Raw genomic sequence first — 72089 nt, 5'->3', positions numbered from 1 at the left:
CCATATTGATTACAGAGAGAGAGAGAGAGAGATCTGTGCTTCAGTGAATGTCAATTGAAAAATCAGGTACCTGATTTAAATTTAGCAATCCATTCAGTCATACTGAAGTTTAATAATACTACCTACTGATTATTCAAGACTGTGAGGTAACAAAGTAAATTTACCTACATATTGCTATCAATACAGTGAGTGCTTTGTCTCTATAAGTCTAATTATTGCTATATGTTTTATGTGCGCATTATTTTCTACCAAATCTAAATAAATATATAATAGGTTTTATAAAACTATCAATTTATTTTATAGGAATGTTTTCCAGTGTTCCCTCAGGAGAATGCAAGACAGCACTTTAACATGTTCCTAATTTTATTTCTGTTCCAAACAGCACAGAAGCACTTGTTCATCCTTAAGAATGTATATCAGATCCATTGATTTCATTGCATTATGTAAGTGTCCTAAATAAAAATTATTTTCTCAGGTAAGAGAAAATTATATTTAGCTATTTTTCCACATATTTGCACTGTAAATCAGAATATTTGACTATTTTTAAATCACGTAGAATCCCTTTCACAGGTTACTCAGCTGAGCATAACCATAGCCACCAAGTAATTTAGAAGTTATCATTATCAAAAGTATTTATGAAAGCTATTATTGGAATAATGCAAAAGTCTCTAATTAAACAACCCAATCACATATCCACACCTATATAACCCAAATTACCTGTAAGACCATTTCTGAATGGAAAACCTTTACTTGGATTTCTCCAGCCAAGACCTATTGGAAACCACTAGTGCTATGTAATTCTTGAATGGCTCAAAATCAATAGTCTTTCTTTATCATTTGCTGCAGTGTTTAGTTGATACGATTTGTATTCTCCACTTACAGCAGCATACACCTTAAAGATTTAAATCTTTCCCCTGTACAGCAACGACTTCCTGTGCCTGGATATCTAAAAACTTCACATGGTGCTTGATCCTTTGAAACTGTCTGAAATGAAGGAGAGATTACTATGCCTAGCAGGTAAAAGAAATTCAAACATACTCCTTCTGTTTGACATCTGTTCATTATTTTTCCACATAATCTCTTTGAAATAAGGAGTTTAAAGTTTGCTGTGCCCTGGTATTAGTTCTCTAACTCAGTTATGTATGTGTTCCTTACCGTGGAAAGAAGCACTAACATATTTTGAAATATGTAACCCAGTGCCAAGACACACATTCAGGTGGCTGTTGTTTTCAGAGGCCTGTGGCAATGTAACTTGCCAGTTAGGTAAATGACAAAATGTGACATTGGACTCAATTTATTCCACTTCTATTTGCCTATGATATTTATTCTTGTACACTCAGAAACCTGTTGACTTGTTACTTTCTCTTTAATTTGCTATATATGACTGTGATGTTAGTCCATATTTGTTACTTATTTCACTGGCTGGGGAAACAAACTGGCATAAGAAGCTTCTTTCTCCTTTCAGTCAAGAGATGACTGTTTTTGCCATTTGTGTGTACTCAGTTCTTAGCATTGCCTAACCTTTTCAGGACTTAACATTTACTTGTTGATTTACCAGATTAAGCAGAACCTATACACTATTTTGATCTCTGCATAGAAATGATTATCTAATAGCAATCCTTCCATTGTGGCTGAGAGAACCTGGGTGCTACAGCAGTACTTGCAGTCCTTATCTGTGAGACCATAAAAAAGTCTTATTTAAAGAGCAGATTGGGCATTCACTGAAAGAAACCACATACAAAACTTTTTGGCCAAATAAAAGAAAGGGTAAGAAAGAAATGCCCTTCAGGGGCAGGTCAGTGCTCACCCAGCCCAGTATGCTGCCTCCAGTAACGGAGGCATAAGGAGCGCACATAAGTTTGGCCACTTTCTGCAGTCCATTCCCCTCATACATGTCCTCAGTGTCCAGAATGGCTTTATTAACATTGTCAGTGGGTACTTGCCTGCCCAGTATTAAAAGGACTAAAGGACACCTTTGTGAGAGTGTTATCCATGACTTTGCTTAACCCCTTTCCAAACCTGCCAGTAGTGGCTTCCTGCACCCTCTCCAGTGACCCTCGGTTCCAGAAGTTCACTATGTTAAGAAGTACGTTCACCAGCTTTAAAAAAAACCCTACCAGTTTCAAGTTCCCATAGGTCTAATATTGTGGGGGTTTGTGAGCAACCATTGTGTATTCAGTTTGTCTATTACCTACATGATTTCATAAACCTTAGTCATATCTTCCCTTGGCCTTCTCTTCTCCAAACCAAAGTGTCCCAGCCTTTTAGTGTCTCTGCACAAGGCAGCTGCTCCATCATCTTGAACACTTTACTTGTTTTTCTTCATACTTCTTCCTATTCTGCTACACCCTTCCTGAGATGCAGAGACCAAACTGTACATGCTGCTCAGGATATGGGCACACCAATGTTTGGAGCAATGCCCTGTTGTTCTTTCATCTCAGGTGCTCTCTGTTCCCAAGGATAATGTCACTAACTTTTCTAAACATGCCAAACATTTTGGTGGCTTTTTGTCTGCCACTCAACACTGAGCCATTGACTTCAGAGAAATGTCAGGGGTCCCTTTCTGAGTTTTAAGTGCCAGTTTTGAGTTCAGCATCATGTCAGAATGGTTTGTATTATTTTTTCCTAGATGCATTACTTCATACTGAACTTCACCTTCTCACTTTTGGTCTGCTCAGTTTTATGATGTACTTTTGGAGATCCTTGCCATTGAAGGCATGGGCATTGAAGGCAAATGACATTGATCATGGACAGAGAATTTATTATTAACCACAGACTTGCAGACCACAGATGAAGATGCTGACTAAAACTAGTCCCAGTAACAATCTCTGTCCTGAAAGATTGCCATTACTAAGGCTTGTCCATTGATTCCTCTCCTTTAAAAAGTTTTCCTCCAATCTCATGGCAACATAATTTCTTTAATAAGCCTTTGGTGTGGAACCTGATCAAAGACATTTTAAAAAAAAAAGTGTATTATGTTCATTTGATCCCATTTATCCATATCTTTACTGAAAACATCATTGAACTCCAGAAGCCACATGACTTCTTCCAAACAGGTTGCATCTATTCATATACATATACACCATCTTAACAGAAATGGAAATCAGGCTCATTAGTTTGTCATCCCCAAGATCATCTCTAAAGCTTTTCTGACAGATGGCAGATACAACAGCTGTCTTAGTCCTCTAGCTCAGTGTCCATTTGTAATGACATTTTACATCCCTTAGCCAGAAGTTTGGAAATTCCATATTCAGAACTCTTGGTTTTATGCCATCTGGTCCTGGTGACCTTCCTAACCTTCCTGCCTGGCCTAATACTTCCTGTGTATTTATTTCAAATTGATCTATATTGTCTAGAAAATCTGCTACAGAAATGCATCACTTGTGGGACTCACAGCACTAAATGCCAATGCAAAGTTTTCACTGAGTTTCTCTGCTGTGTCTTCATCAGCGCTGCCTTCTACATGTCCCTTCTACGTCCTTACCATGAAGCAGTAAAGTCATCAACAGTGCTTCCTGCATGAATTATCTTTGTCAAGCCCAGGTATGAAAATTGTTTGTCCCTAATGTCACGTGAATGGATAGATTTTGTGAACATAACCCTAATATATAAGAATGATGTGATCTTACTCCTGAACACACATGTAATGTTCTAGGGTATGTCCATAGCTTGCAAGTATTTAAAGACTTTGACATCCTTCAGAAAAGAATGGGGCATAGGCTGAGATCACACACTGCAAAACATGCTAAGTTCACTTACATAAAAGGTTTGTCCAAGAGAATCAAAGGACAAAGGTGTAATAGAATAATGCCATAGCACTTCAACCAAGACTACAGCAGCTTCATCCCCTTCTTAAGGGATTTGGAAAAATTAAGTAAGTCCTTACTTTTGGAAAATAAAAGATCAACAGTCACACTAACATCAAAGTTTGTGTTCTGCTATGTGTGTGCTATAACAACTCTGAATGATATCTAACCTCTTACAGGGAATAGTATAAGGTTTATATGCCTTTTATTCTCTACTTCAGACTATATTTTGGAGACACAAGGGTGTTTTAGGAGTGAGGACAGAGTCAGAAATTCTTTACCTCAAAGGGTGTTTGAATTAGAATTTGGGAGCCCTAACTCCCACAGCTGCACTCTGATCATAACAACCTTTTATAAGTTTGGCTCAAAAGTCTGCAGGTCTGAGTTATTTTGTTCAGGGAAGAAAAGATTTCTCTCTGAGAATGACCCCTTTTTTATATACCAAAAAGAAGTTATTATTGATTTATTTATTATGAAGGCACATCAGTCCTATTAAACATTAACGCAGTTAATTTTTAAAACAGAATTGCCCGTTAAATATTCGAACTTGGGACATATATCCAGGATGAAACATCCATGGCCTCATGACTCCCAGTGAGAGTGAGATCAACCTTCAGAATTATGGCATAGAAAGAAAACAGATGACTAGTGGCAGTCAGAAATCTTTCCTTCTGCAAAATATTTTTATATAACCCCAAATAGAGCCGTATGCACTAGAAAATGCTTATAAGCAAACAATTAGATTTTTCTGACTTGATGTATGGTATCACTTCTAGTAACCTCAACATTTACATCCATTGGTCTTTCTGATATAAGCAGTTCTAATAGATTCAGATGATGTCTGAGGAAGAGCAAGGGCAGTTCTGCTTCTCAAAGGGCATAAAGTTCCACCTTCATAATATTTCTTAAGAAATTTGCTCTTAAAAGGTATGCAGAAATTTTTTATTAGTACACTGGTATTACTTAATGGTAGCACACTAAAAGAAACTTTGGCCATCAGCACTCCTTAACTGAAAAGACAGAAATCACACTACCTTTACAACAGTCCATTAATTCACATCTGCACAAATAACTGGCTGGGGTGGAATACTGAGGTAATATTTTGTATAGCTCTGTTAAACACCCTTCTCAAAGTTCAGGTTAACTCTTTGCTGGAGCAGAGATCACTCTTGTCTTTGCTGAGACATTAAACAAAATTAAGCTTTGTACAGCAACTTAAACCCTGAAATTAGGTAGTAACTACATTTTACACACCAAAGTGCAATTTCTAGACTAAAAAAAGCCATAAAACATTCTAAATAGTGCCTGGAATACTGGCAGAAAGCTTGAACAAAGATATTAAATATTAAATCTACTGATAATTCCTCCTCAGTTTTCACATTGTTATACATATATTTCCATGTGAGGTTTTTACATAACATCTTCACATTTAGTCTTTAGCAAACATATCAATACATTTGCCTTTGAATTCTATTCAAAGACAATTTCACATTCTTTGCAGTACACCTAGACTCTTTAAAGATTTGAGAAAACTGCAGCGTCAGTTCTTTCTGAAGAGTTAGATATGAACTCTGCAAACAAAATAGACTTGAGATCTTTGCCCCTAACAGTCTTTGAATACACAGGTCCCATCCCAATAGAGCACAGATGGGGATTTTTTAGCCATTGCCTTTACTCAAGGTGCTACAGCCATCGTTTCAGCATATAAAATAATCATCCCTGAAATTCTCTAAGACTATCACTCTACATGGCATTTGTCTCCACTAGCCTATTTAAATTTAAAAAAAAAAAAAAGACTATATAAAAGCTTACCTCAGTGACTTCTCAGTCTTTCTTCTCTCCATATCTGAGACAAAATGACAGCTTGACATTAATTAGTAGGTCTGTTAAACTCCTTAACCTCTGGAAGTAGTGGAAGTTTCCCCCGCCTTGACTTGCCAACTGAGTCCATAAAATGTACTGAGAAAAGTTTCCCTGACAAACAAAGTTGAAATAACATACAAAGCTGAGGAACAAGTGTGGAAGAACTCATTAATAGATGGGACTCATCTCTTGCTCATGTCTTTCAGACATCCTTGACCTCAGCTCCAGCATTCATACTAGTCCCGACTTGAACTCTTACCATTTGATTTCTCAGATTATGAGAACTATAATCTGAGTAACTTGTCAATATACTGCACGTGAATGGCAACAATGAAAAATGTGGTTGTACATGGAGTGAATTATATTATGTATCATGCAAACCACAAATGGTGGAGGTATGTTAAACAAAGATGAATCCCACTTGAATGGGAGGACTCTTGTACAATGTGTTGACACTACCAAGGTGAAATCAGTTTTCTTTAACTTGTCTTTGTGAATGAGAAGGAAAGAAGTCACATTTGGAGAATGGAAAACAGAGAAACAGAGTAAAATAAAATCAGTTAATCTTGGGTTTAGAACAGAGTTATAGTACTTTAAGCAAAAAATCAAAATTTTTCCCATAAAAATAGGAGAACAGAACAGAAAGAAACTGAATTTGTTTTCTGCCCGAGAATAATTAGGAAAAAAGAAACTGCTTTCACATGGTACAAAGAGAGTATCCATGGTTCAGAGGAGAAACTAGAGGGACAGGGAAGATCCTGGAACATACAATGGCCATTTTGGTACAAACAAAGAACCCATCCAACCCAGAACCTTGTCAGCAGCAATGACCATAGACAGATGCAAAGGGATGCACAACATCATTAATTACACTTTCCCAGCTATTTTCAGCTCTAGGGATTTTCTGATGTGATTTGTCTACCTAATGACACTCAATAAATACCTCTTTCTTTCAATTACTTGTCCAGTCTCTCCTGTGACACATGTAAAATTTCTGTATCCCCAGCACCTTTTGGAAAGGAATTCCATAGTGCTGTTTGCTTTCGCTTGTTGTGATCCTGTCCACTACCAGCTTCATTTTGTAGTCCTTTTATCTTAAATTGGAAGAAATGGAGATGCAGAAGGTTAGAGACCTTAAAACTTGTGTTCTACTCTGCTTCTCTCACCAACCTTGAAAAATAGAATAAAAAATAGAATGCTGCCATAGAAATTACACAGGTTAACCACAGAACTGAAAAGTTTGCACAACATTAATATTTCTCTTAGAGATGGGAAAAGCACAATGTCAGATTTGGACCTGAATTTGATATAAGTAGCTTATGCCCTACAAAGTACAACCCTACCAATGTGGCTATAAATCTAAGTCCTAGTACATTTACAGTACCAGCTGACAAAAAGGTAACCTAGAAAGTGGCCAGTACTTTTCACCACCGCAACCACCAATTAGCGGTCAACAAGTAGTAATATGGAAAGGGGTGTCAGATGGCCATCTTTAACATTTTCAGTGACAGTGTGAAATTAATTTATAAATTAGTACCTTTTTAAAGTTAAGAGATAGGAAAAAATTATCTGGCCCTGAAAGATAATGGTATTTGCTCAGAACAAACAGGACAGGCAGAGAACAGAGAGATGATATTCACCATTACCATCATCATTGTTATTATTATTATACCATCCCACCCATAATTCAGTCTGAAAGTGTCCTTGATAAAGCAGCTGTGGCCTGAAGGATAAACAACAGTACAAGTAGTCACCATCAGGGAAAGAAGGAACTCAACAAACAAAGCCCCATGATTTGCTATCAAGGTTGTCTTGTTTTCAGATGACCTCCCTTTTTCTGAATTCCCCTTGGTAAAGGTTATTTGCAAATGCTTAGTAAACGCGGCTTCTTAACATTCTCTCTGTGCCTTGTCATTGTAACATGAAACAAATAAATAAACCTTCGAGCTGATTGTTTTATTTCATCTTTTTCCAGATTTCATTGTGATATCACAAGAACTTGACACTCTTCTTGAACTCTTCACCTCAGAATCTGACATGTGCTGTATTTCATATATCCCCTTGGGATTCATGTCCTCTAGTTAATCTTCAGCACACAAGAAAGCTAAATGGAAGGAGCCTTTTCAGCTAAGAAACCTTTCTGAAGACAAAACTTTATGTTTTCTACCTTTCTTAGTTTATATACATTAATGTTTCTTTTCTGTAGCTCATTCCAGTTATGGTATTCATTACACTGTTGGTCAGATCACTAGTTTATCATGCTTTACACAGTGCTCTGCCTGGTGGTGTTTTACAAAAAAAATCAGTCCAATTACAAATATTTGGTAATAGTTGAAATTCAGCCATAAAAAATATGAGCAACACTGCTGTGAAACATGGTATAAATGGCATACAACAAAAAAAAGTCAACAGGTAAGTAAACCTGAAAGACACTATATGATGAAGTAACAGCCCCTGCTGGATAGAGATGGTCAAGACTGACCCTAACAGAACAGGGGAAAAAGCACGGGATGTTCCTGGATAGGAAACTCCAGGTGGAATCAGCACAAGAATTCAACAAAGAGTATCTCTAAAAATGGAAATTTCAAAAACCTGTTTAACACATCTCAAAAATATTCGCTGGTGTTGTATGACCTGCTTCCTCTATATTCATCCTGCTTTCATATTGCTATTTTTGCCAAAATAAAGGAAACTGGAGAGGAAGAAAGAGTTCTACATCTTAGATGTTCTATATGGACTATGGCATTCACTGGACATTTTTCAAAAAGATTTAAAGTAGGTTCAGTGCTTATAATTACCTACATTTCTATTGTAAGGTAAGATTTCTGCTGTACAAAACTTTCTCCCTGTTATGAACTGAATACTTTGCTTGCACATTTGACTAATGAATGTAAGACTTTATTAAATCTTAAAGAGCTTAAGATAATACAGAAGGAGTTTATTTTTCTAGGCATGGTTTGCATTATAACTACCTGCAGTTCATTTTAAACCTGGAGAGTTTTATTTGCCAGGAAAAGAAAGGAATACACTTATCTTTAATATATGATCATTAAATAAACATCTTTCATGCAAGAGATTTGTTATATTAAAGAGTATTAAAATCATATCAGCCAGCTCCTTTATTTTGAAAGGCTGCATACAAGTGAGGAAATACAGTAATACTGATGTAGAAAAGGTATAAATAATAAGACAAGCTTCTCACTCTCTCCAAAGAAAAAACTCCATTATTCTATTTGCTATCCTGACAGTTATCCCTGGCAGATACAATTATTCCAATTCATAGTTGACTTTGGGTAAAGTTTTGTAAGTTTCCACCATGGGTATGCAACTCCACCTAGTTTTCCATGAGACCTGAGTATCAACCTCTCTTTTCAATCCTAGATCAATTAAGCAACCCCAAATGTCCAATTTTTCCAGTGGTGGTCATATTGTTAATGAAGGGAGGAAATGTAACTGAGCTTCTCTAACTGCTAGCAACAACCAGATGCATGAACCAGATTTGTTAGCCAACAAATCTATCATTCACTAAGGACTGTAAAATTTCACGTTGGGTCCAACAATGCTTAAATTTTGCAAAAAATGTGAAGTATTTCTCTTGGACCTTCAAAAAAAATCTTCCAGAAAAGTGTGTCAAATGGGTGATGGAGGTTTAGGACTATTAATTCAAAGCAAACTGGACACATTAATTAACTGTATTCTCCATTTACCCTACCCCATGCCCTGCCCTGACCATCCTTGACCAGTCTAACTCTTCCTGTTCAGAAATGGGAAAGCAATAAACACCTGGAATGATCTGTTATGTTAGCGAAGACAGGCAGGGAGGGAGTGCTGTATAAAACTTTTCCCTCAAAATAGCAAGAAACTAAGGCAACCACACAAAGAAGCAACCTCAGAAAAGTAAGTAGCATTGTTAATAACCCCAGAGCGAAAGCATGGAAAGCATCAGTCTAAGTCTCCCACACCAGGTTTGGCAACAGACTGGTGTTTACTGGTTTTTTAAACCTTTGTAGGTGTTCCGAAGGCTGTTGATCACTATTAATGGAGAATTTGTCCTACATCAATATTATCAGCAATTATTATTGAAAAAGTATTACCCTAGGTCCAATTCTGGGAAATTTCTAAAGAGCCAGGGTTCATCTGTGTTCAAAAGAATTTGTTAAGGGTCATATGCTTTTCTGAAGGTCAGATAAGGTACTGCTTCTGTTTAGTTTTTTTAAAAATAATTCAGAAAAAGTGAGATCATGTGAGTTGTATGAAATCTGTTGTACATAATTCTCACAGTTTTGTTAAATGAGAACAAGCAAGTTTTAGTTTATATCCTGTTCCTGCATAAAATTCATTTTCATGCACAGTTTCTCCCTTTGCACCGGTTTTGTTCCATGGAAGCCCTGGGCTCTACTGGTTTCAGTCGAGCAACTCTGGATTACCCAGACCGAGAAACAGGTTTTCCAACAGCTCTATAAATCTTGGATGTGCCCTTGAAACTGCTGCCAACAGGTGGTAAACTGCTACCATTCACTGCAAACAATTTTGCAGCATCGGCATCAAGATGCTACAGTAACGGATGGTGCAAAACAAATGGACTTGTGAAGTTCCTGGGACCACACACTAGGTTCATTCAGGCCATGAAGCAGCCATCAGATGGCAACAATTTTGTCACCACTAGTACAGAACATAATGGAATATGTGTCCTGGAGCTGAAAAGCTCCATATCTCATTAACTATCCCCTGAGTCATGCCTGTCACCACTAGCTTTAAGTTTTAATTTCCTTGCTTTCACTGGTTGTCAAGGCTATTTGACTATATCTCTTTTGTGTTTAATCAGCGGTACCAATGCTTTTGATGAGATTATGTTGCTAACCTGGTGCTCCAGGAAGTCACAAACATAGAATTGTTTATACAGGAACAAATTAAGTACAGCTCTTTACTTTGAGATAGAAAAATAACTAGTCCTATGAAACATAACATCTTTAGCAAAAATGCTTTGGAGAGCTAGATTATCAAATGTAACAGTTCAGTGGTTCAATTCATACCTGACAGGCTTCAAAGAATATATATGCAAATTGATCTCCCAGCTGCAAGGGTAATTAACATGGCCTGCTGCAGGGGGCTGTTCTTCCACCCATTCTGTTTCATTATTATTTTAGTGACTTTACATTTTTCTCAACCCACTGTCTTTTGGTATGGAAATAAATTTAACTTCCTGCTTTATGTAAACTTCATTACACTACAATCAGCAGGGAATCTAGCCTGCTGGAAGTGCTAACGTTTGAAAACCAATATAGCCTGATGTAAAGCTTAGCACTGTACAAACACTTTTGTTGTTGATATTATTATGTGTATTTTCCTGGTTTTGCCCAATACACTTCTTTTACTGTTTTAAGGGACTACGGTAAGCCTGATTCTTTCCTCCTACTTAAACCAGTTTAACAACGTTGAGACAGAGCTAGCAAAGGACCAGAGAAGACAAAGAATCTTGGAACATGCTGTTTAACCTGTTTTTCACTAGAGTATTCAAATCATATTTGCACTCAAGCCAATGGACTTTTGTTTTCCAAAGCAGGAATGATACAGCCCAAAGTGTATAGCATTTCATGCAGTATTGGACCCACTGGCCTTATGCTGGGTCATGAACTGAAGTATGTGGTTCTGTTTCCACAGAGAGATGTGCCCTCTGTATTACATATTGCAAAATGTTCCCCATAGGGTTATGAGGAAACACCAAAACTATTTTCCCATTATGTAGTAAGAGTGCAACTTACAGGGAAGCAATCACATTACACTTGCCTGGGAAAACTATAGACATAAAAACATTACTGCATTTGGATACCTTTCATAACCAGAAACTTCCGCATGAAGCTATTTCTACAAAATATAAAGCAAAATCATATGTTAAATCATTTTAAGCAAATGTTTATGAGTAGATATAAAATAACAGGTATATCTATAATTCATAAGTGACTAAACTTTCCTTTACAGATGGTCACTGAAGTCAATTGATTTACTACAGGGATAAATGTAATCCAACCCACTGCGTGTTTCCATGTTATACATTTTTATATCACAGTTTGATATTGTTTTTTTCCACAAAAACCTTTACAAACTTCAAACAACATATAATACAGTGTGTATGTGAATGTGTGCATGTGCATAACTACACATCTGTGTAAAATAATGTTGGGAAAATCCTATCAGTGGTTGTAGTATTTTGTTAAGCATTCAGGCAATTTCCTCATCAAATCAGTGTCAGCTATAAATGCAGAAAAACTCTAGTCTGTATGTTACCAGATTTAGGCCAGTGCCCTGGAGGGTCAGGTCATGCCTTGTATTTATCCTCTTCTGGTGCTAGAGTGCTAAACAACTAGAGGAGCTCTTCTGCTGCCTACACACTTTTGCATACCCAATACTTAACCAAGGTTAATTGAATGTATGCTAAAAGGACTCTGGTGGGAGTAGGAACAGACTCTCTACTGCATGGGTGGATAAGACCAGTCCTGACCCTGGATATCAATCCCATATCTTTCCAGAAAGTAAGTAAGCAGACTATGAGAGGGGAAAAGAAAAATATGACAGAGAGAGAGAGAACTAGCTGTTTGAATCCATTTCACATTTATGAAGATATATTGGTTTAAGCATTAACGGATGTGATTTTTCAGTGGTGCCTTATAGAATTAGGTGCCTATTTCCCTTTGAATTTTAATGCTGTTTGAGAGTTTATCTTTCTTAGCCTCCTTAGAATAAGCCAACCTGCATTTTGGTCTGAAAAGGAGACTTCATAAATTACATGTTGCCAGTATGGCAAACTGCACCATTATGAGGCAATTTCTGGCAGATTAGCTGATGTGCATCACCACAGCTTCACATTCAAGTGATTTGGACGTGGCCCATAATGAATAAGACATTCTCAGCAACAGAACACCGATTTTGCATTATTATAAACCAGGGGTTGACAGCAGAATACCGATTTTGCATTATTATAAACTGGGGACTGAAAGTTACTGCTGTCTGGCAAGTGTTCAGCAATCATTTGTTGGCAGTCTCAGCTGAAAGGCCAAGGACTGGGAGAGCAGGGAGCCTGAACATATCTTTCTGTGATAGTCTCTCAGGTCAGCATTGAGAAATACTTCAGTGCCCAGGGAAGGGGCTGAGTGAAGCTTGCAATTGGCACTCATGCATCATGAAAGAACAAAGTTTGAACTTCCAGAGTGGCCAAACCTGGCTTTAAAATAATTGCAGAGAAAATGGCAGACCTGTAACACAAGCCCAAAATGCTGACAGGATAAGAGAACAGTCACAAGCAGGGACTGATTTTTTCACCTCTTTCCAGTTTTGCTGTAGAGCTGAAAAGGATGAAGTGGCCAACAAAAATTCTGCTTCTGTAATTTTCCACTGCATCTGCAAAATGGCTCCTTAAATGCCACTTGACCTTGAATGCAAAAAGAATCTGTCCTTTATCAGTCATGCCTTTTTATGGCCTGGCTTACAGCATCAAATTTACATCCTGCCTTACTGTGGAGCTTCTTGTGATAATGAATTCAAGCAAGTACCTGTGCTCCAGAAATACATTCCTCTTCACTGTATAAAAAGAGGAGTGCAGATGCCTTTTGTTTGTCACTTGCCATTTGACTCTAACCTATGGGCACCACGAACACGTATTAGCTCTGGCTCAGAAACCTCCCCCTTCCACTCAAGGCCTGCATTTTACAGTAATGCAGTGCTCAAGCTTTTGAAAACTAAAGACCTCAAGTCATTCTTATGCAATGAAACATTTCTCTTTTGTTACCCTGCACATCTTTTTTCTCCAGCCCCTCTTTCTATTATTCTGTCTCACTAAACTTAGTGAGATTGCTCATGTGAACAACAATACCCACCTGAATAAGAGCTGGCAAAGCCAGGCATTTAGATTATACAGCTGTGGATTCAGCTGAGTCCTTCCCTTCACACTGCATAGTGCTCTGTGCTAGTTCAGGTAATGGATGACAGCAAGGCTGGGATATGTGACAGGGGTGGCCTTCTTGCGCAAGACTGGTAATGGAGTGGGATATGGCACATAGGCATAGCCTTGACTCCTGCTTAGCATATAGGAGGAAGAGGCAAATGAGTAGAGGGAAAATTTAACTGGGGGGGAAGGTAAGCTCCGCTAGCCCTTCCCACCTACTCAGAGGCAGTAGCTGTGTGCTTGAGAGTGGCTGGCATCTGCTGGGCCTGTTTCTGAATCTTTTAGAGCATGCCCTGAGACAAACTGCAACAAGAGATAAATCTAAGAAAGAGTAGGATAACATGGATAAAATGGCATCTCTTCACAGGCTAATTAAGGTACAGCTAAATTATGATGCATTCAGTTAAAAGTGCAAGTACAAGAACTTTATTCCCCTGGCTCTTTCCACTGAATTCAACACACCGATTATACAGCCTGGAATAAAGATGTTTGTCTGACAAAAACTAGCTCAAGGATCCACAAGGCTCCTGATAGAACCTTTTAACAAATTGGAGAAATTATGGGGCTGTTGAAAACAATGCTGCCCTTCTACATCCCCACCAGCAGCAGTTGAGATGAAAATGCTCCAGGAAGGTTCAGGGCCTCTGTAATTCTTTTGCCCCTTTTCAAAAGGCCTTCCAAGCACCATGCCAGGTGCACTGCCTCTCCCTATTGAACACTGACTGTGCAAAACTGATGGCAGGCATCCTGTGCCCTCTCTGCAGCACATAAGCTACAAGTAACACTGCTGCATAGCAGAAGATGCTGGGCTTTTCCTATGGAATAATTGCTATTGTGTGATTCTTTTTGTCTAGCCATGAAGGCAGGAGGAACAAATGTCCTTGACATCTACTAGGGGCCACCTAACTGCAGACCTGAAGAAAAAAGCTCTGATTATATGCCCTCCAGCTCATGCTGGATCAGTGTCAGCAGCAAGCTGTGCTGTGCCCAGCATGTGCAGAATAGAGACAAATATATTGGAGAAATTGTAACTTACCAAGGGAGAAAAACTGATGAAAAACTGTTTTGATTCACAGTCTCTGGAGATGGTAAAGATATCAAGACATTAGAGCCACATCTCTATTTTGCCTCTGAACTTACTTCTGGAAGGAATCCTTCTGTAGCAAGGAGGCCACTGCCAGGGTTCTCCCAACTAATATGATCAATAACCATTTCACTGCAGTCCAACCATTAAACCAAACATCCCCTTCAACAGAGGTTTCTGGTAAAGAGAAATGGACCTCCTCAGCCAGATTGAAAGTGTCATTCTGCCTCCTCCCTGTCCTCAGTTTGGCCTCCTCTTCAAGCAGGAATTTTATTTATGCCTTATCAAAGCCATATTTTTTAAGCAGATATTTAGCTTCATCTACTGTGCCACGAAGTATGTCTGGGCATGCCTGAGTGCCCCAATGAACTGGCACCCTTATGGCTAAATAGAGCTCATGGGAATTTCTTGTAATGCCCTCACTGACTTGGAAGGTGTTAGGTGCAGGCCATTGTAGAACAGTATTTCACTGACTCATTTCACATGTTTTGAATTAAAAAGTACTCAGGAACACCCAGCAGCTGGACACTTACATGTTAGTCTGTTTGCCTGCAAAGTAGGAATGTGTCTTAAATAACACTATCAAGTTGTCAAGTGGGGAAAAAAACCCCACAAGCACTTGAACTGCACACATTATCACTGTATTAATTTTTTTGTAAATTAAAAAGGAACATCTGTCTAACTCAGAAATGTGTTGGGCCTTTAATTAGCTTTATCAAATAGATGAATCATCCCCTGGAAAGTGATGCAGGATGATGCTTCTGAATCTGGTTGGTCTAAACACAGAACAAAGTGCCAAGGACACATTATTGCTCTTGTGGCTCAGTATTTCCTCCAGGCATCTCAAAAACTCCTGCAGCACTAGCAAGATGCTGCTGATCTTGCCCACAAGGCCAGTGCTAGCAAAGGAGCCAAGCAGGGATGTCACAGATACAGTGTTCTCCCCGGGGGGGGCTGGTAATCCTACACAGAGCTGTCAAGCTTCAAAAGTCCTGGGGACCCTTCACCTTCTCGTGGTAGGCACAAGAGCTGATGTAACCCCACAGGAGGTGAGGTGGTTCGGCATTTTCTGGGCTCCCTGATGAACTGGTGTGGTCACAGTTCCCAGGGTGACTACTGCAGGCTGTGGCAACTGCCCAGGAACAAAGCCTTGAAGAATCTCCACTTTTCCAAAACCACAAAGTTAGGGTTTCTTTGGACATTAGCCTTCTCCCTTCAACATACAGCTAGGAAAGCTGGGCTGTGAAACTGCAGAAACAACAAGAACAAAGAAAAACAGCCGGGTGATAACAAGAGTATTGGATAGCCTGTAAAAAGAAAGACATTTGCAGGGATGGGTCAAGAGAATAGCTTGGAAAAGCTCTGGGGAGAGGGGAGAGGAGAAAAAGAGAAAGTGAAGGTGAAGGCAAGAGTGTGTTAGTAATCGGAGTAGGACAATAAGTCTATTAAACTATCATTTATTTGCTTTACTTGGTATATCAGTTCCCTGGATAGGAGGTTAGGAACATGAAGGTATAGCAGCTGTGGCATCATTTTCAGGACAATTCCTGGGAAGCTGTCCGAAACACATATGGCCAAGCAGTGTTAGGGGACACAAAAGCATCCTCCAACAGGCAAGGTCCTGATTGCTTGCAATCATTAAACAGACCCTATGTATCTCAGGTAGCTCAGGGCTAATTCCAGACTCCTGGCTGAAACAATAAGAAGTATTGCATTCTGCTTATCAGGTATTCTCTAGCAAGTTCATTTATGCACACTATTTCTTCCTTACTTCCCACTTTTTGTCTAGAGGTGTCTGCAGTCCAGTGATGGGCGTTTGTAAAGCTCAGTGATACCAGGTATAGTTTTTAATCCCCAAGTTTTTGCATGAAGGATTAGATACACCAGGTCCTGTGACATAGAAAAATATCACAAAAAAACCCTCTAAATTATGTGATCATTTAAACTTTATATGGGTGCTTTTACTTTTCATTTTCAGTACTTGAACTCTTCAAAAGAAAGCCAATAGGGATATCTTCTACAGCCTGACTTTCTTTTTTACCCCTATTTCTCTGTCCTCCACCAGGTTTTCTACCTTGACACTGCATTTGTCTGGCTCTGCTCTCTCACTTACAGAAATGTAGAGTCAGTAGTTTAAGCACAGCGCTCACACCAAGACCCAATCCAGGTGACTTACAGCTATAGGGCTAAAGTCAGAAAGGCTGAGTTAAGTTAACAGCACTACTGGTAGCACCCCACTTCCTAAGTTAACTGCCTCTAGTCTGCTGCTGGAGCTCACGCTTTTTTCTGCTTCAGACAAAATGACGTGTTCTTTTAGAGAGCACAAATACTGGTTCTTCAGTAACCTCGCTCCTTTTGACTGAGGCAGGTGAATTCAGCTGGCAGATCAATGGGTAGTCTCTTTTGGGATTGGAAAAGGCTGGAGGTGACAACTTCTTGATCCAACACAACTAGATGAGGACACAGGCCATGAAATGATCACTAATAACTTTGGTGACATATTCCAAAATTCAAATAAGCAAAAATTTTCCCCTTTACTGGAAACATCTACTTTATCTAAGGGCTTAAATAGTAGCTAAGTGCACATAGATCTATGCATATTTGTAGAAATGGATTTTTGAATGACAATATTATGAGAAATTGAAAGAAAAAGCATTATTATATACATCTATGTTTTCTGCATAACTCAATTATTCAGTTCAGTTTCTATTAACATTTTACAGCATCTGGCTTCAGGGATTTTCACATTACATACATGCACACTCACACATTTAAAGATAATTGAATGTTCTGGTAAATACAGAGGTTCTTTTTCTGAAGAGCAAAATTTTTAAACACTTTTATTTCAGGATTTTATTTTTTAAAAATTTTGGAAGGATTAAATTAGAAGACTATTTTTCCCAAAAATTTTCTGCAAGGTGTAACTAGCTTTTTCAAACCAGTTCCCCTGAAGAGGCAGAATAGTAGTCCTACCCTTGTTTTTTTTATTACTTACAAAAAAATTGCAGGTATTTCTAGAAATCACAGGGAAGCATTAGTAGCTTCTGTCATGGTGAAATTTTGTCACCAATCCATGCCATTTTGCAAAGCAGGAAGTAGTGGGCTTAATGTTAAGGATTCTCTGGTTGTCAAGAACAGATATTTCTCCTCAAACCATTTAAGAAAGTGTTATATGAAGTTGTGCCTTCCCATGCAGTGACAGAATATCCTTCCAGAGCCAGAACAGTCTCCAGGAGATTCTTCCCACAATTCATTTACTCCTGTAAATTCTGTGTTGGGAGGATCTTGCACACAGCTCTGAGGTTCCTGTGCTAGCAAATGGTGTCAGCTGCAGAACTAGTAGATGCAGAGAGTGTAGACATGGAGCCTAGGTCCTAAGACCCAAAATCTTGATTTAACTGGGAGATCTACGTTTAGAGATAACACCTATGTACAATGGATGCCTAGCAGCTACATGCATAAAAGGGATCTGACAGCATAACAGACTCATAGGTGAGAGGAGGAGTGCTTTCAGGACCTGCAATTTAGCCAATACCAACTGCTACTACTGTTTCCCAATTAGCCAAAAGAGGGGGCTAGTTCATTCCTTTTTTCATGTTTTTCAAAAACATGTTTCTATTTCCTGACCTTGGGTTATTGAAACATATCTGATGGAAAATGAGGTGGAATCTTCTCCAGCAGCACCTTTATTACTAGCAGATTGACTCACACTGAGGATCTGTGCTTTCCATTTTGTTCGCAACAGTTCCATCTGCATGACTGTACTTGATATTGAAAGGCCCATACTCAGCCGCAGTACCCTGAGACTTTGTTGGACCAATCCATGACGTCAGATTAACTGTAGTGAGCAAAGAAGGCCTGTTGGACGGTGCGTTTTCAGCAATCGGAACGTGCATTAAACTAGTGCTTGCCTATAGCCCAGCAGAGAACCCGGAAAAGAAAAATCATTACACAAGTTTCAGCATTAAGTATCTCTGACTTATTGCTGTGATTATACTAATTGCTCATCTTCCTAGTGGGAGGTTGCAGGAAGCTGTTTTGAAGTAATCAAGCTGAGATGCGGCCTTCTATTTATAAGAGGCCTAGAAATCTTACTCTCCCAAAAAGAGTATCTAATTGTATCTCTAAAAAACACCAGATACGATTTCTCTTTCCTCCCTTGGAATCTCACACAAGAGTTTATGATTCAGTTTTTCCTCACTGTGAATGTCTGTAAACTTTAAACAATGCTGCCCGAGAACACTGCAGACAGCACTTCTTCTCCTGTTTGCCCAGGCTTTGAACGCACAGCAAAACCTCTGCAGCTCTCTATTAATTCCAGGATCATCTCATAGAGCTGTATGGTGCCATATGAACATACTTATTATCTGACTCCTAGATATCTTATATACAAGGATAATAATGTTTCATATTCACATGAAGGATTTTTGGCCCAAAGCAGTTTAATGTTATCATATATGCATACAGCACCAGTTAAGAAGAGTACGTCCTGGTTGCCATATAATCGTAGCCCCAGGGAAACTCCACTTCATCTGATGGGAAGGGGTAACTTGGGTCCAGAACACTTTGATCTATGCTGATCACAATAAGGACCACTGAATATGTTTTCTCCATGTAATACCTTTTAAATGAAAAAAAAAAGGCCAAAAGTCAATGTATTTACCTCAGACAAATGAAGGCACAGCCCAGCACCAGCAGGATTTGAACCAGTATTTCTAACTGATATGAGAGCCTTTGTGTGATAAAGCCAGGGTAGCCTTCCTCAGAGCACCAAGATCATTCTGTTGAGATGAGGTTAAATTTCGTCATAGATCACTGGCAGAATTTTGCTGTTGTAGATGTTGTTGTTCCGGGTTTTTTCCTAGTTTATGACTACAGTTTCTTGGTAAAACTGGGCACGTATTCTTAATAAGTTCTTCCAGGAAAGCCAAAATGACTTGATAGCAAAGGTTATATTTTTCCCAATACTTTCAACCAAAGAAAAAGAAAATGGAAAGTCTAAGTGAACTGCTCTGACATTTCTGAAGCACTTCATTTACAGGCACATGCAATAAACACAAAGAAAATAAAGTGCTAAATCCACACTGGTACTGAAGAAAGCAGCAGAAGTGACTTTTTTTCCACAGTAGACCCGCTACTAGGGATTTTATGGATGCTGAACAAAACTCAGGTTAAAATCCCTCCTCAGCACAAGGGGATTTGAAGGCATGTGTTTCGTCTCCCAAGGAAATGTCTTACCCAGTGACTGTTCTGTAAGGTATTCTGGGGTAGAGGAGACGTAAGAAAGACAAGACGTTCCTTCCGGCTATATTTGCCTTGAATATGAATATGAATATGGATTTATATGAGTGGCTTTAAATACAAATTAAGCTGCCTTAAGTACTTGGTCCTTTAAATTCTAAGAGCTTTCTTACCTAAACACTGGTATTTCTGGATGTAGCCCCAGCTCAACAAATGTCTCCCAAAAATTGTACAACAATGTAAACAGGACTATGGAAAAAAAAACCACCCCAGACTAGCATGCATGTCAAGGCAGTTTCCTGGCAGATGACATATCATTTCAAATCACCTTTGGCAAAAGGATCTAAACTGAGGTTTCCTACACCATGTATGAACATCCTACAGCTGAACTTTTCACGGAGAGGGGTTGATGGCTGTGTAAGGTTTATTTTTTATATAGCTTGTATCCACAGATACCGGATGCTGAGACACAAGAAAAGAGGGGTTTAGAGAGACGAACTTAGCATGGGAAACTGGAATGATTAGGGAGTACCATTTGATTGTTTTATTACACAGACTTGTAGGAGTCAGAGGCCAGGGAGAAAAGATCGCTCTTGAAATGGGATTTGAAGACAGTCAGGAGGTCACCGAAGCAAACAGCAGGGTATCTGTTACAGAAGCTGAGATTCACGGGAGAAAGACTAAGAGAAAAAGGTCCAAAATTAAAAGTCCTCATCTCCCTCTATACATCATCACAAATCAATACAAATCAAGTAATTCACAGAAAGAGGCAATTTCGTGTGTTTGTTTGTAAGCCCTGATGGATCTATTGGCTGGCATGCCTATTGTTCCTATCCTTGACGTGACATACACAGAACAGGTATCATGATGTATATAAGCCATGAAAAACTCCAGCGTGTTTCATTACCATGAGAAATGCAGAAGTTGGCTGCTTTTGACAGCCAGTGATGCTATTAGCTAGCCTTTTGCGTTGGTAGCTGAAGAAAATTCAGTCAACATATTTTAACCTTCTGAGCAATCCCAGCACATTGTGATCTTACCAAAGCAGCTGATAACAACTGAAGTACAAGCTCTGCGTCAGACAAACAGCAGCTGGGGGAAGGGAGCTCTGCTCTCCTTCCTCCCCCCACACCAGCCCAGCTTGTAGATCAAGCTCGTCGTCCCTTTCAAGGCCAAAGGCATTGACAACATCTTTCTTCCTCAAATAACAGAGAAAGAAGGGAGCTTACCACCGCACTGGAGTTTTATAGAGCGGCAAAAATACATGAAAGCACTCGATGGCTCTAGGTAAGCACAGGGAGGACAGCCCAAACCTACCTGATGCTGGGACTCCAGCATAGACCTTGCATTATAAACTGAATTAGGCTCTGGTCCAAGACAAATCGTGAACTCTGCTGACTTAATTTCAGCTCCTCTCTGCAGCCTTTCATTAGGAGTTGTAAAGGTTCCTTCTGAGCTTTTTCAAAGTAAGGAACCCAAGTGGTCTCCAATTTCAGTTGTGCACTGTGATGAAAGTAGGCTGTCTGGGAGGAAAAGGGGGGTAAACTGGCCAGCCCTTTGAGTTCAGTCTGGGTCTCACATATGTAGGAGTGCAGGAATTCCTCAGCTTCACATTTGGAAATGGGCCCGGGTTGGAAAGTAAAAATAGAAAAGTGTGTATGTGATTCTAAGAAGCTCAGCTGCAAGGAAGGGGGGAAAAAGTTTCCTGTAGACCTTGATTCAAGCTTTTTGGAAGCTTCAAGGACAAAGATGAAGGAGCTCCGGGGCTCCATTTTATTTTGGAAGTCATAATTCATTATTCTGCACAGTGGAAAACTATTCCTAACAAAATGAAACTTTTTTTTTTTAATCCTGTTTTATACTTTGCTTAAAAACCACTTAGGCCAAATATCCATATATAGCCTCCATGGTTATTTTATAGCAGGACCACATTTTAACCATTGTTCTTTTAACACTAGAAGAGGAGAAAATATCTGGTAAATGGAGAGAATTAACAGTAGATAACACTGTTCCTTTAAGCTCCAGCCTTAGTAGAGAGCAGCTGTATCATTTCCCTCAGGGGATACAGTTCTGCTTCCTTGCTCAAATATCCCCAGAATGGGTGAAACAGGTTTGCGTGAGTACATGTATCAAAGAGAACTCAGCTTAGAGTGGGATGCCCAAATTATCTGTCACGTAAAGCTCATGCAAATTCCCTGTATAGGCCAGAGCACAAGCTACATTCACCTTGAGAAGGTAAGTACAGAGGAAACCAGGGAGTGACTAACATGGGATTAAAACATCCATCCATTGATCCTGTCTGTTGGATGATGGGTTGCACAGGACTCAGCCAGCAATACCTAGCTATATACATAGCTCTGTGTGTGTGTGCGTATGCAGCTATAGCTGCACACAAAGGAGGCAGCTGCAGTTGGAGACACAAAGGCCAGGGCACCACTGCCTATTTTCTTTCCACAAAAATAATCTGGCTGCTACTGCTGCTGCTAAAGGAAGAAGCAGGGAGCGGGAGGAAGTGGCAGCATGCCCCAGAGGGGGCACTGCTGCTCCTTCCCTTCCCATTTCCACCTGAAGCTTGAATTTCTAAAGCTTTCCCTGCCAGTCATTGCCCCTTGGCTGTGTCCTTACTCCTCCCATGACAGAGGTGGCATAGCCTGGCATGGCCCCTCCACACCACCATGGGTGGCGTAACTGAATTTTCCTACCAAAAGCAGCCTTGAGTTAGCTCTGCAGCGAGGCCCCAGTGGCCTGCCCGTGCCAGTCTCCGCGGGCCAGGCTGCTTTGCCCCTTTGGCTTCTGGGCATCCTCATTACCCCACAGCCCCCAGGCTGGCATTGCAGGTCCCACAGCATGGGACCGGAGTGTGGACAGGGCAGGTGCAAGTGAAATACATGGGGCTGCAGAGCCACAGCAGGTCCCTCTGCCAGGCTCCTTCCATTCAGTGGCCAGACATACAGCATCCCTGGACAGCCAAGGAAAAGTTGGACTTTCCCTAGGACTTACTAGACCCAATATAATGAGGTAATCTTCTCGAGTCTTTTCCTTCTAACTGTTTTTTTACATCAACACACAGAAGAGGAGGAGACATAACTGCTGGCCCTCAGAGGAAGGGTATGTGTGTGGGTAAACACATACGTTTTCAATTTTAAAAAATTAACAGCAATCCAAGATTGCATTTTATTCCTACTTCACCACTATCATTTTATCTTTTGGGGGGGGGGGCATAACAGCAATAAAATAATTTTATGTGAAACAAGAACACTCAAAACTTCAAATAGATCAAACATGAAACAGCAGAAAAGAGCAGCTTTCAGCAGTTCTGCTTGCAGAATCAGAGCAGACTATAGCTTAAATGAATACATAAAATGACTGGTTACTTTATTGAATTATATTGTTCAGTTTCCATTGTGTCTCCTAATATAAACAGCCCAGTGATTGATGTGTTACTGTGAATTTGTGGATTGTGTCTGTAACTAATATGTTCTGGAATGACCCTCTGAGCGTAAATCAATACTGGAAAGAAGAGAGCTCTGCTGATTTGGATTTTTGACTGTTCTACATCAGTTTTCAAATTGTCAGAATTTCTATTAACAACAAAAATCACCCCAAGATATGAAGAATATTGACAGTTTTCACAGTACAGGTTTTCTCAGCATCCTTGAATGTTCTTACAAGGTACTTCATGCCTTTCAGACTCCTGAGAAAGCAGGCAGATAGGGGAAGGAATCAGCTACACATTTTGCAAAACAGTAGTTTCCAACCTGTGATCACCACTAACCCGCAGGCTAAATGGCCTAAAAGGAGAATCTATGAAGAACAAGCTAGTTGTGAATACTCTTGGTTTGGGAAAGGGTCCACAGATCAAAACTGGTGAAATTCTTCTTTACAATAGAGCAAGACAAACTCTGCAAAGTTCATCTTTTAGCATTCAATGAGCAGAAGGCTGAAGCAATGTGGTCCTTTCTCCTCACTTTCAGAATAGTCCATGTAGCCAAGCCCTTTGATTTGAGGGTATGGCTAGATAGTAAATCTCTGTCTGGCATTGTACCCTTGAAAATTTCTCCATTTCAAGTACTGCTGAGGGTTGTGCTGCTAAAGTAATGCAGCTGCTGGAGGCATCCCTGAATGTTCCCATCACCATGTTTGTGTCCAAGGGCAGCAGAATGTCAATAAAGTCATGTCCTTGGCTGTCATATTGCTTATCAAATCCAAATAGAAACCCAAAACTAGATCTCCTCAAATCCAGTGAAGAAATTGCTAGCTATGTAGCCAAACTTTTTTAATCACTCTGTCTTTATTTTATTAACTTAAAAGTCTCAAGCTGATACTAATTCCTTCACTTCATTCATCTGTGCTGCAACCAAAAAGATGAGGTTTAAATCTGCACCAGAATTTAGTGCTGCTGAGTCATAGTTACTGAGCTCCACTTTGGTTTTGCTGCTTTCAAACTTCTTTTCCCATTTGTTACAAAATCAGTATTGTTTTGCTGTGAGTTGAAATGGGGCAGGGCAGCCTAAGTTTTGCTGATGAGTAACTTCCATGTTTTGGGGGTAAAGAACAAATTACTTTGGCTGCAAAAAAACCAAAATACACACTGTAAGGAGAAATTACTCAAATATGGGCAGGTGACAGTCAAAGTCACAAGTATCATTGTGAAAGAGCTCCTAAAGTGGAATAATATTTATGCACTGCAAACAGATTTGTGTTGATGAGCAAATCTGACTCCTCTCTGGAGTAAACCTCAGAAATGTGTTCCTTTGCAGGCAACACAGTGCGCAAACAAACACTTTAGTGTCAAATAAAATGAAATATAAAACAATACAGCAGTGCTCAAATGGGAAAGCAAGAGGTGGATATTCTATATTATCACTTCTCAGGCCTCTTGTTTGAGAAAGGGTGTCCAGGAAGAATATTTACTACTATTTGTTACTATTTGTTATAATGTCAGTGCCCTAGAAGATGGAAAGTGGTGATACCAAACATAAAGAAACTGATAGGAGGAGAACTTACAGTCACACTCATGTCCTCCTCTGACTGCTAGTCATCAGCATCTACTTCCAAAACTGTATCACTTTACTCTTTCCCGTACCAAACCCACATCAACGGCAGTCTAAATGTGACAGAAGGCATCAGCGTTCTGTGTACAATGATGTGACAGCTCTCAATAGCAACACATTCAAGTGTGGATCAAAAACAGGGAACAGTTCAAAAAGTGTTTCAGCCAATCCTGCCTTCCCTTCTAGGGAGAATGTGGTATTTAGTCACAAAGGAAGACATGGACATCAGGTAAAATACACTAAAAACTGCACACATCTGGCTGTTTGTTATTTATTGAGTTCCAATGGTATATTCAGCAACTTGCATGGGACTCTTCCAATGCAATTATTTAGGTCATTCCAAATCTCATTTTTCCACGCAATATTTACAGATTTAGATTCCTTATGCGGGCTCCAGCTCTTACCGACTGTGGGGAAGTTTTACCAGCAGGATGTATGGGATTGTTCATCTTTAGTATCTGTAGCCAAGTGGCCATGTCCTGCCCCATGGATATACAGATTGCCCAATTCTTTCGAGTTTGCAAGGCCAAATTGTTCTCCTTCAGTATAGTTCAGAGACTCCCCTGCCTCCGCTGGTCTCATTCCCAAGATCACTAGGAGGTGAAGGGGAAGAACAAACAGGACAAATGCATTCCTGATGTAAGCAGATGAAACCTTATAACCTCATTTTTTCCTCTGCCCCCATTTTAGGACTTGTCAGTTGAGTTGCAGCTGTTTACACCAATTATGAATTTGGCCTAAGATATAGAAATAAAGCAGTGGATTATATTCCATGGAGAGTACATTAAAAATAAACAATGCATGCGTGTGTGTGGCAGAACTGAGTCTTGAGTCCTTAATTATAGGAAACAGGAAATACTTTGGTTGCCCTCCTTCCCAAGATCAAAATTAGTTAATAATTACACCACTTCTTAAAGGTTCCTTCTCCCTTTGGCTTTACTGCCACTGGGGAGGGGGAGGGAAGGGTGGAGGAGGAGGGAGGAAACCAGGGATCACCATAACAATATGTAGGTGGAAAAAGAGACATTACGTGTCCTAAGATAAGAGCAAGGAAAGCATCGCATGATAGTATCAGCCAGTCCTTCCCTTGTGCAGCACAGTAGGTCTTTCAGAAGCATTCAGGAGTATTCTTTTGCTTCGGTATTTTTTTTCACAGCCATATTTAGGAAGCTGCAGAGCATTGTCAAAAGACATTCAGGACCTGGGGTGGGGGGCAGTCTTAGCAAAGATTTCAACAATCCTTAAACTGTCTGGCAATTTTCTGCACAGAAATCCAGCTGGATGTGGACGTGAGGGGACAGAAGTTTTTCTTAAATAAGAATAACCTGGCATTCTTCTCTACTTTAAGGCATTGTCTCCTCTGTGTTTGCATTTCTTTCTTTTTAAACTAAACAAATTTAAAATTAACAACTCTTTAGGTAATCTGAGCCAGATTCCCAAAAATGTTGCATGAGACAACTCAGTGGCAGCATTTAGTCAGCATTTAGTTGCAAGCAATCTGCACAGGCTCAAACCCCCTTAAAACTCCCTTATTAACATTTTTTTAGACCAGTATAATGACAGACTTTGTACAACAGCATAGGTAAAGAGTGAGAATTCAGGCCTGCATCTTCACTGAAGAAAGAAAATTCACATCTTGTCAATACTGGGCAAAAAAGGCTGCAAATGAAGATGTAAAATCAGGTTCATGTTTAAAACATCTAAACTAATATTGCTTTAGGAAAGAAACAACACATTAAGAACAATGTGTGAATATCCACTGACAGCCCTGAGTGCAGAATATTGTTTCAATGGTGCAGTTTGCTCATATACATAAAATAAGTAGGATTCAGCTGGTTAATAATTTATCTGGTGACTTCTTAATCTTAAACCAAAAATATCCTTGAATGTTTCCAGAGAAGCTGATATCAGGCATCCACAGCAACTGTAAAATCTGCCCTTTTTCTGCTTTATATTGGCTGACAGTTCATCATAGTCTTGGCTCTGCAAAAGACATACATACGTGATTAATTTAATGCGCAGCAAGTAGTGCCATTTACATCATGTGCCTACGCCTTCCCAAACTCAAGGGCTTACATTTGACCAGTGCCCTCTGAACGTAGACAGACCTCTTGGGAGGGGCTTTGAGCAAATCTAATTTCAAAGAATGAAGCAGAGGAAAAAAAGGATTTTTCTCCATAAAGGAAATATCTCTGTCAGCAGTACAAAGCTGGGGCTGTCCGCAGGGGCTTGCAGGATCCCTTCTCTTGTCTGGCAGCAGCAGGGCACTACCCAGCCACAGTGGCCACCACCAGCTCTCCAATTGTTAGACCTGAACACTCAGCAGCATGATCAAGAGTGTTAGAATCACGACCGAATAAAAGTTCCCCAAACAATGTAAATGAATTTATAGGTGTTTTTGCCACGCTGGCAAAAGAAACCTCTGTGTTTGAACCTTTTGGCTTCTCTCAAAGAGTCCTGGCCTTGTTTTCCTGAATTCCCTCGCAGAAAGGCCCCAGGACTGAGGCAGTGAGCATTCAACTGCCCCCGCTCTTCCAGCAGATACGATTAACCCTTTGGCTGCTAATTCCCCTCCACTGAAAAATGGGCGTCTGCTCTTAGACTGCTCAGCATTTATCTGCTACCCCAATGTCCTCGAAAGTTCAAGGTTCAACAGCAGCTGAGCACTTAAGCAAGCACTTATTGCAGTTTGGTGGTCAAATGGATAAGAGCGATTACCTCCAAGGGCTCCTTGAGTTTTTTCAGCCCTGCTGCTGACTCACTGGCTATCCCCAAACAGCTCCTTCCAACTTTGCTGCATGACATGCATTAATACTGGATCTGTGAGGCTTACTTACTGCAAAAGGCTTTGTATCTCCTGAAAAAGAGGAAGCAATGTGAGGAAAACTACCTAAGGTTATACTGGATTTTAAACTATAAACCCAATCAGCAGATTTTGGAGCGCAGCTATGCTGGACGCACACATTCATCAGCAGGAAGCATTGATACTTCATCTCTCCAGTTGGACAACAGGAGTGAAAATTTCTTATATCAATCTTGCAAAGAGTGTGCTCCCTTGCCGCAACAGAACAAAGCAAAACATGTTCACGCAGCCTGGTAAAGCTCCCCTTAATCCATGTGCTTACAAATACAGTGGGCATAGGTATTTGGAAGTTAAATAGATTTGTAACACAGTGCTGTAAAAAATAATATCACTCTTGGTGTTAAGTGGTAATTTCAGAATGTTGAGGAGAGACTCTTAATGAGTTTACTGTCGGCTACCATGGAGAAGATGAGAGGACTGGGATGCCAGATCATTAAACGCTTGGAATTATTATTCCTTTTAATATTGCAGTGGCCATAAAGGCCAACTCAGTCTCTGCTACAAAGGATCTTACAAATGAGCCTTGATTTTTCCCAAGGTTTATTTGTTGCTTTTGTTTTTCTAAGTTTGAGAACATCCAGCTATATTTCTGCTCTCTCAGACTCCATAAAAAGCTTTCAAGACTATATTTGGTGAGAAGATAGTGTGGATATTAAAGACACAGAATAGCCACCCCCTTCATTGTATTATCTTCTGCTGTAAACCACCACAAAAGTAATTAACATGCTAGAAATCCAGCTTGATGTTACTGAATGGTTATCAGATACATCTAGCATAAGTCACACAAAGAAAAAAATGGCTTATGGTAAAAGAAATAGACGGCCAGTGTACTCTGAAATATGCCCCCCCCTCCCCCCTTCCCATTATTCTGGAAGAACTCCTAAGTGTTAAACATGAACACTAGACAAGCTGTACCGTACAAAGCAGAATGAAGCTGGAATTTCTGTTTAATGAGTCGTCACATTCTCTCTTAGTAATTCTTTTATGTGACAACTTCGTTAAAAAGTGACCATTAATAAAATGCTATTCAGGGGCCTCAGATGAGTCTCAGATTTCCACTATAAACACACTTGATTGTGATTACCACTGGAATAACAGGATTTGAGTGTTAGTGCCCTGCTTATCCACGAACAGGTAACACTCAGGATTCAACCCCTGGCAAGCTCTTTTACAGCTTGACCTGCTTTGAACTAAGGCAGCTAATGCAAGCACAGTTCCACTCACATACAGACAACAGTGACTCCCTGGCAAACTGTCTCTGATGTCTAGCACTGGTCTGAAATTTTTCGAGCCCGTTTCTTTGGTTTCTGTACAAGAGGTAAAAAAAGGACATGGTTTTGACAGAAATTATACTCACTGCAAGTGGCCTAGAGGTTTGGGACATGGAACAGGGATGCAAGGAGGATCCTGCGATCCTGAGGTCCAAAAAAAGGTGTTCACATCCTAAGAAATTATATCTTTAGACTATGGTGTCCTCAGCATTATTGCTGCAGCTCGTCATAGTGTTTTAGACTGAAATAAAATTCCTTGCCTCTTAGATATTTTACTTTAGCATACCAGGAACACAAGAAATTTACACCAGCTTAGGTGGGCAAACCACAAACGGGTAAGGGGAAAACACCAAAAGAAGAAGAGGATGTTGAGTTGCTTTGGAATACAATGGATTCTCTCAGAGAGAACAAACCAGCTTGGTTCCCCTTTGTATACAATATATTGATTATTTTGTGATTTGTTAAAATAAATAATGCAACATTTTTCTGTATTATTTTGTTATTTTTGCTGCATTGTTGCCTAGTGCAAGTCTCAAAAATTGTGAAATCAAAACAATGTAGCATAAAAATCTCCAGGTAGATACACCATCACACACACAGCTCTAATCTGTTCCCATCTCCTGTGGTCACATCAGGTGTTGGCTAAGACTTCAATTTCTGCTTTTTCCAACAATGACAAAACTGCTAGCTTCTGCATGAAATATAGGTCATTTGGAGAGACAGATAACAGGTATAGAGATATACGCTTACCTACATATATATTCAGGGAGGAAAAGAAAGGAAGAGGTTGATAATATATATATTCTTGTCTAGAAAATAAATGATTTTTGCATTTGTATGTAGGGCTCTTGATTCCCATGAGGCAGTTATTAGAAGTTTCCTTCTCGCATTTAGTCATGTTTGGAATTGTTTTCAGGATGTTTAGACTCTTTTCTTCAAGTTGTCACCAGCTCATTACCACAGAATTACATTTTACAAACAAGAGCTGGCTAGAGTCGACTTGGCTTGGCTACTGCTGCCTGAGGGAATTTGAAAAAATTATAATTTCCCTGCCTTTGGAAATAGACAGGCATGAACCCAACTGCAGGCAATCTCACCTCTTTACTGCCTTTCTGCACTGAAGGAAGCAGCTTTTGTTTTCTTGGAGGAGCTCTCCTGTTATTTGAAAAGAGAACACACATATAGAATATTTTTGCGCCCAAAACAGTACCTCTGAGCAGACATTAATTTTCATCATAATGACTCCCAAAATGTAGTACTGCACAATAAGATCCCCACTGCATCCCCCTAGAAAGAATTACTGAAGGTGGGTGGCAGAAAAGTTTCTTCAATGAAATGGTGAATCACGCCACTGCAACCAGTGGTCAGAGCGGGACTCCACAGAAGGTTCAAAGCAGCCCAACTCCTTGTCTTTCCCAAAAGAGGCAAAGTTGGTGATGGCACTGACTGCACCCAGAGCCTTTTCACTTAAGGGTCCCTGGGGCTTAAACCTTGTTACATTTATGATTGACGCATCTGCACCTTGCTTGACAAACACTTACTCACCGCTACCCCTTACACACACACACACACACATGCCTGCACTGTGATGTCATAATTAGCAATTGATTTTTTTGTCTAACAAAGAATTGTCTTGCTGCTGCCTTTGATCCTTCTGAAAGTGTCCCTCATCAGCTTCAGCTTCATAAACCACCTTCAAAACTGCAGCCTCCACTTCCCTGTAACTCCCCTTTTTGCAAAGCATTTGCAAAGATCTCCTCAGAGAAGGAAGTGCTAGCTTAATAGAAAATTAGAAGCAAACTTTAAGGGACGGACTGCCCACATGATTACTCAAAGGTCAAAATGATGTGCTTTTTCTTATAATTATGGTTAGATAGTAACTGCTGGTTAGTGACAAATTAAGTCAGCACATCTTAAGTTGACTTGGCATGAGAACAGGATATTAATCACCAAATAGCCATCACTTACCTTCAGTTAAAGCATAAACTGCAATTGTGAATAGATCAAGCCGAATATAAGCTTATTCTAAAAGCAATCTACGGCACAGATTCTCAGGCAATGAGAGCTTCCAAAGTTTAATTACATTCAGAGCTCCATCAATTAACACTAGCTGAGATCTGGGTCCAAATGATGATCTGTGGAGTAAATTGAACACAATTTACCTTAATATCAGTAAGAATACTCACATTTTTTGCCCTGGTGGAATAGCAGATCTGCCCTGAGTGTACAGGGCCATATTCTGATGCTTCTCCCAGGTGGAACTGTACAAGCAGCTTAGCTGCAGTCTGCAGAATAATTCCCTCATGATCATGCTCTAAGTGTAAATAGCTACCTGTACTTGTTGGGAACATCAAGTTAATTCCAAGTCAGTGGTTCTCATTGCTAAGACCTCCTGCAAGAGACAGTCAAATTATCTAAAAGGTAAGTCTTCACTCAGATTGCATGGACAAACACAATGCAGCCAGCAACTTCAAGTGTTCAGGTCTTCAAATGGAGGAACTACATTGCCTGACTGCTAGCCCAAGCTTGTGAAAACCAGAAAAGAACAGCTGTGCCCTTGAATAATCTTTAAAATGCAATGCATGTGTTTGGTGGAAATTTCTTGAAAAAGAGAGTAACAATTAAAAGAGGGTAAATATTTTAGAAGCTTTCAGGTGAGGTATATTTGTTATTTCCTAGCTCATACTCATTCTTTAGGGGATGGTTTCAGACAGCATAGTGCCTGTGAAAGCAAGAAATCCTGTTTTTCAAATTTTTTGCTGTCATTTTCTTATAAGGTTCTGGTCAGAAAATGAGACTAACATTTTACTAAAATGCTTGTAACATTTTTGTCACTGTCTCGAAACGGATAAATATGTGTCAGAAAGTTTGATAAACATCAAGAATGCACCTCTATGCTGTCAAGAGCATCCCCCATCTTGATGAGCCAAGACATGCACTACTCCCACATTCACACTTCTGCCTAAAGCTCTGTAGCTTTTTCCTGCGGGAAGTCCTAAACCTTGAGCTGGGAGATTTTCCCTCTCTTTGCATTAGGTAGAGCACAGTCTTTTGCCACGTTAACAGAAATGCTACTTATCTTGGAAACAGGCTGACCATCTGAGCACTGCATCATCTGAGTACTTTTAGATGTTCAGCAGCTGAAGTGTCCTATTGTGGATCATTCCCTTGCAGAACAAATGTTGCTGTTTGAGACTGTTCCAAACATTTGTTTGGCACACGAGCATTCCCTCTCCTTTTGAAGCAGTATTAAAAGCACTGTCAGCTCATTAATGGATTTTTTTTAACTTTTCTTTTGGCAGAAATGAAACTATCACTGAAGGAAATATCTTGTAAACATTGAAACAACCACAACAGCATTCCATGCGTACATGCTGGAAAACAAAAACAAAATAAAAGCAGCCTTTTGCAATGAAACATGTCTTTCCTGAATCAGCAAAGACTCCCATGACCTTGCAGCCATTCTTTGGAATAGCCACTGAGAGCTGCATGAATCAAATAACAAAATAAAAGCACTATGGTGCAAAGGACAAATCTTCCAGGGTTAGAGGAGAGCCACTGCTCTGAAAACACCAAGCACTGAAATCTTACCCATAGATTGACTTGTGCACAAATGTCACCATGCCTACGTCAAAGGCCAGATTTCCCAGAGGACTCAGCTTCCCTTAGAGAAATTCAGTAAAGATCAGAGTTTTAAAGACCTCAGCAAGCTGGATTTTCAGAATAGCTTAATCTGGAGGGCTAGCATTAATATTTAGATGAGACCTGGGTACCACAAAAAGTTTATACAGAAAAAAGTCATCTTGATAGATAGCACGATGAGCATTCTATGTAGAAATGTAGGAATGTGCTTGTTACCCTTACTCTCCCTTCTCTTCTTCTTTCCTCATTTAATTTTTTTAATTTGAAAAACTAAAGACATTGTAATTCAGCTTGATACATGCTAGGTATGAAAGGAAATAAGTTTTATCTGAACACTGTAGCCTTCACACAGGCATTCTCTGTAAATTATTCTGTATCTTTCCTTCCATTACTGGTTATCTCTGACTGATTTTTTTTTTTTTCCTAGGCATTTTTGATGAAAGCTGTGTTATGAAAATCCAAGTGTTTTTCCAGAATGTGGCTGATTTGGATGAAATATTTTAAAAAATTTAAAAACAAACAAACAAACAAACAAACAAAACCAAAAAAAACACAACAAAAAAAACCACCAGCAAAACACAAAACCAAACAAAACACCAGGAAAAGGTCTTTCTCAGATATGTTCCACTTTAAAGTGCCTGTTCTTCACAAGACAAGTCAGAGGCAGTGGCAAGTTGAAGTTGGTCCTGCCTTCAAAAAAATCAGTATGACTTGCTACATTGTATCTGTGCCTTTTGGGTAGGCTAAAAAACCTATTACCCTATTTAGGTGATATTTTGATGTATGTACAAGAATAGGGGAACAGGACATGTTTATCAAACTTAATCTCTGTGCTTTGGAAAATACTCATTAAGATTAGCGTCTCGCTAATTCCAGAAAACTCTAAATCATATGTCAGATCCATGAAAATCAGATATTTGACTGCAAACGTATGCAACTTGAACAAGATATACTTTGTGTTCTTTTGAGTCAGTGTGTAGGGTTGGTTTACACTTCCAGGCTTCTAAGAAAGTCTAGATAAAAACCCTTTTAATGAGTAGTTAGGTTCTTGTTTAAAAGTGACAACGATAGCTACATAGCTTGGGGAGATTAGGTAGGTAGATAGATAGATAGACAGGTAGGTAGATACATAGATAGAGAAAGGTGCTGGGACTTGGAATGAAATTCCCTGAAATGCCCTAGCCTCAGGTGCTCTCAGTCTCACGACAGATTTGTGATATGGACTTTGTCATCAGTCAGGAAGAAAACTGGATCTAGAACTGCCATGTAATGTATGGGACAGTTTCTCCTAAGGTGCAAGGTTTATGTAAGATAACCATCTGTCTCGCTCATGCTTATAACAGTTTGGGTAAAATAACTGTGGTCCTTTTCCTCTCTCATAGCTGTCAAAATCCACTGAGCAGTCAACGATTCAGACACCCTGAGCAATGACCTAGAGCAGACCAAATTCTATGCCTCTTACTCACCAAAAATCACAGGAAAGCTGGAGCTTGTTCTGATACCATTGCAAGAGGGCCTGCAACAACAAATCAGCTTGCAATGCATTTGCAAGAACTTAAATCACTGAAAGAAACAGGTATGAAAAGGAAAAAAAGAATCAGATCATCATGGCATCACTATTTTAAGTACTTTGCCTTAAAACATGATCTATAATATAGAGAATTGCATAGAATATCTAGAAAAAAACCTAGACGATCATCTCTGGTTTCACATGCCTATTTTGTGAAGCTTAGCCTCTCTTTTTGGACCATACTTCTTTGTGACTTCAATATTGTATAAGGATATTCATTAACTCCTGGGGTAACTAGTCCAAAAGCAGGCAAAAGGGAATATGTCCCCTCCATTGTCTATTTAGTGTACCCATTTAGCCATTCAGTTGCCCAAATCTTGCAGAGGTGCTTGAAGGCACTGTTAAAGTTTTCAATTTTACACTGGGAGTTGGGCAGGCAATATACACCCCAATACCTGCATAAAATATTCTTTGGATAAAGCATGACATCCCTGATGTAGATCAATTATTAATGAACTTGGCTCTGAATTAGTGTGTTTCAGTTACAGAAGAACAGTGGTAGTTTAGAATATCATAGAGCACTTGAGTAACTAGTCCCATTTCCAGCAGAACAGGAAAACCATCAGTCACAGCTCACATTACTTCTCAGACCTTAACATGACAAGGAAAAGATTGGGTTTAGGGAAGGCTTTCAACTAAGGGAAGGGGTAAAACTCCATGACATTACAAAGGTTGAGTTTCACAGCAGACCTCGACATAGGTCTGGAGAACTGATGGTTCCTCTGTTCTTGCTACTTTCCCCAAGACCTCTGCTGTCCCACAGTGTGATACCTGTCTTAATTTTTTTGACAGTCTCAACAGGTTTCATTCTCCCAGTTCTGAAGGAAGCAATTTAGGATGTATATTTGTTCAAGTTTGCTGCATTTTGCAGTATTGCTGTGTCTCTCCGATCTAATACACCTAGGAATTTATATCATATCCACTGCTGTATTCATCTGAATACTTTTCTGTTGTACTGGAAAAGGGTTCATTTCCACAGAAACTAACTCTGGAAGGGAATTTTCCAGAATTTTACTGGGGAAGGAAATCTAGAATGTGTTTTTCTGTAATCTAAAAAGTGGATTTCAAAGAACTGACACTAGCTAATCTAGTGAACACTACAACCACTGACTCATCCCTCCTTCCTTCAGAATGACTTCCTAAAACATAATCAGTACAGGTTATGTCCAGTTACAGAGCCTAAGTTTTTCCATTTGAAATACTATAAGAAATCATCATCTCATGACATTGGAAAATATGTTTTCCCTGAAGAAGACTGAAATTTCACAAAGTCAAAAAAGAACTAAAAGTTCCTCTCAACTTCACCTATGTTTTCATTGTACCTTAGGAGAGTTAGTTTTAGCAAATGGGTACTTGAGTTTCCAAAAGGGGCGGTGTGAACCACTGGAAAATGAGCAATACAAGAAAAAAGCATCTCTCATTTGTGTCTGAAATGGCACATGCCAAATTGTAATGGAACAGGGATCGAAACAGACCTATCCAGCTTTGTTTTCACACAATTTAGTTAATTCGTGCTTTTCTTGGATGGCTTATATAAATAAATACACAGTGACTGACACACAAGAGGGTTGTATGGTCACGTCAGCAACTCCTGAGGCTGGTGAAGGTCTCATGTATCACTTGGATATCATCATAGGTCTAGTAAAAGGAGCAAGGAAATATTCATATTCATCTGTTCCTTTCCTTTCCTTTCCTTTCCTTTCCTTTCCTTTCTTTTCCTTTCCCAGGCCAAATACAATGAATCATCCCCATCCCTTTCCCTATCAACCTTTCCTCTGTCACTGTCTTGAAAGGACAGTGGGAGAACTGCAGCAAAAGAGATATTGTAGTCAGCAGCATCCTCACACGGGTAACTCAGGAGAACTGCTGACATCCCCTAGATTGACAGCTGCCTACACAGGGCATTACATCACTGCGTCACTGCACCACGCGCTTATTAACCAGGTGCTGTCAGGAGCAAGAAGCTAAGAGAAAGAAAGGTATAAATCATGTTTACAAACCACATGTGCAATGTCTTTCAGTCCATTTGTGGTCTTTCAGTAGCTCTATTTAGTATTCTGTACATCTGCTTGGGGTTTTGGTTTTTTTTTTCCATAGCGTTTCCTATCATATCAGCTACAGAATTGCCTACATGGAGGTATCCATAAATTATACTGCAGCCTAGGAGTTTCTAGTGTGTGAACAAAAGGCACAAATGCAAATGCAAGATGTTTAATTCACTGTTTATGTGTGATGTTACCCAGGTGCCAGTGACATCCTTCTGACCAGCACATAGGCACAAGGGACCAACCCAACATACATTTTTAATGTGATCAGCTGTGACAGCACATACACAGAGCAGACCTTGCGGCCTTAAAGCCATCCTTTTGGAACACTTCTAGGGGCCCAGAAGAAATGGTTTAATTAATCTTCTTTTTTTTCAGGATTGCGGCTTTTTTTTTTTTTTAATATAAATTATGTACACTGAAAACCTGCCAATTATAGCAAATTAAGGGACTTGGCAAGTGCATCCCTTGGAGACAGATGGTAAATAACATTCAGATTCTGAGTTGAAATAGGGCTAGCGATTAACTGGTACAGGATAGAAAAGCAGTCCAAATAAATGAAATAAAAGGGTTTGATATGAATGCAAGTACTGTGGGTTGCTTTTTTCTGGTGTGTGATAATGATGGCACCAAAAATATTGATGATTCATAATTAATATGCTGTACCCTCTGAGTGGCAGCAGGATTCTAGATCTTTAGCACTATTTTAAAAACCAGTGCCAGTTGTTTATTTTGCTTTCACAAGACTGCAAACAACTGTCATTTCATCCTCTCTGGAGGATCTGCCAGTTAAAAAGACAAGAGTACAGCCTCACAACTAAGAGAAGGTGACCCTATGAGTAGGAAAGGACCACAGGCAAAATTCCAAGGAAAAGGGGCCTCCTGAGATGCAGACTGATACAATGCAAGAGTGGAAGTACCTGAGGAGAGTGCATTTGTTTCCAACTTATGGTGCAAATGAAACAGGAGTGACGACCTCAACCTCGTCCCCTGCTGATCATTTCTCCATGTCAAAGATTCACAGTGCCTACTGTTCGGAGGAAAGCTGCAGTCCCTGGCACAGCAGAGGTGGTGCTGATCAGAAATGCACTGGCAGAGCTGCGAAAGGGTAGGAAGATCTCACAGCACCTGTGTGCACTCTGTCTGGAAACAATGATTATTGCTAACCTGTCAGTCTCAGCAGCACTAAAATACACCAAATCTAATTTGGCTTAAAAATGCAAAAGCACAGAGAGATCTTTTTAAGAATCCAGCCAGAGATAAAAAAGATGACAAAGTCAAGAGTGTGTTAGTCATTTAATTCGTACTCTGCTTAGGATACTAAATTCAGGAAATGACTCAATCATGCACACAATTACAGCTATTTTCAGACCATAAATGATGCAGTACGCCAATACTGATGCAAAAACATACCACGATTAGCTCCTGCAAATGCTCTTGCAATAAGGCATCATTTCCAAGGGAGCCTTCAACCTAATTATGGCAACAGAGTATGCCTCAGGGCACACCTCTCTATATGATTTCATTATTCTTGTAGGGTGACCTGACAATGATGTCACCAGAGTGCTACTTCACCTTGCATGCTCCCAAGCACATGATAAGAAGGTTAATTGCTTTGATATACGTTTAAGGGGTCCATTTTGTTTCAGATGTTAGAAGCACACAGAGCAGTCCAGTTATCAGTCTTTTCAAAGTAATATTTGTACCCAGGAAGAATTAACATGGAATAATGTTTACATGTGACTGAGAAATTGAAGACAGGCAGTAGCTATTGGAATCTCTTCTAAGAATTGGATTATTTATTCAAGAAAATTTGACCTGTCAGTTAGTGACTTTTCTTGCAAACAAGAGGCCAGAACTTTAAAGAAAACATACAAACAATAAAACCACAAGAAAAATCTCTATTCTATTTGTTCCAATTTATGAAAAATCAAGATCTGGAAAAATTCAGAGTAAAGCTTAAGATTAAAATCTGGGCTCCAAGGAAGTGCCAGAGCTCCTGCTAGATGCATTAGGACTAGGATGACAGGAAGAATCTTCACCTTTATCTCAACTGCCATGCTGAAATTATGTGTAACCTACTGCTAATAAGAGGAATCGCTCACTCTTGATAAATGCCTCCAATACCCACTCAAATGCAGTAAGCTAGAGCAATAGGAGCCAGATCTTCAAATGATGGACTCCAGTCTTCCCTTGAGAATGATTTCATTCATGCCTCAAACACTTTTTCCTTCTCAGTTTTAAATCCAGGCTGCAGTATGTCAGTGATACAAGATTTTCCTTATGCTGGAAAATAAATTGTAGCTCAGGCAGATTATATCATTATATAATATCAGACTGACAGCATTTGAGTCAGATTTATGAATATTGCCATGAAATTTCAAGAAAAACATGGAAAACCTCAAGTTTCTCTGATACTTCTCAATTACATCAAAAACTTGGTAATTGTAAATTTCTGTTTCTGACATGCCATTATATCAACACATCTTACATGCTCAGCCTAGTTTTACTTAGTTCTTTCCACATTTGATAAAAGGAAAGGCCTAAATGTTTGTGCAATGTGAACAAGTCTACTTTGCAGAAATTCCCAGTCTCCAATATGCAACATTATTCCCCTTCAAATTCTTCTCTGTTTTAATGCGTTTGATCAAAGGATGTTTAAGGGAAAAGTAGGGTCTGCAATGTAGTTCACGGAGATCAGTGAAATGAGGAAAGCTAAAGATAATCTGAACAATAATAATATTACTAAAACTTCCACAGGGCAACATTAAGATAATTCTAAATATTGTATAGTCTTTCCTTTATACATAGGTAAGAGCTTTGAGGAACCTTGTTAACTGATTTTTTTTTCATTGTTTGATTGTGATCATTTGCTTCTTAAAAGAAAATATGAGATCAAGAAAATAACACATGGGACCATTAAAGGCAGGGCAGAGGGGCAGGGTGTTCTTCCGAAGGAGAGAACAAGATCATATTTGGTGATTAAAGGCCAGTACAGGAATTCTGGAATCATAAGAACAGCTTTGTTTAGGCTGTTGTGTTTGGGGTGTTTGTATATATATATATATATATGGCTGTTTGATCAAGAACTGGACAAACACTGTGAAGCAACAGTTCACAAACTTTTTTTAGTTCAGAACAGTTTTTTTAACTATGGTCATGCGCCTTTTCCATTATTTTACAGGATCTTTTTTTTTTTTTTTTTTTTTTTTGCTTGTGCATGACTGCCTGGAGAATGGTTGCTCTCCATGTGAATGCCAGTGTTCTCCTATGCACAAAAGGCTGAAAGGTATGGCTTTTCTAGGCTAAAAGGTATGGCTTATCCACTAAAAGGCTGTAAGAATATTGCACAACTTGAGCAATCAGTCACAAATTAAAGAGAGAGAAGTAAATTGGGTAAAACACTTTTGTATTAGTTGCACGGCAAACATTTTTTAATAAAACTTGCGTTATTAGACATCCGATGATGGCTAAGGACATTTTCTGAATTCTAGGAAGGGCAAAACTCAACAATTTAATCTTCTCAACACATTCTTAGTCCAGTCTTAGTTAATAATTAAAGACATATAAGATAATGTGGCTACACCTGTGTTTTACTAGCTTTTAGTTTGATTGTTATTTGAGTCATGACAGTGTTACCCCCATATCAGAGTTTCACTGCACTTGCTTCTCTCCTTGCTCACCTCATAAAGATGGTCACTGCCCTGAATAACTGGTAGTTCAACAGGAAGATAAAGGAAAACAGCTGGCTTCAAAAAGCAGATGGGTGGATCACATGGTAATAGTGAGAGCATAATTAACACAAGCATCATCAGTCACAGCACACCAGCTGCCAGCAAACCTGCACACACCGCTTTTGTGTTGTTTTGGTTTCTTCAGAAGAAAAAAAAAAATCTTTAAACAAAGTTGAGATGCTCAAGAAGGCTTTTTCTGCTTAACTCGGGACTCTTGCTGAGTACGTCTCCAGCTGTGTGAACCCTGGCCTTGCCACAGCATTATGTAAACTATTGATGAGCTCTCCGAAAAGATACAAATCTCAGCCAGGTCTGATGATTCCCCTGAGCTGTGAGAATTAGATTAAAGCAGGAAGCCAAACACACCAAAGGGGAAAAAATATGAGACTATGATTCCTTTGAGAGAATAATGGAAGGAACTATATCACAGCAGTGCAGAAAACAATTTCACAAGGTGCAAATGAATGCAGAAAAGAAATCCTATAGCACTCCTTTTGTGCTTGGACATATGTGTTGCCTCTTGACCCAAATTTTAAGTGGTTACCTTAAAAGTAATTTAAGAGTTTCATTAAGGATCTAGATGGTCCTTTTGTGAACATTGTCATCTAAAGGTCAGGGACCTGGGAATGCTTCTCAGATGCATGGGTCCAAGAGAGTTCTCCAGTCATACCTTGATCCCTGCTGGAATGAGACCTAATTACACTGTATTCTGCTTCTCCACTGTATCACTGCTATCCTTGAGAATGAAACCTGAGTACGGTGGCCTTAAGATCTGAACATGGTATGGTCCTGGCCACACGCCTGGATGGTGAGGGGAACAGGACCCAACAGCACACGTTGCAGCACACACTTACCACACAATTCCCCTATATCCTATATATAAGGTTCCCTGTCACACATATGGCTGGACTTCCACCAGGAAGAACAGATGATAACAACCTATTTTCATGCAATGTGTAAGCACATTGATTTCTTACTATTGCGTTATTTCCCCTCCTCCCTTCTGTCTTACACTGCTGCGTATGTGTGCATGTGTTGCATGATCTACTGTAGATAGATCAAAAAGTACTATGGTAGTACCAAGCCAATACTCATGGAGTATGATATAATGTGATTGAACCAAATCCACTCTACTGAAGAAATAACTATAACCATTGATGAGAATAATAAACTAATTCAAAGCTGCTCAAATCTTTAAAAAAATTATTTTCTTCTGCTCTCTGTTTTCACACATTTATTTCTTATCTTCCTGATTTAGCAGAGGGTTTTAAAGAAATGTGTCAAAATATCATAAGATAGGCTATTTTGGTACCAGTCAAAGTGGAAATGAGAACTTTCAGTTGCTTATCTTAACATACTATAATTAACACTCACATCTTTGTGAAGTTCACTTCTCACTTATCTAACAAACAGAACAACTGTGAAATAAATACTAATAAAATACTACTGAAACTAAAAATTGATTGAAAGTTTTTCCATAACTTAGTTCATTATTAAAAACTGATTGGCTAAAGCCAAAGTTGTTCCCAGGAACAGGTCAGGTTTTGTAAATTTTTTATGTGGCAAAATGTTGAATGTATTCTGAAGATGTCAACGTATTTTTTCAATATCCACAAAAAGAAAATAACTCTTCAGTTACAATCTATTTCTTATTTTGGAATGCTTGATTTTTATTTGTAAGAGTGCTCAAAAATTAAACACTTCATTATTAGTTAAATGACATGTTTCAAGTTTTTTAATGTTTTACTAGAACATAACAATTGTTTCCTTCTTAGCTTTTACTGAAATTTTCCAATACTGGTAGAAGACTGTTGATAGCCATTGCTAAAGGTATCTTACTCAAGTAAAGAAAAAGAAATAGATGATGAATTCAAAACCCAGTGAGCAAAGACATATTCTGGAACAAAAAGAAATTTTCACTTACTGGATCAATTTTCACTAGGAAGTGACCTATCCTATTCACTTCATTTGTGTTATAAATGGTTTAAGATTTAAGATTTCAAGAGCTAAAAAAATTATACTCTAAAAAGATTAAAATGAGGTGCCTGACTTTTCTGAAAAGCAGGTTTTCAACTGCTAGTATACAAAGAACAGAATAATTTCTACATTACTGCCCAAAAGCATGTGACACTATGTTCTTGATTAATATGTTCTTTGTACTCTTAGAGGGGATATTCTGACTGAAGATGTTGATACAGTTAATCAGTAATTAGTCACTAATGTGTGCTTTTATGATTCAACACTTGAATGAATCAACACTTAGGCAAGAACTATTGCTCATTTTTTCTAAAAGACATAGTGAAATATAAAGAATTAAAGTGAAGTGATCATGGTCACACATGGAAGCAGCAATAAAGGCAGTCCATCTTGAACAAGCAGTGGGTCAAATATGCCAAACAGTTGTACACTCCAGCAAAAGAAATCAATCATAACTGCTCAAAAGCTTTGAAACCATATAACTGGTCTTTGCTTAAACATAAATGTCAGTTCTTTGGCTATACTTTAAATCAGTTTTTGTTCACTATTTGTGTCTACCAAAGAATTTCAGGGAAGGTCTGAACAATCAGCCATGAGAAACAAACTTTTATTGAAGGGAAAAGAACAAAATTTTCCTTTTGGGATACTTTCCTATTTCTCTTTCCCCCACAGCAGAAATATTCTTGGCTGTAAAATAAATAGGCATTTACTTTTTCAAGAATGTTCATTTACAAGTGTCCAATTCCACCTCCTGGTATTATACAGACACGTTTGTGTGATTTTCTCTATTGTCCCTTTTGTAGATGAAATTCAGTCTGCATACTTTACACTTGCTTTCAAAAATATTTGGTGTTAGTCTTGAGCTGACTGAAAGCCTACTTCTTGCTGCAAATTATATAGCATCTTTTCAGAAATACCTTTATCTATCACAGAGAAAAGACCTTCCTGGCCTACAAGAACCACCAGACTATGTAGGATACAATGTTTAATGGTATATTAGCTGCACTGTGTAGTTTACTACATCACCTTACAGATGTGTCATGCTGTACAATTCAGGTTGTGAGAAATATCTTAAGTGTATCTGAGTACCAATTAAAATAACTCACAGCTTTTGCACAGACTATGCCCTTTGGAAACACATACTGTTGCATCATTTGGGAAATATAACACAGTACTAGAACGTTAGTTTTCTTCCGTAAATGTAGCTAATACTGCAACTGTATGAAACTATGCTTAGAACCAGTTTTGGGGCAAACAACTTAGGCAGCTATCTGAAATCCTGGCTAAGGAGGAAAGAATTCCAGCTGAAGTTAAGAAGCATTAAAAGCCTTACACTGTTGAGTAAAAGGAAACAGGAGTCTGCAATATGGCTTTTTCCAGGCATCCCATCTTAATTTTAATGCTTACAGTACTTATGACTAGCATGTCACTGGCAAACACAGAAATGTTTGTTTCTTCATTACAACATGTGCATATTACATACCTTCCGTAATATCATGTTATAAAAAGGTTTGCACTGAGTTCACTTGAAATATTTCACCTTTATTCAAATTGATTATATCAGGCATACTGGTTACATAATAGCTTGTCAGCACTGTGTAACTTCAAAGGACTGGGTGCAAATCTTTCAAGAGGGAATAAGTATGTTCTTGCTCAGGATTTTTTTTAATTCTCCATACTCTGTGCAGTACAGTCCATTGTAACAACCACAAATTACTTCTCTGCAACGTTTTTAATGAGACATAATGATAAACTATTTCTGGTATAGCAGTGGAAACAGAAATTTGTCAAAGTAAGAAAACTGCAACCTCCTTTTCACCACAGGCAGACTTTAAAAGAGCACTCCTAAGGCTTTGTAGATATTGCAGAGTTTAAAAAAAAAAAAAAAAAAAAAGGATTCTAGATGCTGATACACAGTACTGCCCAGAAAGATAGCCCAATACTCATATATGGATTCTCATACTCCAGAGGCATATTTGGCTGTTGTTTCAATGATGGTATTAAATAATAGCAAAGAAATCATCATTCTAGCCCTGACTGGGATCTAAAAACACTAAGCAATCTGCAGGGCTGTACAAACTTGCATTTAGCAATGTTTTCAGTAGCACATTCTGAAAATAAGAGTGGTATATTCTAAGAGGGGTGGGGAATGCAGCTTAACTTTTTTCCTTCAACTTCACAGCAAGCTAACAGGAAGACTTTTACTTTGGTTGATGCTTCAACTTAGTCCAAGGCATTTCCTTATTGTCTTTCACTCCCTGTTTCCCCACATTAACATTCGGTATGCCACCGGCCTATTAATAGATTGTATAAGCATGCACTGCAGACATATTCACCAACACAGTTGCACATATGGCTGTCACTCCATGTTCTGCACTGAAGGATGGATCCTTGCGGAAAACATTTCTGCCCTCAGACTTCCACTAGCCAATTTGACATCTTCCCCAGATCAGAGACCCTTGCTGGCACCTCCAGGGGCATGCTTGGGCCCATGCGCATGCTGGCTCCATGAATATTTAACAGAGAAATTGAGAAGAGACTTGCTAGTGATCCATCTGTTAAGCTGCTGGAGCTATACCAGGAACCCATGAATTGGCTGCAGACTTCTTCCATAATAATGCCAAGGTTCAACAGAGAATTTAAGGCATTCAGTTGATCCATTGCCCAAAGCTGACTACTGGCAAGAAGGGTGGCCACACTGCATAGCTGGTGACAGCAGATTTACCACCAAATAAAGCCAGAGCTATCTCTGAAATAATCAGCCATGGCTAATAATAAATAGTAACCTTACACTACCATTTTTTTAGGATAAATTTAGGATGTTTCTGCCCTATTTAAAGTAGCTAAGGTATGCTTCTTCCCACCCAATTTTAGCAAACCCTAGTATTATTCTAGCATGCCAAATAATATCCCTTGGACTTTTTGGCTTCCAGGACTCACTTCCCTACCCAATACTGCATAATAATAATTAGATTTTGGGAAGAGAGAATGGGATAGGAGGGAGACTAGCACGACAGATCAGTCCATCATGTCACCTCCTACCACCTAATGAAAGATGCTTCTTTCTTGGGGAACAACATCGGGATTTCTAATAAATCGTTGATGATTCATAAAAAAGTTGAGTCAGTCTCCTGCAGGGTATATCACTCCTATGTTAACATGGAAGCTGTGGAACAGCAACTAAGTTTTCTCTCTGCCTTTCATGAATTTTAGATTTTGTTTTTGTCCTTTAAAATTGAAATATTCTTGTGCTTTAAAAGTCAAGTAAGCTGCATTATTACTTTTCAAACATGTTCAACTATTTTAAAAGAATAGTTAGAAGAGAACAGTTGGTTGTTTTTCCCAGCATGAAGCAACAGTTTTGATTTTAGGTTGGATCTGCCTGCATTTTCTTTTTTCTCCTTGTCTCCTCCTCCCAATTCACTACCTCCATGGGAGTCATTCAAGGCTGGAAAAAAACCTCTAAAGATTTGCTCCTTTAGAAGCTTTTCAGCTTGTTTAAATAAAATTGTTAACAAATGAAGTTAGTTGACACCATATGAACTGGATGTCAGCAAATACAGGGAGAATCTGTGTTCAACATAATGGCCTCTAGTCATTCCTAAACTCTGAAAGACCAAAATATAACCCTGTCTACTAGGTTACAGTGCTGAAAAAAGACTTTAATCTCTGCACACTGACTGCAATTGGCAGCATCATGAGAGCTAACTCAGTTGTTAAAACGACGCCTAAACACAGTAAAATGCCCAACTGCAGTAAAGCCCTTAAGTACCATTAAAAAGACAGAGTAGTTAGTAAAACTAAGACTGTGGTTTGATGGCACCATAAATCTGTCTTGAGGTCTCCAACTTAATGGTGTAGCAATGTGAAGCACAGCCCTGCTCTGGCCGAAACTCACAATATCTTGCACAACATTTACCCAGTTTTTTTCTGGCAGGCTGCTTCCATGCAGGTATGTTTCTTCATTAACATCTGGTCCATTCAAGAGTTTCTCTGGACTTCCCCATTTAGTCTAGTCCTGCCATTCCTGCTCTGTAACTTCAGGAGGACTCTGGATGTCACTAGCTTTCTCTAAACATGATTTCAGAGCTTCCGATTTGGCTGTATTTCCATTTTTGTTTCTCATTGTAGTTGAACCTTTCCTGAACATGGACTCCTGTACCAGCTCTAAGTAGTTAGACCTTCAGCACCCAGAAGCTGGCACAAACAATGCCCAAGTTTGTCCATTTCATGGCTTTGCTTTTGTCTGTTTGGTGGCTTTGCTTCTTCTGGAGTTCTGTCTTTTGGGATCCAAACAGGAGCTGTTGGCCCTACCAGAACTCTTGACAGTGCACATTAGGAAATGGTCTGCCATTCCCTTCTGCACGAATGTTTCAGTGTAGGCTCCAAAGCAACCTGGAACAAGACAGGTCAAGACTGGCCTCCACAAGACACTACAAACAAAGTCAAAGAATAGACAACCTGGTGCTGATCACCTAAGGATGCCCTTTAATGCTAGTTCACATCACCCAAGGAAGAGAGACATCCTGAAAACTACGACAGGGCTATCCAGAGCAGGGATTTTTGCGGTTACTTGTTACCAGAATCAAACAATTGATCAGCTTGTCACAGAAAATTAAGCCTTCTTTCTGGTCATTTGGAGGGGAAGCTTTAATATGATTTTCTGGGGATGCAGCTAGGCCCTGGATGCCTGGCCAAAAGACTGACTGTTCTGTGCTGACAGTCACCCACCTGCACCAGTCCCATTCTATTTGTGTAAGCCTACCTCACCCCAAGGATTTTCAACAAAAGGATCCTACACTTTGGGTCTGTGGGCCTCCATAACTGGAGACATGTTCACTTCATACACAGTCTCCACACTTGATTAGGCTGTAACCAAAAGACAGTAATTTTTTAGAAATCTCTGAGGACATTTACACGTACAAAAAATCTCACTGACAGTTCATTATAGTCAGGAATGCATTTGGTGAAGTAAGGCCAGCCTGTATTCACATTTCCCCTCCTGAATAATTACCAATCATATGTTACATCTCAGAAATGTGGTATAAGACTGAACTGTAGTTCAAAACACTGATACAGCATCCACCAGATGGTCCTCAATATATAAAGTCTCTTTCTTGATCCTGTGTGGGCTGCTTTTCCTGACCAAGAATTCAGCATTCGCCTCAGTCACCACACACAGTAGTAGTATCGTGCTGTATTTGGCTAGACTTCTATTGATCATGGAGAAATAACTTTCATCATTATGTCTCATCACAGCCATTTTACAGACACTAGCACAGGCCGTGGCAGAGAGCATCACCAACACTTTCAGATGTTTTACACTCATCAGCTTCAGCTGGATTGATTTATTTTTTTCACTTAGCTGGATTTGGCGTGGTAGAGGTAACCCATGCCAGGGCAGGTGCCTAAGGTGCACAGAGGGAGTTACATGCTGGAAGCATTAATCTCTTCATTGATTGCAGGATTTCAGACTATATGCCTAGGTTTTAGGTGGCCACAGTCAAAACAAGATGAATACTACCTATTGCACAGATTTGGGGTGTATTAAAGCCTATAAACAAGACTACGGGAGCAGAGAGAACTAGCAAATCCAGGCAAGAAGAAAAGCCAGCATGTCTCTGCTGGTGCGACTCCATGCTAATGGAGCTCCAGCCTTTTTTCACCACTGCCTGCCTCACAATTGGCTAGATGGTGTTCTGCTGATCCAAGTGACCCTCTGGATGCAGGTGTTGGCGTATGTGACTAGCCTAGGAGTTTCAGCCCAGTTCACAGTGGAGCTGCTATACACAAGCTGGCTTTGAGAAAATCCAACCAGCAGCCCACAGTGTGCTACCATGGGTCTTTAATCACTGGCCCTTTCTCAAGACTCTCCAAGACTGCCTGGAGTCATTGCTGCATGATGGATTTGCCCTCATCCCTAACTGCAGTGCCTCTACTAGCAATAATTCCAGTTACAGACCAAAGCTCAGAAACTCCCCAAGGGAATTAAGCAGGAAGACATCCCTTATTTAAGTAGCAAAGGCTGCAAGCTGCAAGATACCAATGGCAGTTTGAAGTGATTGCTAGAACCAGCCCACCTCTTCCATGCCAATGTGCAGTGTTGACAAGAAGCTACATGTGCCTCCAGAAGCCAGGCACTGCATGCAGCAGACACACTTAACCACACCAGTTATGTGTGTGTTGATTGTTCTGCAGGAATAATCAGGCCAGACCATGCTGCTTGACAACTTCTGGACAGTCTAGGTTGCCAGTGTCCTACACACATGGTTAGACAGGGATTTCTAATGCTTACACTTCTGGGATGAGGCTTGGGAGGTGAACCGGTCCTCAGAGACCTTCCTGCTCAGAGGCACAGTGTTCTGCCAGCAACACGAGCCTGAGATCCCCAGATCAGACAATAGTCCTTCCAACCACTTCCAGGATAGTCCCCTTAACACCCAAAGCAGTAGCCACAGAAATTTTGTCTTCAGAGCCCTCCTACAAGATTATAGGAAAATGTTAGTCAACTACAGACATATCCCTGCCAGGATTTTGGAAGCAAGTCTTAGGAGATTATTATCATGAGCAGCCAACTTTCTGGGCAATTTATGAAGGAAGAAACAACCACAGTAAATATCTGATATTGCCTGATGGTCAAAACCTGCAACGAGGTTTGTCCCAGCATGCTGTTGAGCAAAGCTAATTACGAGGCAGGCTCTGTAGACCCTTACAAGTTTCTCCATCTGAGGACTCAATTAGATGAGCAGGATTTGTAAACCACATAAGACATTTAATGGTGGTGTCATGGATCCTGATTTAGGAGTGGTTTAGATCATTTAAAGAATCACCATTAAAGGTATTAGCAAAAGTGATTTTAACATGAATTTGTAAAAGTGCGACTTAACAGGGTTCGATGGCAAGGTTCACTCTATTACTTACTACGTGGCAGAAACATACAAAGGAAAATCAAGTTAGAATTGATTTAAAATGATTTACACAGAGACCAGAGATGGAAAAAGTAAGGGACACTCTCCTGTTGAGCCATGAGGTTCAGAGTGGACCCCCTTGCTTTCTAAACTCCTGATGGAGCTTAGGGGCAGCTGGGTCCAATCCTGGTCTCATACTTGGGCAATGGTTTATGTCTAATGGAAGAGATACAAAGGGTAAGGAAAACCTCCCATTGAGTCACGACGTTCAGAATGGACCCCCTTGCTTTCTAAACTCCTTCTCAGATAGGAGTCTAGGTGTGGCTGCATCCAGACTTGGTCAATGGTTTACAGCTAATGGAATTGTATGTCCACCACCAATCCTTTATATCACTGAGGATGTCAAAGTTTAGCATGCTATTAATCACATACCACCCATCCAGGCATCTGGTGTTATTTCATTCTGAAGTTCAAACCCTAGGTTTCCTGAAACAGGGTCTCAGGCATCAAATCTTATAAAAATAAATCATTTAATAGACTGGTACAACAGCAGGATCAGCTCAAGCTGGGTGCCTCTGGGGAGGAACCAACCTGAACAAAGAAATCCCTGGGCAATTACACCCTTACAGACTATTCACCAGCCCCTCATGCACTCTTCACACTCTCTCCATGTGCCTTCCACGCACCCTTTGGTCTAATAGTGATTCTGGTCTGAGATCTTCTGACCCCTTATTGAATTCCTTCACTGTCTCCAGACAGGCCGTTATCTTGTTGAGTTGCAGCTGCTGTTAATAGTTGTAGCCTTGAAACCTCCTTATTTTCTGATTTACACTGGCTCTGGAGGCTTCTGTTTTGACTAAGTAGGTACACTTTCAGTACAAATTCAGCAAATCTAGCTACTCATGCTAAGTAAGTAAAGCTAAGCAAACAGCATACTAAATCACATGACATTATAACTCTAACTGATTAATTCTATTTTAAAACTTACTTATTTAAGCTAAACAACTAATATTTCTCAACATTGAGAGGCATTCCTGCTCAAGGGGAGAGTGGCCTGGCATGCAGTCAGGTTGCCATCCAGGGAGAAATCAAATGGGGCTCATCCAACAATCTGTTGTGGTAAAAGATCTTGTTGCTTCAAGGAGCAACCTTGAGAGGCGTTCCAGCCCAAGGGCAGATCACCGCCATGCAGCCACGCTGCCTAGCAGGGAGAGCTCAAAGAAGGCTCACTTATGCTATCATATTTATGGGACAAAGCAGTTGGCTCACAGTAAAATTGCATACAATGGGAGAGGTATACACAAGACTCCTTGTACCCACAACTTTCTTTGTTCTCACTGTGTCACTCTGTTCCTTTGTGGGTTTCCTAGAGGAGTTCTTGGCCTGGCTACAGCTCAGGCTTTTACCTCCTTTGGAGCATGTACCAAACTACTGCTAGTTTGGTTAAGGGGGAGGGATGAGCAGTGTGAGTGCATCTGTCACAGGTGGGAGGCATCTGAAATCAAGGCTGGAGTTAATATTGACAGTACAGAGCTATTCCACTCACCATTGTGCAAGGCAGTATAGCTTTGATCCCATGACAAAAGTCAGTGCTTGTAACACTGAATTAGAGGACAATTAGTTTTACCAAAAAAAAAAAAACAACCCAAAACAACCAAAGACCAAAATAACTCTTGGGAAGAGATATTACTGTTTATATCCTTAGTTGAAAAGGAAGAGTTTATGCATCCACACACAAAATGTTTAACATTTCTGCTGAAAATGAAAACAAGCAGCATGGTTTTGACCTGTACTGTAGAGCAGTGTGGTGGAATCTGATCGCTGTAATCTAAATATACCCTGCAAGCAACCATTCCTGTGGGAGGGCTGCATGCAACAGCAGCAACAATAAACAGGACGATGCACAGCACATAACTTTTTGCTTCTTTAAGAACATGTTGTTCCTTTCATAATGAAACTTGAAGTCTGTGCGTCCCTAATTCTCTCTTTTAATACTTCCAGTCCCTTCCATTTCCCCAAAACATCATCTTGCACATACTGCTCTCCTCATTTCTCCTGCTGCACATGAAGCATTATGCAGCTTGTCTGGCTCAGAGCTATGCTGCACTAATCAGCTAGTCAGTACACATACATTGACTGGCCACTTAGATGCCCCCTCTCAGAATGGATAATGGACTGAATTCTAGCAGAGTTTGTCCCCACAAGAACATTCATTATGGTTTCTACCTAGCCATTGCATGCCATCTATCCTGGTTGAATTACTTTCACACTTCTGTTACCAACATTTCCTAAGCTGATGAATGGGTTTCACACCTACTGGGCATGAAAGGTGTGGGCTGTTGGGAGGAAGCTAAAAGGAAAGTGACAGACAGAACAGACAACATGATTTGATAAGCTAATTTCCTCAGGAAGCTGAGCTAAATATGTAAGCCAATACAAGATCATGTTTCTTCTTCCTGATGATGATCCTTTTCTAAGGATGTAGGCACGTGAAGAAAGCAGATTTCTTTATTACACTTTAAAGACGTTCTTCAGAAGTTAATGTGGGTGTACAACTATACTGCCAAATGAAACAGGACCACTCACTGAGTCTAAGTGGCTTGATTTGACTGCATCCACACTGCATAGCAATTGGCCCCGTGTCTTTTTTGGTTTGGATATATACTAACTCCTGCTACCCTCAGATTCCAACAGAAATGGTTAGTGTCAGACAGTCTGTCTAAGGAGTCAGCTGTGACAATGTAGACAAAGACTTTGGATAAAGTACCACTGATAGTTTCTACTCTCACTAAAATTAGGATTCCTAGTGGACAGGTCAAGGTCTCTTTTGTGTGTGCTCTATAAGATAAAGATACACAGTGATGACAAATGTGTCAATCCAGTGATGGAAAATGCTAAGAAATAGGGACTTTCTTAGGAAGTCAGGATAGCATGCAGGAATAAGGAACTCACAAAGCTCCACTGTAAAGACTTTCACCACCCTCCCCATCACCACCTCCCCACACACAGACACACACAGAGAACACCTTCCCTCAAAATTCAGCCTGCCAAAGTTACAGGGGATATTTCAGAGCTCTCCAGCAGAAGCAGTCCTCAGGGAACAGAGCTCTGTTTTGTAATATTGAACTGCTTTCCTTAGCCCCTGTCAGGCTTCCTTTGAACAGCTGGTGCCATCCAACCCATCCTTTGCCTGCCCCATCCCCACACAAAAATCAGATATGTGCTTATGTCCCTGAGTCTCTTGCCTGTAGTAAACCTATCATTTCAAACATGTGATCCTATCACAATACTGTGACATGTATGTTACTACAAATCTATAATAGATTTAAATTGATTCTCCATTTCCACCAGCATCTCCAATGATTCTTGAAGTCATAAATAAACTTCTGTTTAAAACTGTGGTGGTTTTAGAAGAAACTGCAGCAATGAAAGATAAAAAGTTCTGATCTTTGCCCTTCCTGCTTATTTCCTCTTCCAAAACTTAGTGAACACCGAAGTGATGACAAGGAAAATATTTATTCCTCTTGCTGCGTTGGGGTGGGGGGTGGGGGGGGGTGCAGGGAGGAAGACAGGACTGTAAGGAATGGAGGGAGATTTGTAAGGCAAAACTGTAAGCCAGCCGAAGACATGAGAGAATATTGCAGAAATTTATCAGCTATGTTTGTTTGACAAATGTTTTCTGTGTCAAGTAACACATTTGAGAAACAGCCTAAAAAGCTGATTGAATACTAGAATAACTGATTTGTCAAACAGATTATTTGATGAAAGATGACAATGTATTGACTAATGATTGGCTTTTGTTAATCAGATCTCAAAGTCCTCATTCAAGAAAAACTCCTCTGTGGCCAAATCATGAAATCTTTAATTTGAACCAGAGGTTGCTCCACACCAGAGCACACAGCTATTCACTGCAGTCAAGATGGTGCTTTTCACCTAGCAGGAGGTGCACAGAAGATGAATCTATGCACTTGAGATTCTGATTTTTTGGCCTGAAGAATGCAATTCAATGGCCATTATAAATACATAATTTTTTTCCTCCCAAATATCTCCAACATTCTCTCTCTATATCCAACTGCAGATGTTTGTACACAACATAGCTTTTAAACTGCATGAAAGCACTAATCTTGAGAAAAGCCACCATCATCAAACATTTGGTCTTAAAAATATAGACTCCACTGGCACACAGGAACAGTTTAGACCAGGAAAAAGACATAGGAGATAAGTAGAGTAACCCAGAACTATAACAGCTGTAGCTATAGTTATCATCAAAACAATTTATCATTTTATATATGCATTTAATCAACAGCGTATTGCATTTATCACTGAAATAGACCAGGCTTTTAATGCTGCTGGTGTTACTACTGACCTTTCCAGACAATCCCATATTAGTTCTGGTCAGCTTTCCATGGTGGTCATGTAGACTTTTGCAGCATCAAAGAGAAATACTTCCTTCTTGTTGCTGATCTTCATTTGACGTGGTCAAGGAAAAGGGTGTGAAGAGAGTGCATGTCCATACGAGTGCAGGAAGGTGGGAACTGGATGCCGGGAACTGAAATGCCAATGTAACATCCTATAAACTTGTAGAATAGAAGATATTTCATTTTTTATTTTGACTTGTATTTTGCCACTACAGCACCCCATCACTCCACTCCCCTCTCTAGCCTCATTCCATTTTGATGAACAGTGCTAACTTTGGGCAGCCCTAAAGCATATGTGCTGTATAAAAGCAGTAGATGCTATCAGGTGAAAATAAAACCAAATTAGAAATTATTCCAATAGCTGCCACTGCCTAATGATCAGAATAAATCTTTCATTGATATCTAAATCAGAACTTATACACTGTTTTACTGATTTACCTGTATCTAAACAGAATCATATACTCTGAATGTATTTGTGTATAGACCTGAACTCTTCTCCACTCAAATTACAGCAGAGAAACAAGATTTATACTCTTTGATTGCATATGTACACTAGCACTTCAGATTACTTGCTTCTGTCAGGACTGAACTTCTGTGCATGAATGACTCAGTTTAGCTTTACTGTATACTATTACTACAGAGTGATATACTGTTGCCAGAGAGGCATGCAAGGAGAATAGGCATCCTATGCAACTTGACATTCACTGGGGATTACACTTGAGTTATTTCTTATGTGTGACTGCGTTTTCTCCCTGTGTAAACTTTATAACCATTGTGGGATGTCAGCTGAAGAAGCCAGAGTCAGAAACAGCTACTGATGCTAATTGCACTTGGGAAGAGCATTCTACACAAAACAACTCCTGCTATAAAAGACAGAATCAGATAAAAGAAACATCAGATTGGATGGAAATCAGGCAATAAGAGCAAAAGAAGTGCCTAGTTGGAGATATTTTGGTGATTTGATGGAATCTGGAAGCAGGTCCCCCTAGCTTGAACAGTGTGCCTAAATCGACCAGCATGAATGTAAATTCTACATGGGCTATATTGCCGAAGGAAGGGCCAAGTGAGATTTCAGTGCTTAGTCTAGGATATCCTCTTTTCTCACATTTCCTGTCCTTTCCTCATTCTTTTCTCCTTTCTCCAGTTCTGTCTTTAAACTCTCTATAGCTAGTAGGAGCATATCAGTAACATCTGTAACCTGGGAAAAAACCCAGGACAACTTACATGATGCATGCTCACAGGAACCGATCATCCCAGAGTCGGTTCCCTCCCTGGCCCAGCCAGCCTACAGCCCTCCACAATGAGACATACGTAGCAAGGGCACTGAAGGGGCTATCTCCCACCCAGACCCATACCTGAACACCCACCTAACCCCTGTCTTCCTGAACCCCTGCCTCCACTGTGCCTTCCTGGGGTCACAGGGTGGGCCACAGGAGGCAGAGGCTCCGCCATACATCATTTGCAAGCAGGGAAGAAAGCAGAGCTGGCAGTCTGTGAGTGCCTCTGCTCTTGTGCACTGGTTGGTGTCTGTACTACCTGAGATAAGCTGAGATAACCACCAGGAGTTGCAAGAAACTTCTGGCTCTCATTTCTCTTCGGCTTCCCACTCAGAAGGGCACCTAATGCACACACCTGCACTGTGACTGATGTAATTTTTACATGGAAAAAAACCCATCGAGAAGAAAATAAGTTATAAGCCAGATTCACTGTAGGTGGTTATGGGGTTAAACCACAACAGTAGTAAAATGAATATGTAAGAAAGACAGATTATATATAGTTTTAGAAAGAGATATAGATGTTTTCTTTAAATAAGTAACAGAACTCACCTTCATGCTCAACTTCACTCACTTGTGCAAATGTCCAAACAAAGGTACTTCTAATACAGTAAGGGAAACTACCAGAACTTTTCTGATAGCTAAAAATGTCCGATATGTGCCCTGCATTCTCTGGGGCTTCTGTGTAAACGCTGTGCCATTCAGACCATGGACTGAGTTTCACTATTTATGCATTTGTGTTGTAGTTTCTTATTTTTATGGAGCTTGAATTAATCCTTTACCAGAAAAACTATGACATACTTTGACACTGAAAGCAGAGTAGATGAAAGGAAGAGAAAAAATATGAATATCAGGAAATAAGACCAAGTAAAAAGCATGGATTTTAGAAGTCTGCAATCATGACCAAAATTTTTACTGGAAATGGAGGCATGCTATTAAAATGATTTCTCATGACACTACAAAAGGAATCTTGCAATAGGACAATTCAAGTAAAGAAACTAACTTCAGCACTCTTCAGGAAGAAATAAAGCTGTGAAAACACAACTGCAGTGTAGAATCTGTTTATAGCATTAAAATTTTTCCAGGTTTCAGAATGATTCAAAGGGGAAAAAGTAAAATAATTAGTCCACAGAACTGTGGACATTAGAAACTTTGAATATTATAAAATTTTAAAGTATCTGGCTTTTAATGCAAAATATAGGCTAAAATTTTCATGAGAAAATATTGAGACTACCAATGTTTTTCCAAGTCAATAAATTCTTGTGTAATATATTTTAATCATAAAGGAGACATTAAAATCATTACGTGGGTTGTTTTGTTTGCCAATACTTTGGAAACAAAAATATTGTAACTAGTACATCTTCCATTAGAATGCTAATTAAAAAATCATAAGCATGTGTTGCCAAGAAAATTTTGAAAGAAAATTTGAGCTCTTTTCCATGGGTTCATGGGAGCAACTTTGGAATTTTTAAAGGTTTTGCTGAATTATTTTGTTGTTCGGTTAATAACACCACAATTACAGGGAAAAAAAGTATTAAGAATGAACGATTCACTGGACTTATTCTGTTGTAATGAACCATCACATTCTAAGTATTTTTTGCTGTGTAGCATAGCAGCCTGCAATTTGAGTGTTTTAAAATAAGTACTTGTATACTATCTAAGGTATGTCTTAATGGACACATTATTTTATTACCTTGTATTGGAGCATTACCACATGCTGGGCTGTCTCAGAAAGAACCTCGTTATTGCTTATGAAGCCTCAGAGGAATCAGCAGAACCTTCATACTTCTTAACATGTACCCTGTGTGCAGATTGTCCAGCACATGGCAAGAAACAGGCCATGATCGCCTCAGGTTGGTCACCATCATTGTTTCCACAGTGATAGTCTGATCGTGACATCTGCTCGATAAAAGACTGGCCAGCGAATGGTGATGCTGAGCTCCTGCCTCACTGCAGTGCCCGTTACCTTGGGCCCAAAGAAAAATCCCCATCCTCTCCTGTGTGCAGAATGAGAATAACACCCAACTTCTGATAATTTAAGGACAGTCTCAGTGCTCAGTTTGTTGCTTCGTATAATCAAGGAGGAAGTAGCTCCTGACCATTTGCCCCTTCACACTGGCAAGCCCTCCCCAATCTGTCTGCTCTTTGCAAGTTTGCACTCACTGATCCCAGACCAGCCCTCCACAGAACGTAGTTTTCAGAGCACTGTGTGCTTTGGGTGACATTTTCAGAAGCACAAGAGGAGCTTTTGTGTTGCGCTGTGTACATATCTGGAGGTCAACACCGAACACAGCAAAGCAGTATGTCTCCCTGAATAGATAAGCCCCAAGCCCAAGCCCCAAGCCCCGTTACCAAATAAAGAGATCTTGGCTCTGAAGTGCCTAAGTCACTTTTGAAAAAATATGATCAGGTGCTTTTGTAAAATGTAACTTGTTCGACCACTTGGCTTCTGAAAAAGGTCAGCTGCCTCATATACACAGAAACTTTGACAGACTCAGCAGCACATGGAAAGTGCACACTTAGCCAGCTGCTTCCTTCCTTCTGTATTTAAAGTATGATTTCTTACAGGAGAGGGGAAAGATTAGGAGTCTGTATCTCACTTCATTTACCCTCAGACACAGAAATACAAGGCGATATTTTGAGAAGCAGCATGAAAAAATCCATCACAAAAGATAAAAGACTATCAGACTATCGTTTAAAAAACTGCCTGTTTCCTCAGAGAGAGGGGCTTTGTGATGGAAGTTCTCTGCTGTTGAGGAGAAAGCATGCACGTATATGTAAACATATCCCACACAGTCTGTGACGCACTGCTTCCCTTCTAAACATAGAGCGTGTTATCAGCACCGCCGTACATATCAGCAGCTGAGTGGCTGCTCAACACCATGTTTATCTAATGGACCATAATAGACAGAGCGACTGAGCACAATAGACAGTGAGATGTGTAAGTATGTTCTGAGCTAGTACAAGTCCTTTTTTCTCTTCTCCAAATGGGGAAAGGAGGGGGTGAGGGCATTACACAAGACAGATCACACGGCTGTCCAGCAGCCACTGAACCATAGCATAAAGGCCTTGTTTAGATAAATAATGACTCCTTTACTTTATTCTTAGTAGTGGAAGTCTCTAGAGCTGAAACATAATGTCCCACAACTGCTTCTGGCATCTGTTTTTCAGGGAGAGGATTGGGCCATTTATAAGGGGATCCATTTTCACAAAGGTCCGCTCTGTTGTAGAGACAATTCATCTCTTCCCATCAATAGATCACATCCACTTACAAAGGGCAACAAGGCAATGAGCTAAGAGTTTCAACACAGTGTTTTGGAAATGAACTAGGCAATCAAATCATGTGTCTTCCTCAGGCCTCTTCTGAGCACCCTACAAAGTGTCCCAGGACAAGTATACTAAGCAAAGGAAAAACTATCATCAGTTGAAAAATTTTGATTGTAAGGTGTTTCCTTCTCCGTTGTTTTTTTAAACTTTATAATTGAGAACTCTTAGAATTTAACCTCATAGTTTGCTGAGTTCTGGAAGTTAGAATACTGAAGCTGACATACTTCCCATATACATGCAAAAGTTTAAGATTTCCTTACAAACTGAGTATCTGAAGGCGTATGATTCATAGAAGACCTCGCTACTCTTAAGACAACCACAGCAGTCTGAGAGGAGATATTTTTTCTTAGCTCAGGAAGTGAATACAAGAAGGAAAGAGCAAAGTAAATAACATTGGTCTACCTCTGAATCCTATCTCAGCTTCTACTGAGAAGCTGCTTTAGAGAAGCACCTGCACTGTGAATAGTTTATTCATCAAATTATTCCTTTTTCCCTAGTTCTGACTTACTAGAAAATGGCTCATGAACTCTATTAATCTATTATATATTTGACATTCATTGCTGTTCAAAAAGCACCGTAGTCTGTGGTTAGTTCATGGCCTGATCATGACAGGTTTTACCAGTTATTTCGGAGAGCATGCAAGTGCAAGTCCATCCTGCAAACACCTAACTTGAGCTTCACAACCAAAATGAAGCTCACTTCATTGTTTGGCAAATACGAGGTGTCTCCACTGGCAAGGAGGGAATGGGTCCTACTCAAACACACCTGCAGCAGATGTCAGGCAGGAAGAGGGAGTGAAAGGGGATGGAGAGGCAGGGAGAGCCCCCTTCTGAGGTTACAGTCAAGTGACAACTTGCTGTCTGGAGGAGTCTTTTGGGAGGAGGACAACAAGCCTGCGGAGCATAACTGAAAGCCTGGATATGTGGGGATATGTCCAAACGAAGAGACGAGGGTCAGGTAGGATGACCCATTTTGAGTGTCTGGCTTTATTGTACTTCTGGGAACTTTATTACTGCAGAAAGGATGGAAGCAAGGAGTGCTTTAATTGACAGGCTAAAACTGACGGGCTGCGATATTCAGGGGAGACCTCTGCCTGCGCAGGAGAGGGAGCGAATCTTTAAATTGACTGCACGAGTGCTTCTGAATTTTTCGCTTTGCTTTTCATCTTTATAATGCTGTAAATTTTAGAATGAACTTTAAAGGGTAACCAGTAGGCATTACTTGATATACTTGCTTCACGGATAGTTTAACTAAGGCTCAGGAAAGCAAAGGGGTTTACTCCTTTTGTGAGAGGAAAGATTGGCCAAGAGCATAACAAAGTGAAGGGCATTTGGGAATGCTATTTCAAGTATTCTAAAATCAAAACCACATAGTGACACCAAGCCATTCAGGAAGCTATAATTATCTACTCTGTTTTGGAGAATACTTGTGACAAACCAGCCAGTGTTGCAAGTGGTGGCCTCAGATAAGAAAAGGAGTCTGTAAAATTCAGGCTTCAGCAGAAAACTAAGGATGAGTCACAACCAGGGTTAAACTGAAACAAAAACCCACATTGCATTAAGATCCTTCATTAAGATAAACACCCAAGATACACACACAACGCACACACAATCCCTATTGCCTCCTACCAGAAACAGTTCAGTCTTTTCCTGATGATTTTATATACCCACCCTCTGGGGATACAGCTGACTGCTCGCAATTACCCTTGATACACCAGCAGGTATTTCCTGAGGGGAAATGACAATCCTAATAGCTAGTGGCTGGTAAGCCTCCAGCTGACTGAGCCAGTTTTAACTCCTGATAAACTGGGGCCTGTCCATTCACCTTGTCACAAGTACTTTAGTGCCTTCTTTGGAGAGGACTCAATGTTCCTAGAAAAATTTTAGAGGGGTTTTATGGGCGCAAAACTTTGCATCTCTCATTTCCATCCGCTTCTGGTTGTCAGGCTGTAGAGCAGAATCTAGAACAGGTCACAGCATGGCTCAGGCTCCCCAGATGATCTCCACTGCTGAGCGAACATGAGAGTGTGAAGGTCTCTGAGGGTGCAGCATCACAGCTGGTGAGGGGGAAGACTCTTCATGAGAGAGCGAGTAACAGAACCAACAAACCTCCCGAGGGCTGCATTTTCAAAGGCAGGTGAGACCGTGCCTGTGCCACCCTCAGGTGCATGTAGCTTCCCTGCTGCAGCTTTGCCACATCCTTGTGGCACAGCCTCCTCAGCACATGCTGTACACCTCAGCACCCTGCCATGCATAGGAGCCACCAGGTAAGCTGAGGCTGGCTATCCCATGTAACTTCTCTCCTTCAACCTGACAGCAAGGGGCTGGTCCCATCTGAATTGGGGTTCCCAGTGAAATCCAAGTTCAGCCCTGCACCCAGGAATTTAAATGACACTATTGGTGCTCAGTGAGCTAACTAACCCCACCTGCAAATTTGAATCAACGGCAACAACAATATTTTATTAAAGGGGGAAAGGAAATTCCCTAACCAAGTAAAACAACTTGCTAATATGCACTACCTAAGCCATAAAATACAACTGTCTCACAGCCTTCTTTGGCAAAGCTATGCCAGCCAGTTGCTTCCTCCTTCCTGTGGTAACGTCTCCTTCCCATTTTGAGACTGTCAAGTTTTCCCACATTAAAAAGGTCAGTTCAAGCTACTTCTACTCTTCTTTCCCACCTGCCTTTCTGCTAGCTCTGTCAGTTAACTGCTGCAGTTTCTGTTATTTCACTTCTTAATAAAAATACATGTAGCGCTAAGAGAACTATCAGTCTTCTTGCATACGTGAGACTCTTAAACAGGTTCTCATATTTCACAACTTAGCAGGAGCCACTTTAATAGCCTTTTCACCTCTAACTTTCACATACTTACCCAAGAAGCCATTGCCTTGCTTTAGCACCATTACTTACCCTAGGAATGTTAAACCATAACTAGCTAAAACACACTTTCTGAAACTATTCCTAAAATAAACTCCTTTCCAATTCATGACATGGCTTTCCTTTTCTCAGGAGTGGCTCTTAGGCACAAGAAATGACATAATAAAGCAGCCATTTCTCAGGCCAGCCCATTGGTTCCTATCTGTTCTCCTTGGCAGACACTGACAGGAAGCTCCTCCTCTGGGGCCAGATTCCTGGTGGGAGGGAGAGTTACTGGAGTGCATTGCTTTAAGTTTAGACTTTTGCTTCCAATTTTTCACAGAGGTTGTCTGTGAAACAATCGGGTATAAGGGACACCTCTTCTAGTAGGGTATGGATAAATCGCATTAAGTTCAATAAGACTTTTTATTCTCAGGCACTTTGGCACTTCTGGAAATTCCACTGCTAAACCTCTCAGGGTAAACATGAATCTAAAGAGGAGCCTCTCATCAGTTCAAACCCTGGATGACTTTGACACTGGTTTGTATCAGCTTTGGGATTTATAAAAATTAAATCCATCTAATGAAGATTTTAGAAAAAAACCAAACCTCTTCCATTTGGTCCTCCATTGATGAGATAAACAAAACCATAAGTCTCCTACTTAATTTTTTTCCCTCCCAATAATATACATACATGCATATATACATGTATATATAATGCATACATACATGCCTATATAATATGTGTATATATAGGAAGCATGAATAAAACAAACCAAATCCATATCACCTAAAGATTTTGAAAATTCAAACCCAGAAAGTATAGTATGCAAACCTAAGGCATTGTATATATGGATTTTGGCACCAATTATTAATTAGCAATAGTAAAATAAAATATTTAACAATAACCAGGAATTAACATTTTGTTGGCTTTTGCTTTTTCCTGTAAATCAACTTTAGTCTACTGCTAGATGGCTTTGTTTACTTCAAAATGTTTCTGAATGCTTTGTTAGTGACAAGTGTTCTAATGTTATTGCCAAATTTTTGCCAGATTGAAAATGTGCATAGCTTCTTTTCATTTTTAAGACTGCACAAGAACAGCATGTTTCAGGCTTCAGTTTGCAAATCCTGCAAATTGTCACTGATTACTTTTTTGAAAGACTGAAGTGCCTACAGGGCCAAAGCACGGATCATGACCCTACTGTGCAAAATTTCACTAGTTTGCACAACTTCCTCAATACATGATTCTGAATAAACTGTACTATATCACTGCCTCCAACACACAGTTTAGAATTGCAGCTCTAATAAAGACATAGGCACATACCAGAGTTTCCAAATATTTGCTCAAAATAGAACCAGAGAAGCAAAGTCTACAGCTAGAAAGTTCAATGCGTTATACAATTATGCATCTTTTTTTGGGAAAAGACTACCAACCGCTAAAAAAAAGCAGGCTTCAATGGCCTGCATGACTTGAATGCACTATAGGCTTTCTAGATGACTCAGACTGTCAGTGTTTGTGTGTCAGTGTCAGAAGTACAGTCCAACTCTCAGAATCTCACAAGCCAGAGCACAGAGGTGACCTAAGGGAGTGCATGAGAGAAAAGGAAACCAGAGAAGTGGCTGAGGCCAGCAGGCAAAGCTGTGGCAACTTCTTGGTTTGCTTATTTTTTAAGTGGACGGATATAGATAGGGAAAAGCATTTGACTTTGGAAAGAGTGGGATGAAGACCAAAATACGCTAGCTGTTAGCCAATAAAAAAGGAGAGACATTATTTCTGTGCGCTGAGTAAAATGTGAGCTGCTGCCCTTCACCCACCACTCCTTTCCACGTTCTTCCTTCCCGGATCAGCAACCTACGCTGGTCAATCTCTTTAGGCCATTTCTTCCTCAAGAGGAGATTCCTGTGTCTAGGCAGGATTTTGCAGAGGACAATTTCAATTTCTAGAAGACATCTCCAAGCTCCCTGACCCGGTTTGGTAGCAGTGCGGAATGGTTCCCTGGCCACTGAGGGAGAGTTTGCCTCCATGCTCCTGGGCAATCAGTTTTTGCTCCCTTCTTGCAGCCTCAACCCAATATTGTGCTGACAAGCACAGAGGCAGTCTAGCATTTTTCTTAAAGATCTGTGCAAAGGTTGTGGGATGCACATCAGACTTAACAGATTGATTTAACATGAAATATTTACGGGATATTTAGATTACACTCAGCTTAATGTCTGGAAGTAGACCCCAGCTGGTTTTTTTCTGCAAGTGCCAACAATCATTTCTCATTGGTCTCCAAGAATAATCTGGAGAGAAAAAAAAATAAAAAGTAAAACCAAGGAGGGGTAACGCATTTGTTATAAGAACTGTAATGAAAACTAGAATCTCTGCGCTCTTCAGTCATCATGAAAGCCTTCCTTATCTTAACTCCTGACCAGATTTATGTCGTCCTCTCTCAACACCTGCACTGAAGAAAACCTCTCTGGACTATCATGGTGGCACTATCCACTTTCTGTAAAATGATTCCTTATAGGTGTCAATCTGTAGTACCCATGTGATACGTGTTACTCAGCTTTTTACAGGAAGCTGAGGAGATACAAGGGGATACTTTTACAAAGGGGAGGAATTGCAGTCTAGGGAAAAAGCAGCTGATGTCTGACCATGGTAATTTAAACATCATTCTGGTGTTTTGAGCAACTGTCTATCAAATCACAACTAACATATACCATAATTAGAAACAAGGCAATGAGATAGAGAAGGTAATACTTAATGGAGAAAAAAGATATAACGAGGATTGGTCTCTGGAGAGAGAAGTAAGGGATTTTTAAATAATCTGTGTTTGTGCACACAGAAAACAAAATAATTAAAAACACAATTACTGGGTGCAGAAAGGACAGCAGAAAGAGTAAATGCCAAAACGTCTGTAACAAACAGGCATGGTCAGAAGGAGGAGAGTGGCTAATTTCCACATGTAGTTGACATTTAGTGGCGAGTGCCAGTGATACACATCTATTATAATGGGCAGGCAACCAGATGAGTATAACTTGTAAAGGGAGAGACGATATCAAGAGGCAAAAGAAGAAACATGGTCTGCTTTTGTTGTAAACCATGACATTAGGTAAATTATAGAAGGGGAGGAGAAATTCTTAAGTGACTGAGAGCAAAGATTTAAGAGAAAGCTGAGTAACATGTATTAAAAGTAAAAAAAGACACAAATGTAAAATGAAGTCTGCACGGTTATTCCTTGAAGAGAAAGGGATTACCATCACCAGAATTCTACAACTACTTTCAACTTTATCCCTCTCTGTGGGGTTAGAGTTAATAAGCTGCGGTGCATTTCTTAATGACTGGATCATATTCTAAAGTTCAGAAATACACATAGCACAGGAAATATTTATTTCTCCAACAGCTTCAGGTTCATTGCCTCTTAGTGAAGACTTTCTATGTTGAATGACACCTTTCAAATCTCCTTAATGAAATGCAAAAAGAGCAAAAGGGAAACAAAATAGAATGCATTTTTTCCTCTGACTTGTTCAGAAATTGCTCATCTTTTGTGTTCAAGTTTTAAATAATAATAAAAAAATAAATACTGGGACAGAAACTACACCAGTAGAATTCAAGAGAAGACTCATTTCAGAAAGTTATGAACATCTTATAATAGTGGGGAGGCAATAATAACAAGACCTACAATTTTAACTGGTTGTTACTGAGTGGTCTGCCTGAAATAATAAAGATTTGAATTTCCTAAATACAGACAGAACTGCATGCAGAGGCAATAGCTGCTTCTGGACATGGCAAAAGATAATAACCTCCCAATACACATGGGAAAACAAAGACCAATAGAGAAGCCATGCTGAGTTTAACCTTGATTTGAACAGAGCCTGGCTCTGACATGGGAGGTTGTTAAGACAAAAGCTCTGCTACCACCTGCCCCCCAGGGTGGGAAATCTCATTTGTTTCTGCCCAACCATAAGTCAGGACAAGGATTCCCAAGCAGTTCACGGTTAAAGGCTTTAGGCTGCCTCTGAGAAGTAGTTCCAGACTGGTTTCTTCCTCCCCCCCAGAGGATGCTCATGTGATGAGGTAACTTCATCCTTCACTTGTTTTCTTCATTGCAGGGAAAACATCAGTTGCTCACACAGAAAATGTTCTCTCCCTCCTTTTTTTTTCCTTCTCTCTTTTTTCTTTTCCTTTTTTTTTCTTATTCTTTGTTGTTGTTGCTGACTGACATCAAACAAACTTCTGATTTCCGTGATCCACCACACGTCCAAAACTGCAGGGAATATCCAAATCATTTCCACAATATAAAAATCATTTATTTTCATAGGACCTACCATCAAGGAAAAAAAGACTAAGAAATCTAGAAAAGGCAATGAGGACTCTAGGGAGAGGCAGAGCTGTTGGCTCAAAGAGAAGAGAATGGTCCATAGATCACATACTTGTAGCCAAGCTTTGTCCCTTCCCAGCAGTCATTATAGCTACAATCACCCGAGAATTTCAGGACCCCATTCCACAACACCCCGTTCTACAAAGCATGAAGACGTGGAATAATTAAAGGGGAAAAATGTGTTACTCTTCCTCTGCACGAGAACAGAAGAGTCGCTAATATCTTCGGGTTTGTTTTTCTTTTCCCATTCATTTTTCAAATGCTTTTTCCTTCTCTTTTTTTTAATATGTAACCTCCCTTCTGACAACAGCTATCAGTGATTTTCATCCCTTAGCACGTTGAAGCTCTGAGAAGATAGTTTAGATGATATTTCCTTTCTCCGGAAGTAAAAGGTTGAGAACTCAATGATATTGTGATAGACAAATAATTTCAAATGAAAGTAACAATGCACCCAGAGCTTTTTGTAATGCTTAACTGAACCAGAACCAAGCTTTCACTGTTGAAGCTGTGCAGGGAGTAATTTCTCCTTTATATGTGTTCACTTTTCCTCTCAACATGCTTAATGAAACAAGTCAAATGTTCCAAAATGGGAACATCTAGAGTTGAGCGCTGAGCCTTTCCAAGAAACAGGTATAAAATATAGAAGAATTCTCTTGAAAGACTCTTGAATTCTTCTCAGGATATTTGTAGCTTTCTATCTGAAGACCCAATATTTGGACACATTTCAGTTGTAAACCCAGACCTTTGATTAGATAATTTGGTACACCAAATTGGTTTAAGTCCACCCACAACCAAACAGTTCTCCTTACTCTCCTCAATTTGTAAATCTCACCAGTTGTTAAGGACGATGCATTGACATGGTGCTTCATAAAGCATATCAGAAATTTTACGCCTGAGGTGTCAGAGCAGAATCACAATGCAATGTTATCACAGGTACACCTGAGAAGTAAGACACACATACAAGTTGTTTAAAAAAAAAAAATAAAAGAGAGAGAGAGACACCTCTGGGATAAAAGATAAAAGCAGTGATAGAACTAATGCATGAAATCAACATTTTACCCTGTTTATTTAAGAATATTTGAACTAAGTAAATTTGGTACACTGAGAAAATACATCAGACACAGTGCCCACAGTTTTTTTTAATTTATTTGATCAATATACAATGTAAAAGGAAAAGTGCAAGTGCAATTATGTACACAGATAGTATACCTGGCGTAAGGTGTACTATATCATAATATATTAATATGGTAAAAAAGCCAGAACATAATGAATAAACAACATTCAGGTGGTTGTATTAAATGTCCTGATCCACCATGTTTCCTGTTCCCTCTGCTAAGTAAATGTGTGCTCTGACTGCTGATATTTCAAATAGTCTTTAAAAACAATAGAAGCACACGCTATTATTTCAGTTGTGAGGGTGAATTCTAGAGGAACGAAATTCATAGAAAAGGAAAGAATCACCATTCAAATAATCAATAAGGATCTGAGCAATTCAGATTCTGAGCATAAATATAATGATATTGGCATGTGGTTAATTTTTTTTGTGGGGAGGCCATCTCATTTACTTTGATCTTGCAGTCCTTGGACAGCTTTTCTTCATTTAAAAAGGAGGACTCAGTGTTGGTATTTTCTACAGTTCAGAGAATCACCCTGGTTTTGAATACAACACATTTCCATTCAGGAATCTCCCAGATTCCTAGATCAAACCGAAAACCAGAGCACTTGCATTTTAAAGCTAGCAAAGGAAGCAGAAGGCGTAGTTTCTCCAGTTATGTACTAAAGTGCACAGAGCTAGCTGGGGAGCGTGTGCCTACGTATGTGTATCTGTCACTGATATGTTTCAATCAAGGAAGCTGTAAACTTGCCCCATGTGTTTTCTCTGTTAATTGGCTTCTTCTATCGTTCAGATTCCAGAAGATGCTGGAAGCCCCCAGTAAAGATGTGGTATGTCAGAAGACTTACCAAAACAAATCTTTTTTTAAAAATGTTTCTTTCAGCAACTTGTGAAATTCCTCACCTCCATCTTTTATTCCCCAGGGAGCAAGCTCTGAGGAAATGGATGGCACCAACTAATCGGCTGCTTTGAAATTACAGACCATTTAACTGAGAAAACTTGAAAGACATAACCCATTTTTCTATTGACCTTGTGGTTCGCCCATATGAGCCTACCACCATCGTATCTGCAGTTACAGATTTTGGCTGCCACTTCCTCCTATATTTTTAACAGATGGGTTCATTCATTAGTATGTTTTTTCTCATGCCTGCATTTAATTTTCCTCTTCCCCCATCCTCAAAGCACCAACTTCAAATGCAACATTTCCTCTCTCAGAGATGCGTCACCCTGCCCAGCCCCGCAGAGGCCGAGGAGCCGGAGACCTTGCTCCATTGCATGTCGGCTGCTCCGCACCAGGGAAAAGCTTTCTGTGAAGTACAGAAAATCCTTTCCAGGGGACAGTGGCAAAAAGAATCCAAAATTTTGGTTTTATATTCACAAAAGTATTGGTTGTTTTTTAACGTTTAAATTTCTTGCCAGTTGATTGACAAATTAAATGCACCTCACTGAATAGGAGATCCACCTTAACATTCAAAGTACAGGATTTTACTTGCAGGTGGAGAAAAACAAATATTTAGGGTAATAAAATCTTCATTAACTACGGACTTTCAGGAGAGTCACAGAAGTAAAACTTAGGCAGCTATTAGCAATCTGACATGATGCTGTTTATTTAGGTCAAATCTTCAGAGTGTCTGTTAGCCCTGTAATGATTTGTTAATATCTGTAATTTTCCTTAAGGCTAAACAAATGAGGAAGCCATCTTGTTTTCCACATCATTGGACCTAGCATGCTCCAGCAGATTACCATGGCAACCAGAGCGAGTGTGCCCAGTGTGAAGACAACGGTGTAGGCCTCATTTCCTAAAAGCATGTTCCTACTGAGGTTGACTCACCAATTAAAAGACTTTTCTGTCCTCTAGGGTTTCAGAGATGCAAATAGAGATGTGAAGCCTGGCTGGTCAGCTGCTTTACCTGAGCTAGTTACTCTTACTGATTGTCTAAATATAGAAAAAAATCCAGCAAACAAGGAGAGAGGTGTGTCTAGAATTTAATCAAGGAACGGATTAATCCTTAAAAAAAAAAAAAAAAGAAAAAGAAAAAAATGTTGCTTTGAAGAGTGGACTGAGACAGTTCTTGTTGTGGTTTGTGTTTACTGAGTAAACAGCTTGAACAAGGGGGTGTTCTCCAAGCCTTGGAAGATGCTCACAGTGCATCTTCTGCAGCATCAACAATAACATGTTTTGTCATCAGCCCTCTGTCAGTGTGTCTGAGTCACACACATTTGGTATAAGTGAGGATTAATTATAGCTCTAATAAAAAAAAAATAAAAGATGTGAGACTGTAGGATGACTGTTTCAACATAGCTTTGAGGCATCATTCATATTCTTACAAACGCCTTATTGTGGCATATTTCTATTTAAAAAAAAAAAAAAAGATCAGCTGCTTACAAGTTGCCTTTATTAAAAGAAAACCAAATTTTATAAAGAAAGGTAAGCTTTATATTACAATCAATTAATGAATTGTGTCACCATGATATCAGTTTGCTTAGCGCAAAATTGTGGCTACAGCTGATTCAAACCAAAAATTATCTGTAATAATTTTTACTATTTTGGTATACTGAAACTCGTGTAGAGAAGATGCTAGAGGAAATTAAGAAATATGATAGGACTACAAATGTTAACAATAAAGTAACAATTTGCTCAAAGTAAAATAATTCATTTAGCGGGTGGTCATTGTCAAAAAAATAGATCAAGCACTGAATGAAACAGCTAGAGATGCTACAAGTTGAACACAGTATAAAATCTGCCTTAACTCATTTATAATTGATCATATTCATGTAAATGTCTCTTATTGGAGGACATCCATCACAAAACTCCAGAAGCCTTCAAACTCTTCAGAAATGTGGCTAGAACAGCCACCAGAGCCAGAAGACTAAGAAAAAACAGCTATATATAAAGCTAATCCTGTCTGGATAATCACTGACCACACAGTGTTTTTCAGTCATGAGTTCCTGAACAGCAGTAGATCCTAAAGCACCCTTGTATTATTCTGTTCCTGCTGAGCAAAGCAGAATCTAGCATTACTTTCATTTAGTACATGCAGGGCATGCCCTTATATGTGAGATCAGTATAAGACATAGGGTGAATTAGGCTTAACATACAGACCTACATTTTGCACTATACTCCAAATGAAGGACACACAGGAGAAAGGTTGATCTGTGTACAGCATGAAGTCCATGTCTATTCATTTTCAGATGCAGATAGGTCCCTGTTAAAATTTTCCAAACCTATCTTCTATTGATTTCCATGAGACTCTCAGGTGCTTTTGAGTCCTATTTAAATACGTAAATACTTTACTGACTTTCTTCCATATCACAGTAAGTATACTCAGAACCCTAATTCAGGAAAATAACTGCTTCTAAACTGCAAACATTAACACCCAGTCTATTACTCTCCCTAGACCATCACTGAAAATATAATTCTATCCTCTCCATTGAACGAATGTGATTCCCTGTTATTGAATCTAACTAGCTAAATACATTCTGTTTAAGAGTTATCTTGTAGATAAATTCAATAACTGCCTGCCTTGGACAATCAACAGCAAATTGTGGCTATGGTTTTAGCTCACTAACTAATCAGCATTTCCTCTAACAGTTTCCTAGACACAGCACTGTCCAATTTGACAGAGCTCATTAGTTTTCAACTCTTGAGGAAAACAAACTGTTGCTACAAAAAATTGTTGAAAGGGCCAAATAAAAATTCAATTTGCATGTACCTTTGCATGCTGGAACTGCTAAGAAGGCTTCTTGCCTTAAAGAAAAATGCCAAATTTTAAGAATTACTTTAAAAGACCACATTTTAAAATGGATAGAAACAATATAGGTAATATATAGCTCCATATAAAAATGATCAATTCTGACTTGTAATACTAAGCTCAGTTGTGGTTGAATCACTCTCAAGAAAGATAAAGCATAGATTGATGAAGTTCAGAGTAGAGGTAGAGGTAAGGTGGGATTTATATTGGATGAGAGATTAACCCAGACAGGACAAGAGTAACAGGAGACTTGATGGAGGTGTACAGAATTGCTACTGGTATAGTAATAAACTGATCAATCTCTCCTTTTATTAAACTTGTCCCGTCATATAACAACACAGGGTTGCAAATTAAAAGGCAATAAATTCCAATTAGAAAGAGAAATATTTACTTATGAGAGACATAGTACTGCACAAGGTCATTAAGTGAAATACTATGGATACAGTGTAAAAGAAGGCTAATGTTACAACCATTAATACCTTCTGTAGACATGAAAGTCATCATAAATGAGTATTAAATTTATGTCACAGGGTACACAGAAAATGCAATTTCTCCTTATATAGTTCTACTCGCCTACTGGCTTGGTTCACTGACAAGGATGTTACCTCCCTCTGTAGCATCTACTGTCAGCTGCTGCCAGCTTATTCTTTATAGGTTTTAATTTTGTTTCACTGCCCACTGGTTGTAATTATCTCAGATGCATGAAAATAACATTTTATCAACTGATTTTTATCCTTTTCCATTTGGCAAACAGCAGTTTCTTGTGTGTGTTTTGAGCCAAGCTGAAATCAACACATCTGTTTCAGTTTAATATCTTCAGTTTATATGACAAGACCTATGCAGTAATATGATGTCTTTACAGTGGTGTTTCTTAACCAGTGAAATCGGGCCAAAACACCTATGGCACTTTAGAATTTTACTGATTATAGGTAATCAAGGCCCTGATTATATATTTCTGCTATAAGACACCTTTAGTTATGCCAAACCACCTTTTCTTTTTTGCAAGCATTATCAATTGCTCAGGAAATAGTGTGTTTAGTTAATTATTACTTTGGAGTCAGCATATGGGGGACAAATAATCTCAGTTCAGGAATTGCAGAAGTAATGGGCATTGTTTTGTTTTACAAATTCCCAGTGATGCAGTATGCAACTTAAATAACAAGGATTGGGTAGTGCTTTTGGCATCCTGTGATACCATGAATAGCTGCCTCCGAAACCAAGAATCCTTCAAGTGACATCCATTTGCAAATCTGCCTGAGGACACAAGGGTCAAATTTGCTTTGAAGAGATGCAACAAAGCACAAAATTCCAGTCTGCTTCCAAATAACCAGCCCTTAGTGATAAGTGTCTTTGGATCCAAACCCAAATTGTCATCAGTTTTCAGATGTTTGATCTGTGGCTTGAAGTTGAATCCATAATACAGTAAATAATTAAAAAGCAAAACTAGTAAGATTTAAACACATAATAGCTTTTGCTCAGACAATAGTATCCTCATGTCAGGACCCCAAGGGCATCAATAGGTCTTGCCCTGATGGGGCCTGCCACTATCATGAACCTGGTCCTGTTCAGATCTTGTGGGACAGTGCCTAGATGACGAATACCCTGCCTATGTGGAGGTCACGCTTGGCTTCTGGCTTGTCCTCCCTCATGGAGCAAACCCATTCTTGCTGCTCCCTGACACCTGAGGCATGTATTTCTAAAAATTTCAACATGGAGTTTATTACAACAGTGATTTTCACCTGAGTAGATGATTTCTCTAGCCTTCAGCTCTGTGTATTTATTCCAAGCCCAAACACCCATCTGGGGTCTTCCAGCTTGGTTTTTCCCTGTGCACCCGTTTGTGCTGTTTCGAGTAGTTGTACCCACCAACAGAAAGCATTTCTGACAGTGCCGAAGAGTTTAAAAATAGTCCCACAGTTAATGTTCAAATAGAATCCAAAAGTACAGCAGTTTTCCACAATCATCCCCAAGTGACTTTTTCTGAAAATC

General features: G+C 39.6%; 1 long non-coding RNA gene across 1 annotated transcript; it reads right to left on the bottom strand.

Annotated features, from left to right (window-relative positions):
* Positions 1-25242: 25242 nt before the first annotated feature.
* On the bottom strand, positions 25243-56656 carry LOC142034969 (uncharacterized). Its single transcript, XR_012651781.1, has 5 exons — positions 56383-56656; positions 53364-53546; positions 30219-30276; positions 27706-27844; positions 25243-26970 (listed from the first exon to the last, which is right to left on the bottom strand). It is a non-coding gene; the product is annotated as an uncharacterized LOC142034969 (long non-coding RNA).
* Positions 56657-72089: the final 15433 nt, after the last annotated feature.

Source organism: Buteo buteo, chromosome 9, assembly GCF_964188355.1.
Source record: "Buteo buteo chromosome 9, bButBut1.hap1.1, whole genome shotgun sequence".
NCBI classification, from domain to species: Eukaryota; Metazoa; Chordata; class Aves; order Accipitriformes; family Accipitridae; genus Buteo; species Buteo buteo.
Note: the sequence above shows the minus strand (reverse complement) of the source record. Positions and strands in the feature narration are given on the sequence as shown.